At 35.4% G+C, this 72,089-nt stretch overlaps 1 protein-coding gene across 1 annotated transcript; it reads right to left on the bottom strand.

The window, feature by feature from the left end:
* Nucleotides 1-303: 303 nt before the first annotated feature.
* On the bottom strand, nt 304-41,706 carry LOC148946791 (transient receptor potential cation channel subfamily A member 1 homolog). Its single transcript, XM_089097148.1, has 4 exons — nt 41,644-41,706; nt 34,162-34,328; nt 16,880-17,122; nt 304-3,832 (listed from the first exon to the last, which is right to left on the bottom strand). The coding sequence occupies exons 2-4, from the start codon at nt 34,316-34,318 to the stop codon at nt 1,797-1,799; spliced, it is 2,436 nt and encodes an 811-aa protein (XP_088953274.1). The 5' UTR covers nt 34,319-34,328; nt 41,644-41,706; the 3' UTR covers nt 304-1,796.
* Nucleotides 41,707-72,089: the final 30,383 nt, after the last annotated feature.

The raw sequence follows: 72,089 nt of genomic DNA on the forward strand, positions 1-72,089 counted from the left end.
CTCCCTTCTTAGATTTTGAAAAATACCCTTTTTTTAGGGCGTTTTCGTTGAAAAATGCCTTTTATGGTATTTTTATTGAAAGAAAACTACAAATTCCCCCCCCCCCCTCTCTAGATATTGTACAATAGATTTACCCCTCCCCTTCCAAATTGCTATGAATAGACCCCACTGCGCTAAGATATTCTGGAAAAATATGATTTTTTGCTAGCATTTTGCCGATCAAATTTGAAAATCTTGCTCGATTGTATAACTGTTGATCCGAAAATCCAAATAACACTTCAAGAAAACGATCAAAAGGAAAGATAAGATAAGGGTTTATTCCAAAAACAATACAACACAAAAAAACAAATGACCTTCCATAAGCTAACGCTTGTTCGGAAGTAATTACCCTCTTAAAATTAACACTTATAATAACATAATAAAGAGAAAGAAGAGAAAAAGAAGAAAGAAAACCAAACTATTGTAAACAGAATGTCAATGAAGAGAAGAAATTTACAGTAGTTGTCAATTCCACAATCTTGCCGTCAATGAAGAAAATCTATAGTATCTGTTTGGCAGAATTGAAGTGACCAAACATTTTTTCTTAAAGACGGGGTCAATGGGTCGAATTACAAATTCAACTGATATCGCATTTGAAAATTAGCACGTGCAAGCATTACTATTACAACTCTTCTAACTTAATAGCGTGAATTCAGACTTTTGCAGTGTTGCATTTGTCCATTGGAAGCTGTTACCATTGTGATTGACTCAAATCCACTACAGAGGGGCTAGGAACCCAGCACACAGAGATTAAGTCAACCAGGTGTTACAAGACACGGATTTCATATTCTTTTGAGGGATGATTGTCTGAGGGACCACCACCTTTGCTGAAACTATTTTCTGACAGTTCCACAAGCTCGAAGCAATCTTTTTTTTTTTAATTCGCACCCATGCTATGAGCAGGTATGATATTTTGGGCAAGTCATTTATAACTGCTAATCTTTTTTTTATTCATCCTGGAAAAGATAGCGACAGGAAACTGTTGCTTAATTTCATTTTTAATGTGATTTCACTCCTTCTTCTCTGAGATCTTTTTTTATGTTTGGTTATAGAGTTTTGCTAATTTATGATCTTTCAAAGGTAACTCAGGTCCCCTAGGACAGGACAACAATATTTTGAGGTTTTCGGGAATGGTTTTTACCTATATGTTTGGGCTTTATTTTACCCTGTTTGTTGATTTTATCTTATGGAAGTTTTCCTTTTATAAATAGATTCTTCCACTACCATTCACTGGGCAATTATCTAAATGCCGACACTAGGGGTGTAATTTCAAGCAATTGGGTCTGTCATAATTTTTTTTTTACACCAAAAAGGTCTATGCTATTTTTGCCGATAAGGCACTGAATAAATTGCCTCATTTTCAAGTTACCATTTCCTAAGTAGCCGTTATCTAACACCGTGGCCTTCCCGCTTTAAATTTAAAAACAGTGTAGTCAAGATCATTCTGTAAACGTCTAGCTAGTATAAAGGATCTATGTACAGGAGTTTAGCTTGAATTATAATTAAAAATAAGAACACAATTTGTCACAAAAATTCTCCTTGAAATTGCATTCTCAAGTACATTTCTTCTATACAATCGTACATTTTCCTCCTGATGTTTACCAATTATGAGAAAATCAAAATATCAAGTCAAAAGAAACTTCGACTAGTTCTAAGCATAAGGTTACAAATAGAGAATTTAAAGATTCAAAATCAAAGAATTCAGCTTCAATTGATACAAACAATAACAGAACCCAGCGTAATTACTATGTTTTTTACTATGTATTTTTGTGTTCTATTTTTGAGTAAAGATCTTTAAGTAATCTTAATACCTCATTTGTTTCATTCTCTCCATGATTTCTATCTTTTTCCAGTTTGACCATATAGTTTATTTTCTGCATCCGCAATCTCTTATATAAATCTTTTGACAAAACAGTTTTCCTCCACTTCTTATCTTGAAGATCAACGCAAAAGTTATGAACATGAGGGATATCATTAAACAAGAGATACTTTCTGAAAAGCTTCTTTTTGATCTGTTCCAGCCAGTGGAACCTGGAATATATTAAAGCTTGTTCTATGACATGTAGTCTTCGTATTCGCATAGCAGTGTGATAAGCCACTGCTGAAGCGTAGATATCCTGTGTGTCAGAAACAGCTAAGCCAACTAATAAATTTGACAAAGTAACAACCACCATCAGTATAAACGCAATCAAAATTATGAATAGTGCATAGATAGTTGGGTCATCTTGTTCTTTATTGTGATTGTCTCCTTCTTCGAAAAGTAATGTTTTGTAATCCAAGTCTCCTCCCATCATGACATAACTTGTTAGAAAATAAAAAGGAAATTTTGAAAATTGAACTGTCCTAAAAATTACCGCAAGAGATAAGCCAAAACCAGATATGAGAGAAAGAAAAGCTAGTGTGAAAAATAATAAATTCCGCACAGCTTTGAAAAACATTTGAATGTAAATTCCAATTCCAGGTATATAGGCAATAACGAAGAGCATTTCCCACGAGGCTAGTAGGACCGTGAAAGAGGCTAAGTAAGTGGTGTTAGCTGTGCTAGTCTCAGTAAAACAAATTGTAAGAGTCAGTGCGATGGTTATCATACTCAAATAATTGGAAAAATCTCTGATATAGTTGTATAAGTCTCCAACAAATTGAAGTATCTCAGTTATGAGAAAAGTGAGGGTGAACAGAAAAAGTAACACGTTAACAATAAATTCTACATTATCAATATTCAGTTCAGTTAAATCATCAGATAAAATAAACCCAGTTTTTGCTTTTTTTTCAATTTTAAGACGTTGCCCAGCGATCGACTCAGATATCGGAACTTCCGTAACAAAACGTATGTCAATGAGAATAAACAGCAGTAGTAGGTAAATAACGTATACTACAACAAAAGAATACATAATCCAACTGGGTATGGACTTCCATTTTAATTGGATATAAGCTTCGCACAGAGGATGGCTGAGTAATTCATACTGGCTCAGGTTTACCAGTGCTAGAATCATTGAAGTTTCTTTCATATCTCCTACGGAAAATAAAGATCTAAAATCTAGTATTACTTGCTCGTCGTTGTTATAACCTTCTCCAATTAAGATGCACTTGTCTAAAACACTCTTCAATTCTGATACTGACTCGGGTGAATACTTCACGAGTGAATCTAAAGCAGTCTCATGGTACATGTCAGTACTTCCTAGGCTGGCACCACTTTGAAGTAATAAGCTAATTGTCTTTTTATGACCACCACGTGCGGCAAGGTGAAGAGGTGAATATAGTTCACAAAAATTTACATTTGCACCTTTCTGTATCAAAATTGAAGCGATTTGATGATAACCTCTTCCGCAGGCTATTAATAAAGGTGTCAACTTTTTTTTGTCAGCAATGTCGAGGTCAAAGTTAGTTTGAAGGATTTCTTGAACCATCTCAAGCCATCCAAAGTCGGTGGCAATATGCAATACAGTTTTCCCACATTCATCTTGGCTGTATTTGTTGCAATCGTAATGTAAAAGGTGTTTAACTGCTTGTATGTTCCCAACTCTTGCAGCTTCAACAAGAGGAGTCAACCCTTTCATATTTAACACATCTAAATTATAATTTTCACTTGTTAGGAGCCGTAGACATTCTTCTGAAAAGGACTGCACTGCAATGTGAATCAAGCTCTGTCCATCATATAACTTCATTTTAGAAACAAAACCGTATTTTATAAATATTTCGAGCATTCTGACGTTGTCAGCTTCCATGATCAAAATTAAACTGCTTTCAATTGTTTTGTTGATGGTATTCCATAGCAATTCCTGTTCCTGTAAGCCTGAAAGTATAAATACATCTCTAAAGATTGGGGAAATGGAAACTGTAACGCTAGGTGTACTGTAACATAGAACTGTTTTCGAAAGTTGATAAAACTTTTTAAATACTTGTCTGAACTTAAAAATGTTCCACATCTTTTTTCTCACCAAGATTTTTTTTTCTTCATTTCACTTACGGAAAATGTTTTAAACTTCCAAACTTTTTTTGGCCAAACAAGATAAAAAAATTAATCATGGGTTACTGAACCAAACTGTAAATTGGATTTTCCTCCCTAATTTTTTTTTTCTTTTTTTGTATTACAAGAATACTGATACCAACAATTAAGCCGTTCCTGATAATGGACGGCAAGTAAAGGGCGATCTTTGTCCAAAGTATGACCTTTATTTCACTTTATTAGGCAACAGCTGTCTACTTTTCCATACCTTCTTTTTTCTTGTTATTCTTCTCTTCAATATACCAAAAATGAACTTAAAAGTTAGATGATAATATCTTCGTATTTCATATCGCTCTGCTATGTCCGGAAATTATGCCTTTAAGGATGACGCCTCCCCACAGCCTTCAGGGCAAGGGTTGTAAGTTGTGCCTCGGGGCATATAAAGCTTTTTATTGAAATGTAGGAGTATAAACATTGGAAGGAGCTCATTTGATTGATAATCAGAAGTTTTAGTGCCCCTTTTAACAGTCAAAGTGATCAGAGGGCAGCAACCCCCCAGTTGTTTTGAATTGAAATCAAGTTGCCATCAATCCATGGCTAATTGGAGAAAAAATCAAGACAGATAATCTGAGTGGAGACAATCTGAGGTACAGCTGGCATAAGCCTTTTCAGGAATATATAAAAATGATGTCAATTCCACTTGTTAGATCCCGAAACACATTCAATCAAATTTGGATATACTCATTTTGTTCAGCATAGTTGAAAGGTCCAGAAATTTTGCTTTTAAGGTTGATCTCTCCCCCCCCCCCCCGACCCCTTAAGTCAAGGGTTGTAAGTTATGCCCCGGCGGCATATAAGGTTTTTATAGAAAGTATCGGCGTATAAACTTTGGAAGGGGCTAGTTCGACTGATAATCAGAATTTATAGTGCCCCTTTTAACGCTCAAAGTGATCAGAGGGCAGCCCCCCCCCCCTCTAACACGTCGTATTTTCCCTAAATGTATCTGATAGAAATTATGAGATAGCCATAGGCTCAAAACAGTCCAAAGGTCACATAAAAAGGCCTTTGGGGTTGACACAACCCCCAGAGTCTTTAGGGAAGGTTTGTTAGTTATGCCCCAGGGGCATATAAAGTTTTTTTGTGGAAGGAGTGGTCGTCTGAACTGTAGAAGAGGCTCATTTAATCAGAAATTTAAAGTTCTAGTTCCCTTTTAAGAGTCGAAAGTAATGGAGGGCAACTAGCCTTCCCTCCCTCCCTGACACCTTCTTTTTCCCAAACGCATCCGATCAAAATTGTGAGATAGCCATTTTGTTCAAAATAATCCGAAGAATATATAACAAAATCTTCAGGGTGGACACAACCACCCAGAGCCCAGGGGCAAGGGTTGTAAGTTATGCCTCGGGACATATAAGGTTCTTATGGAACAGGTGGTCGTATAAACATCGAATCAGATGGGGCTTTTTTGATTGGAAGTCGGCAGTTCTAGTGCTTTTTTAAAAGTCAAAAATGAATGAAGGGCAAACATCCCTCCACCCAGGTCTATCATTCCCCAAGACATTTCTGATCAAAATTGTAAGAGAGCTATTCCGTTCAGAATTGTTGAAAGATACAGTAATTATGTCTTTGGGGATGTCACCCTCCCAATGGTCTTCAGGGCCATTCGTTTATTTTTTATACATAAAATATATTATTGAGAAAGGAATGTATTTTAAACTTTATTTTCCAAAAAGACGAAAAGCATTCAGGTGGGCACCTCAGAGAATTTTGAGTAGAATGTTGAACCAAATCAAAATACGTTATGTGTTTACGGATTCTGAAAAGGGCGTAGCTCAAGAATGACTGAGTATATTAATTTGGAACTTTCAGGAAATGATAATGGAGATGATCAAAAAGGCAATTTCTGCATTCTACTACTACAACTCACCACTACTACTGCTACCACTATTACTAACACACTACTCCATTTACAATATTGAGGGACATTTTTAACTTTATCGAAAGACGCTATGTGCTTGTAAATTGTCAAAAGAGCGTATCTCAAGAATTGATTTGGGTATTAAGTTGGAACATTCACAGAGTACTTAAAGGGTAAAATAATCACACCAAATGTCATGATCATGTCAAATGATCATGTGACCCTCCCAATAGTCTTCAGGGCCAATCGTTTATTATTTGCACATAGTATATTATTGAGAAAAGTATATATTTAGAACTTTATTTTCCAAAACGACGAAGGGCATTCAGGTGAGCACTTCATAGAATGTTGAGTAGAGTGTTGAACTAAATCAAAATACGCTGTGTGTATGCGGATTGTCAAAAGGGCGTAGCTCAAGAAGGACTGAGAATATTAATTTGGAACCTTCAGGAAATGATAAGGGAGATTATCAAAAAGGCAATATCTGCATTCTACTACTACAACTACCACCACTACTACTGCTACCACTATTACTAACGCACTACTCCATCTACAATATTGAGGGGAAATTCTATTTACATCGAAAGACGCTATGTGCATGTAAATTGTCAAAAGAGCGTATCTCAAGAATTGATTTGGGTATTAAGCTGGAACTTTCACAGAGTACTTAAAGGGGAAGATCATCTCACCAAATGACATAATGGGCACTCTACTGCTAATACTACTATCACTGCTGCATTTACTGCTACTACTTCAACTACTAATTCTATTGCAACTACTTGTAAGCTTAAGATCATTGAGATCGAAAATTTCAAGAATTATATGAAAAAACAGGTTATCAAAAGGACATATTAGCAATGTCTTAACAATGGCTAGTTGTATTAACTTGAAACTTCCAGGACCTGATGAGACGGATGTTCAACTAATCAAAAAGGAGTTACGTTAATGCAACTAGGACTACTGCTATTACAATTAATGCTATTGCTAGTAATACCAATACTGCTACTGTGACTGCATAATTGCAACACGCCATCTGTGTGCAGGTTGTCAAAGCTGCGTAACAGTAATACCTTAGGAACAATTTCGTGTGTGAAGTTGAAACTAACAGGGGTTGTTGTGGGAGATGTTGACCTAACCAAAAGGAAATGTTTGAATTCTAATGCTACTGTTTCTACTCATACTACTGCTATTGCTACTATTATTACTACTTCTACTGCTACTAAAGCTGAGGCTACTACTATTAATTCTACTGCTACTACTATTTCTGCTGCTTTTAAGGCTAAGGGTATTAAGGCGAAAATTTTTGAATGTATTGAAACTGTACAGAACTAAATCGAAACTCGTGCCCACACAAGTTGTCAAGAGGATGCATCAGAAACACTTCTGGAGCGCTTGATGGTATTAAGTTGAAATTTTCAGTGTGTGTTCAAGGGGATGCTGAAGAAACCGAAGGTGCTATGTATATGCTGCTTCAACTATTACTACTACGCAAACTTAGAGTATTAAAGTGAAGTTTATAAGCAATATTCAGGCGAATGTTGAACTAAATCAAAACAAACTGTTAGCTTGTTGATTTTGAAAAGGTGAAAAAGCAATATCTCAAGAACGTCTTATATTATTAACTTAGACCTTTAAGGATAAGTTGTTAATGCTATTAATGCTACTACTACAGTTATTACAACTCATGACGCTAAGGGTGTTAAAGGGAAAAGGTTAGAAAGGGTATATGTATGTAGGTTTGAAGAAGCTATATAGGCCTAAGCAATTTCATAAGCAGTGCTGCTCTATAATAGCTAGAAATATCATTGAAACTTTTACAGCAGCCAATTCAATTCAAAATAATAGTTCTAGGACCCCTTTTTAGAGTAAAAAGAGATTGTAGGGCAAGCAACCCTTCTCTCAAACCCCCTCATTTCCCAAACACATTCAGTCAACATTTTTAGATAGCCATTTTGTTGAGCATTATAGAACGGTCCAGAAACTATAACTCTAGGGATAATGGACATATCAATCCCCCCAATATTGCAATTGACCTATTATGCTTGAAAACTAAATGCTGCTTTAAAACTAAACCAAATTCACTGTGGGTATGGTTGCCAGTGTGGGTATGGGTATTATGTTGAACCATTAAAAACGAATTTTCAATGAAAAACGAACAGAAATTAATTTTGAAAAGTTTCCCACAAAACAAGCTTTTTAAAGAAAGTAATGAGACGCACTAAGCCAAATTTGAGCAGAAATAAAGTCAAATATTCTTCCAAGCGTAAAACTGCTACAAATCACCATCAATTAACAAATGAAACTCAAAACAAACAGAAATTACAACAAATAACCGAGTCTAACTGAAAACGAACAAGAATTAATATGCGTAGAGCTGACAACCCTCATGCCTTCTTAAGACTAGGACTTAATTTGTACTTTGCTGAAAACACAATACAGTTTAAATATTTTCACATTTTTTATGTGAACAAATAAAAATTTATTAAAACCTGAAGGAATAAATATCACTATTTGTATATTAAATTGACAATCCAGGGTCATTTTTTTCATTAAAGTACAAATTATGTTCTGGTCTTAACTATTAGTAATCGAATATTTAAAAATTTACTTTGAATAAAAATTGTTAAGTGACGAAGAATTTCTATATGAAGCTGATTCAGGAATCAGCTTAGTGATAAAAGTTTATTGTGAAAACAATTTCATTGAAATTTCGAAAAAAACCTCATAGAGCGAGCTGAGCAGCCAGATGCATTATTTATCTTGACCACCCGCGGTCAAAACAACTTATGAAGAGGGCTGCCATGTATGGGGGGAGGGGGAAATGGTCGGAGGGAAAATGGTCGGTAAAATATTGGCGCTTCCTGCCAAAATTTTTTCGACAGCGCTAGAATTCATTGTTCGGTTCAATAAAGACCACGAAAATACTGAAATGCAGGGCCGGAAAAAGGGCGATTGGGCCCAATGGGACCCCGCGTTTGAAAAAGCCTCGCACTGCCATCAAAATGAACAATTGATTTTTGAAATTATGAAATGTTCTTAACAATTGCAGTGTTGCTCCTGGAGAGAGATCATTTACCAATAAAAAAACTACCTGATATCAACAATAATCAGGATAGACTAAATAATAAAGCAATTATGTTGATTAAAAGTGAAGACACAAGGAAAATAGATTTTCAAATCATTTTAGAAGTATGTGCCGAATAAAAATTTAAAACTATGTATATTCACATGCCCATATTCGCTGATGTAAATTTCAAAAGGCATTTTCCTAATATTTAGGGGACACAGACGTAAAAAAAGATCAAAGAGATATGAAGTTAGAATATTAGCTAAACCGACAAAAAGAACAAGTCAAAAACGAAATTGAAGAGCATAGAAATATGCAGTTAAAAGATCAGTGGCAGCGAGAATCACAACGACACAAAAATGAAAGTGAAGAACAAACAAAATATGCAGTTTCAAGACACATGACAATGAGGATCGGAACGAATCAAAATGAAAATGAAGAACAGAGAAATGTGTGGTTAGAAGATATACAACCGCGAGACCAAGGAAATTTGCATTTAGAAGATTATCATCAGCGAGAATTACAGGCAACAGAAAGCGTCAAAAATGAAAGGGTAGAACACAGAATTTTATGGTTAGCTGACACGCTAAAGTGAGTTCCAGAAAGTGTCAAAAATTATAGTAAAGAACAAAGAACTGTGCTCTTAAAGGAAAGTGAGAATCAGAACGAATCAAAACACAAGTGCAGAAAAAAAAATATTACGTTAGAGGAACAGCGCCATCCCAATCTTCAATGCTAACTAACTGCAGCGTAAAACCTAGTAAAAATCTATAAAGATGTCCTAAACTATGCAATTGTTATTTAGAAGTCATTGGGGTCCTTCAATATCTCCTACATTTACTGTCCGATTTTCTTGCATCAAACATCAATCTGTGGCAAAATCATTTGGCTTTTATTATGATTTTTCTTAGATTTTTATCGCTCGCAGTAAAATTAGCAAGACTTATTTTTCAGAGGGTCCTGTTTTGTCCCAGAGTACCACTTGTGCGGGCACTTTGGGTCAGGGTGGTGGGTACTTTGGGACACCATGATAAATCAATTAAAACTTCGTATATTTTGTGGTATAAAACTGTAAAAATACAATAAACCTATTTTTAAAAAATATTCAACAGAGTATTTGGTCAGGTCTGCATCAAAGCTGCTCATCTTGGAAATGCGTTTAGTTCCGCCCGAGACCTTAGAACTGGCAATTTCATCACTACTTCTGAGCTATCGACAAACGCTTCATCGTGCTCTTTCGGAAACGTAAACATCCAGGCTGGAACGTTTTGTTTAAAAAAATTGACAATGTAACCGTCAGGTTCGGCCTGAAGCACTTCACCAGTATAGAATTTCGATCCCTTTTTTCTCTTGTACTCGACTAGAATTAAGTCACCGGAACAGATACTGAGAGTCACAGGCTCCTCTTCGGCCAATCGGAAATCTTCAGAGCAGAACGAGTCATCAGAATTGTCGTCACCCTCAAAATTCCCTGGTCCTGCTTCATCTCCACTCTTGTCACAGAACGTCAGCAGTCTCTTGGTAGTTTTCTTCTGAATATTCGGCTTTTTGGCAGGAGCCGCTTTCTTGCTTTTCTTGAGATCCTTCTTCTCTTTTTTTCCCTTCCTTTCGTTTTCTGCAGCTTGGATCGAGTCTTTCACCGGTGCAGAAGTGAATATCTCAGATACTCCAGGCTTCCTGCCTGTCTTTCTGTTTGTAGCTTCCCTTCTTGGCAGGGGTATAATATCTTCTGGCATAACAGACGAGGTTGAAGGGGTTGCAGTACTGGGATTCAGGCTCAACCAAAGCTCTTGCGGATCTGCTGAATGTTCGTCAACAGTGACAGACTGACTTCCTAGCTCAGTAGTATCTTCTCGTCACAAAGCAGGAAGAAAGTCAGACTCTTGCCACACTCCAGTATTCAGCGGGGAAATTCCAGGCTTTGAAAATCCGCTAGGGATGTTTGTCTGAGAGAAGGCCTTAGGAAAAGCAGCCCCCAGTAATTGACCGATCTCACATTCCGTCACTGCTCGACCAGGGTGAAGTCTCAACCAGTTCTCCATTGTCTATGACCAGTAATTATTTAAAGGTCCATAAAGCAAAACGTCGAGAGGCTGCAACCTGGATGATGTGTGTGGCGGGAACGTAAGTAAATGTATTCCATTTTCTTTGGCCAACGAAACTGCTGCGTAACTGGTGTGACTTTCATGATTGTCCATCAGAGTCAAGACAGGATTCTCAGGAGTGGACATGCGATACAAAGTGCTCTAAATACAGCAAAAACAGATCCTTTGTCATCCAAGCATTTCCAGGCTTGCCAATTGCTATTCCAGCAGTCTGTAGGGGCGGGGGGCTCCATCAAGAAGCCTTTCTACAAAACGGGCTCGTGGGAACATCAGAAAGGCTGGAATAAATCCTCTCATGGCATTTATAGTGTCCACTATGGTCACCAGCTTTCCTCTCTCTTAGGAAGTCGTAGCACCAAGGTGCTTTACTCCCTTCGGGCTCAGCACTCTGACGCTTAGTCTGGACATTCGTGAGCCCAGTCTCATCGAGGTTGAAGATCCGGCTAGCAGAAAACTTGTATTTTGAATACAACTCTCCGAGATTCCTGTAAAGAGTGTCAACAGCAACACGATTGAAACCAAGATTTCTCTGGATACTTGCAGGTTCCGGCCTTCGAAACGAAATCGAAGGATGCTTTCTATGAAAGCCATACAACCAGTCTTTGCCTGCAGACTTTTCTGTGTCCCAGCTTGACTGATATGCAAGTCCGTTTCGTTTCGCCATAAGCCAAGCAAGCTCTCTTCCTGGAGAGATCATAGTGCATTCGGGCTGCTTGAAGGATGTATTCTTCAAGTTGAAGCTCCTGCTGAATCGTAAATTCTCGCCTATTGTCATAAGCGCGAGTGTAACTAAAGTCTTCTTTTTCTTCATCTGTTCGGTTATGAAACACAGTGGCATAATTGCTAAGAGTTGACCGCTTGACATTGTAAACTTCAGCAGCTGCTCGAAGTGGCATCCCATAAGGGTGAGCTTCTACTGCTTTCTTCATGCCTCTTCATTCTAGACGAAAAGCGACGGATCAGCTTATCTCGTTTTTGGCATTCTAAAACGAAAGAAAGAACTTTTAGTTTATATATTAAATTTAAGTTCTTCTAAGTTTATATATTAGGTAAGACTTAAATTTAGTTGAATAACTAGAATGTACGGAGTTTATGATTGAATATAGTTTTATGAAATATAGAAATAATATAGGATTTTGTATGATATAAAGAAAAAAAATTATAGAGTTTAGATTTGAAGTATTTGAGACTTAGATTGTAGGTTTTACATTTGAGGTCTTAGATTTGAAGACTTAGATTTGAATTAGTAGAGTTTATTTTATGATAAAAAATTGAGTAAATCTTTAGGGAATGTAGAAATAGTATATGATTTTTATGAATTTTTAGATTATAGATTTGAAGTCATGTTTTTAATGATTGTTGTATTTATTTTATACTAGTGGCATTTATTTTATGTGTTGAGGGGGATACGATTGGCCTGGATAGTAAAATATTTGATTTTTGGTAGTTTTTTTTTGGGATTGTTGTACCTACCTAATAACACAAGGCCCATTGAGAGTAGAAAAACGAGAGAAAGAAGTCAACATAAGACAAGAAGCATACTCTTGAAAGTTGTCTAGCTAAAGCAATCAAGGGTACCCGGGGACAAAATGAACTGAACCTGTCCCAGTGTACCCCGGAACACGCGTCCTAGAGTACCCTAACAGTACAAACTTACGAAAAAAAATTAGATCAGCCACTAAATGGCAGAAGAACACAACAAAATTTATACCATCGAAAAGCTGGGCTATAAGCAATTTTCTAGAAGCTGCTTACCTAAGAGTACCGTACAATTTAGCAAAGCAAAAACATTTTTCAAAAACCACATAAAAAATTCTTACCTAAATTTTGTGATAGAAAGTTGCACATGCGACTACTATACTTCATCCACAGATAGTCCAAGAGATGACGTTTGAGGTGTGAGTAGCGGTAGATTTTTAGCTTGACGTTTTCTGTCAAAAGTACACGTGTCTCAACGGACCCGCGTCCCAACGTACCCGACTCTCCCCATATATATATATATATATATATATATATATATATATATATATATATATATATATATATATATATATATATATATATATATATATATATATATATATATATATATATATATATATATATATATATATATATATATATATATATATATATATATATATATATGGTTTGAACCCCCCCCCCCCCCGAAATTTTTGACCGAGTCGAAAATAAGTCGAAAATTAGTAAAACCTAGGTAAAAATCAGTAAAAGTAGTCGAAAACTGGGTCAAAAATTAGTACCCCCCCCCCCCCCGAAAAAAAATCCTGGATCCACCCTTATATATATATATATATATATATATATATATATATATATATATATATATATATATATATATATATATATATATATATATATATATATTATATATATATATATATATATATATATATATATATATATATATATATATATATATATATATATATATATATATATATATATATATATATGTTAGATCTGAATTTTACTTGAAAATTTTATGTATAGAGGGGCCCCGCAAGGAAAATTCCAATTAGGCCCTGCGCTTAGTCGATCTGGCCCTCCTAACGTGTCATCTACAGAAATTTCGAACTTGGTCTGTAAGCTCAGCAGTTTTACTGACTCCTGCCGTGATTTTACAGATGGTGCCACAATTTATCCATTTGGTTAAATAAACAGCATTGAAATAGTGACATGATATATAACGAAGTCTGAATCTCACTTGATAAATGCAGCGGTTTTACCGACTGCTGCAGTGATTTTACGTGTTGTATTTGAAACGGACATTATGCTAATTTTTGACAAAACAGTCGGAGAAAATGACCATCCAGTCACTAAAATCTCTTTCTCTCCCCCCCCCCCAACATTTTGGCTAGCGACGACCGTGCTAATGAGCAAAAAAATTATATTTCGTCAGCAGAGCTGATCATCTTGAATATTTCGGAGGCACACTTTTTGGATCATAAAGACTTGGTGGTGTATCATAAAGATTTACGCGGTGGTAAAAATAGGTTTGAGAGACCCAGTAAGAGGGGTTTTGAATTTGGCAGATTTACTTCAAACAGAGCTTAAAAATTAATCGAAGATAGCTTCTAATCACAGATTGAAATTTGGCAACTGTACATCTGATAGATTATAATTTATTAACGCCGCTTTAAGCCTTTTGAAAGGGTCGTATGTTCCACCTCACTTGAATAACTAATTATATTTTTAAAGGATATTGCTCAATGATCGTACAGACCCCCGAGGTATGAATCATATCTAATCTTTGAGTAAATAAGATATTAGCCATTTTTGAAGAGAGTGAGAGGGACTGGAATTCTGGAGTCACGGCCAGAAAGGCCTGGCCAGAAAGGGCGAGAAACAACAGGCGAGACGCTTTTCTTTAGTACATATTTTATCAAACAATTCTTGGTAACAAACTATAAGTAAGGAGTGACTCGGCCCAATAGTAACTGAAACTTTAAAAAACGGAATTTTGATGACAATAGATACAATAAAAGAATTGGCTTTTTATATTGATTCCAAATATATTAAATTCCTAAGTTTAATGCTACCCATCAAATGCTACGGTCTGAAAAAATTGGCATGGGTTTTGAAAAAGAGAAGACACTCCCAAAAAGCTATGGAAACTTAACAAAAATTGAACCGTCAGATTCAGAGTATCAGAAAACCCTACTATAGAGGTTTCGATCTCCTTTCTCCAAATATAAGGAATTCTGTATTTTTTGCCAGAAGAAAGGTCACGGACGCGTATTCATTTGTTGTTGCCTTTTTGTTTTTCCCACAGTGATCGTATCGAATCAATCACCTGGGAGAGGGCTAAACCAAAGAAAAATCAAAAGTTATAGTGCCTTTTTAAGCGACCAAAAAGAATGAAGGGCAACTAGCCCCCCACGCATCTTTTTCTGCCAAAGATATCTGATCAAAATTTCGAGATAGCCATGTTGCCCAACTTACCTAAAAGGTCCAATAACAGTACCTCTTGGGATGATATGACCCCCCTCCCCCACAGCTCCTGAGAAATGTGATGTAAGTTATTCAATGTACCCACTATTTACTCATAGTGTTTGTTAATGAAATCAATACACACATTTTTCGGGAAGGTGGGGATAATATTCTTTAGGGGGCTATTTTCTACGAGAAAATTTTTCCATGGAGATGGAAGGTTCTGGGATTGAAATTTCCTGGGGAAATTTACAGGAAATTCTGTACGAAATATTCTTTATTTATTTTACTTACTCTTTTGCAACTCAATTTTACGTTTGGAAACAGTCCAGGGAAATTTTCAACTGGGTTGGAATTTATGGGTGATTTTCTCGATGGTGGGAGGGGTGAGATTTTCTGCGAGAGAAATTCTCAATAGGGGAAATTTACATTGGATAAAGTTTCCATTGGTGGGATTTCCGGGGAAAATTTTCCGGGGGAGAGTTCCAGCAGGATTTGGAAAATGCCTGAAACTAATAAAAAAAAATCTTTTTCATATAAAAGTCCGCTAAGGAGAATTTGACAGGTGGAACTGTCCACAGGGAATTTTCCAGTGGAGGGATTTACACTGAAGGAACCCCCCATGGAAGAATTTTGTTGTGGTGTGTTTTTTCATTGAGGGGGAGGAGGATTTCCCGGCATTATCTGAAAAACGATCAGAAATTAAATAAAAAAAAAGTTTCTTCGACCCATAATAAGGAGCAACATTAAAACTTAAAAGAAAAATTATTATTTCATGTAGGAGAGGTGCTTCTTCCTCTGAAATCATTTGCACTTTACGCTAAGGTTTTACTTTTTTTTACCAAATTCTTTTAGATTAGCTCCTGAAACACAAAGGTTGTTTAATTGAAATAAGAAACTTTCTTAAAGTACTTAAAATTTCAGCATAAAGAAAGAGGGATTGGGGATAACGAAGCACCCGTCACATACAGAATAACTTATATATGTTTAGTTTTAATGTTACTCCTTATTTTCAGATGAAAAAACTTTTTTTTTTAATTTTATATTAGAATAAGTTCGCAGTTACATGTTATGGAAAAGAGTAAATAATCTGGAATATAGCACAGTTGCAATTAGATTTACTTGTATTTAAGGGCAAGGCATGTTTTAAAATCAACATTGTCTCATCTAAAGGCTGTAGCCGATAATGTACAATTTTTACATAATGTTGTATTCATTGGCATTCGTTCTATCTCTTTCTGCAAAGGCAGGATCTCGTCGGGTCTTTCCAGTTTAGTAGTTTTTCTCTTTTTTTGAATTCCATCCTAATTTTTATGTCTCTCTTCGCTTCTTTTTAAAATAATTTTCAGTTAAATGTTAAATCTCCTTCTAAATCTTTCATCTGTTAAATCTCCTTGTCTTGTTCCAATGTTATTTTATTGTGTGTGTTTTAGATAAGTTTATTTAGTTTTTCGTAGCCCACTACGAGCCGAGCTTCTTGGGCTTAGTAGCCGCTATACGTTTGCAATAGTTTTTATTAGTATTATTAAAATGGTTGATTAATAGGTACGATCTTTTCATTGGAACATGGTTCAACAATTATATCTTATTGAAAAATAAAACAAAGTTGTGTAAGATAGTCTTTGAGCTATAGTTGCTAAATTACCTCCCGAGATTTTGAAAAATGCACTTTTTGATGATTACATTAGAAAAAAATGAAAAAATATGCCCCCACTGTTTTTTGAGATTTACTTTTTATATATCTTTATTTCTATTGGAATCCTGAAAAATATCCCCCCTACATTACCCCCTGCGAAATTTTCCTGGAGATAAATCTGAAACGCGTAAATCTGAAAAAGAATAGTTAAACGAACCTTTGAGCAGCTCTTCAACAACATGGATTGCGTTCATTTTAACAGCTATTTCTAAAATCAAAAACTCCCTCTCTTGAAATCTAATGTAGACCTTTAAGTCTGGTTCGCAAAAGCGTAAAAAGGCAATGTCGTCGTAGTAAAGACATGACAAAATGAAAAACTGCTTTTCATTTTCATTAATCACAGAATTACAGAAACACTCGAGCTCGCTGTATAAAGCTGCTTTCTTCTCTTCATTGCCGTCTGGAAAGAAACATAAAAATTTCACATAAAAATAGAGAAATGGCAGAAAACTAGTGAGGTGATAAAATTTGCATTATCGCTGCTTATATTCTCAGGTAGTTTAAGGTCTCACTGTTGATCGTTTGGATTAGAAAAAGGTGAAGTTGGGTGGGTAGGGTGGGGGAGGGAAGGGGTAGTTGAGCATTGAAGAGTGATGGAGACTGTTGTTATTATTAATTTCTTTTATATTTTTGTTTATCTGTTATTATTTTTGCTTCAGTTATTTATTTATATATCTATTTTTTCATATATATAGTTTATAGTCTATTTATTTTTTATTTATTTATAATAGTTTTAATTAAATAGTTGAGGTTTAACTAAATAGTCGAGTTAAGTAAATAGTCGAGTAAATAGTCGAGTTAAGTGTTACTCGAGTAAATAGTCGAGTTAATAGGTAAGTAGTTACGTCGACTTTCGCACGACCGCAAACCTTCATAGGTTTTCTCCAGCGCGAAAGTGTTGTTTAATTAATTAATTTGTTTGTGAATGTGGATTAATAAACTTATGAACTTTAACTTGTGAATTAGTGTGAGAAAAGTTAAGATTGACGTCCTGTTCTTATCTTGTTCGAGGTTTGATTGTGGTAATGAAGCTGAAAAGGAATTTTGGATCCCAAGAACATTTGCATAGTAGAAATTCCGAAAAGAACTGATTCCAATTTAGTTTTTGAAACATAAAAAAAAGCAAGAGAATTCCAAAAATAGAGCAAACACCAATCAACTGACGGCACGCCACCGCCGAGCATAATTGTGTCCACCACCACTGAATTTTATTTCGGCGCTGCTTCGGGGACTACAGCCAGGATTCACTGAGAAATTTCAAGGCTATCCACTTGACGTAGACTAATATTTTTTGGAGAAAAAGACCATATGTTTCTGGTTTAAAGCTTACTTATTAGTAAGTTTTATATTTGAGTCTAAAGTCCAAAAAAATTATTATGCTGTGTTATCGCTTTTGTTTTTTCTTTCCTTAGCTGTATTGAGGCACATATTTTTCAGCTTAAAAATGTGGTCTGTCATAGCACTACAAGAGAAAATGTTCAAATACAAGCATATACATTCTAAAATCCTACAAAATTAGTTATTACCCAAAAACATTAATTATGTAATATCCCTTAAGGGCGAATCATTTTGCGGATTACAAATGGGAATAAGATTTCTCATACCACACAAGATTTTACGTCTATGCAGTACTGAGACTTTGTGTAAATTAACCTTGATACTTAATTGTAAATAAGCCTTACACTTTTTTTGTGATAACATGTAATTTTCAATTCAAAAGGAGCATCAAAATAATAAAACCTCAAGTTCAAAATAATTCTGATTCAGGACCTTTACATATTGGCCATTAAACTGCTTCGATAGTTCGTTATTGGTAGTTCGTATACGAAAGAAGATAATCTGTTACTTCGAATGGATGTTCCAAGATATACAACTTGAAAGCATTCAACAAACAACAGTATAGCTAGGAATGCGTGTTCTATTGAAAGATATTTAGCTTTTTTCTGCAATAAAACAATAAAATCGTCGAGGATGTCACTGCTTCCAAATTTTGCATTATCGCTGCTTTTTTCTCATCTGGAATCGGAATAATAGCGTTCACCGGAAGTTGAGAATCCATCAATGCAGCCTCAACACTTTGTTTTCGGTCAATTCCTTGACATTTTAAGCAAAAGCTGTCATTACTCTGCCCAGAAGTTTCCGTCATTATATTGTTTTCACCTAGTAAAATAAAGAAGTCTGTATTTTCCTTATGCTCTCTAATATTATCTGAACCTCCTTTGCCAATGGCGAATAGTACTTATTTATGAATACGGCGTCAAAATGAGAGGTTTTAGCCTTTTTCATAATACTTCTATTTTTCTCATCAAGAACTCTGCTAAATTTATTTCATCTCCTTCAAGCAAAACTTGTCTTAGACAACATTTCAGCTCTTCTTGGGAGTAGTCATAGTTCGTACTAAACTGCCTCATTAGCCTAGAAGGTTATTCATTATAAAATTGAAGATTGTCTCGTCTGAGTTTGTAGAAGATGATTTGTACAAACAAATGTAGCACATCTTTTCTCTCTGAATCATAATATTTCTCAGATTCAAGAAGAGGCTCAATTTTTGAACACTTTGAACACTGACTGTCCTTCTTCACTTCTAAAAGTCTTTCTATATGAAGCTGATTCAGATAAGCCAGGAAATATGCCTTTTTTCTTAGTTCGTTTAGTATTAAGTGAACCTTTTTTCGTGTTTGTAGCAACAGATCATCTCTTCTCTTATCAAAATACTCACTGGTTAAAACCTTCAACATCATTTGAATTGGCTTTATTTCCTTGGTAATTGGATGTTTTAACTTTACTTCTTCTTCAAGACTGAGGAAATCTGCCAAACGCATTCTTAAGCTGCACTTAATATCCTCAGTCGTGTCATCAAAGTCCACGTTGAGCACCTGCATTACTTCTTCAAGAGGTTTCAAATACTTAGGCTGAGGATCGTCTGGTTGTACCACAGTGGAAGCTATTTCTTTTATGTAAAACTTTCTTTCTCAGGTCCCAATAAAGTTTTGGGATATATCCATAGGCACTGATGAGTGTATCAGTGTATGCAGTTGAAGATAATTCAAGCGAAATAAAAATACAATTCCGGTACAAACAATCATGTTATATATATGAGTAACCACGTAATAATAAGTGACGTCATTTTCTATTTAGAGAGTTGCATAGCTAGTAAACTACAGATTCTTCAGAGATATTGATTTAAATAAGATTTTGTTGAAACATTTATCTTAATCTAGTGTTATCGCTTTTGACCAAACCGTAAAAAGGAACAATAGTACAAGAGCACATGTTACATTAAAAAAACTGCAGCGCATTCAAAAGATACGTGTTTTACATCATCTCTTGTCAAAAGATACGTGTTTTGTATAATCGTGTATATGAAGATAATTTTGTCGAAAATTACATTTTATTCTAATAGCATATTTTATTGCTTATAAAAACAACGTATATACAAATATCAGCTTTCAAAAGAGCCTTCAAATACCTCTTCTGTCATTTTCAGCGTCTCACATTGAAGAAATAAAAGAATAAAAAAAGAAACACAAAAAGTGATGTTCCCTGTGGCTTCAGATGCGGGACTGAAACTCTCCTATAGCGATTTTTTAACTATGAGGATTCAAATAATGTTTTCCTTTCGATCATAAACCATTTTAGAAAGATTTCAAGATGTTTTTTTTTAAATTCCCATAATTTGTTTTTGCAATAAAGCTTTACCATCAAGATTAATCAAAATGACAATTACCATTCCTGAATCAGCTTCGAATGGAGACAACTTCCCCCTCCCTGCCAAGCCTTAGAACCACCACTGATCGCCACAATAGCAGATCCAGATCTTGTGACATAGCTCTCCCCTTTCTTTTTCTCTTATATTTAAAGACAGTGCCTGTGTGTCTCCCAGGTTAAGCACAAGAGAATGTTCAGGAAAATTTAAACTGTATAAGCCCTGTGCGACCTAGTCTCCAGTCTCCACACTTCCCAGTTTCATTCAAGTGAAGCGTGGAAGAGCTATTGCACTACACCAGACAATTTTCTAATGAATTCGCCCGAGTCCATTGAAAAATGACAAAGCCTAACATAAAATAAAGTATCTTGCTCATCTTTCAGGTGTACCACACACAAAAGCCCAAAAAATGGCATATTCAGTAAATCCTCAGTAAATAGCCTATGACAATAATATGTTACTAAGCCCAGGGAAAGGAATTTTGACCTACTCTAGAGAGGGCATTGGAATTCAAGTGAGAGATTACAGATTATTTTCTTCAGGAATTTTGTCATGAGATTCTTACGTGCACATAGAATTGGAAATAGTTATTTTAAAAAGAGAAAAGGGTTGAAATATTAATTGTTTTATCAACTATGGGATAAATCTCAGGGAATGGTAAGTCCATTAAGAGACACATACTATTTTTTTTATTTTGGAGGGATGTTTTGATTTAAATTTTCGAATATATTTAAGGTGGGAATTTTAGATGTATAGGTGTGGTCGGTATGATACATAAGTATCAAATGAGGATTGTGGGTAATATAAAGTACTGTGTAGTATCGGGAATATATATGTAAAGTCGATATTAATAAAGCTGTATACATTTTAGGCAATGATACGGCATCCATTAGACAACCATGCATCAACCTCCGAAATCTACAGTTTAAACTTTGTTCATTTTAAGCCTTTTTTTCATATTTTTATTAGTTTTGCGGATCGAGAAGGCTTATCTCAGTAAAACCGAAAGGGGGATGATAGAATAATGGTTCTTTTCCAAGACTAAACTCAATGATGTGTATGCTTTTTTTCAGATATTCCCCATAAATATTTTATGGGCAAGAAATTAAGGTTAATTGTTCTTAGATAATGGACGAACTATAGACACAAAAATTAAATTTTAGGTCAATCTACAGAGTTTAAACTTTGCTCATTTTAAGCCTTTTTTTCAGATATTTATTATTTCTGCAGATCGAAGGGGCATATCTGAGTAAAATCGAAAGGGGGATGATAGAATAATGGTTCTTTTCCAAGGCTAAACTTAAATATGTGTATGACCTTTTTGCAGATATTCCCCATGAACTTTTTATAGGCAAGACATTAAGTTTATTTGTGTTGTTTCCCAAGGGGTTGCCCTAACTGTAGTCCAAAATGCAAGGAAATAACTAAATTGCACACACACATTCACAATATTAGTGAGTGCAGATATTCCCCATGTATGTTTTATGGGCAAGAAATTAAGGTTATTTCTGTTGTTTCCCAAGGGGTTACCCTAGCTTTAGTCCAAAATGCATGGAAATAACTAAATTGCGGACACACATTCGCAATATTAGTGATTGCAGATATTCCCCATGTATGTTTTATGGGCAAAAAATAAAGGTTATTTCCTGTTGTTTACCTAGGGATTGCCCTAACTTTAGTCCTAAATGCATGGAAATAACAAAATTGCACACACACATTCACAATATTAGTGATTGCAGATATTCCCCATGTATGTTTTATGGGCAAGAAATTAAGGTTATTTCTGTTGTTTCCCAAGGGGTTACCCCAGCTCTTGTCCAAAATGCTAGGAAATAACTAAGTTGCGGACACACATTCGCAATATTGGTGATTGCAGATATTCCCCATGAATGTTATATGAGCAAGAAATTAAGGTTATTTCTGTTGTTTCCCAAGGGGTTGCCCTAGCTTTAGTAAAAAAAAACAAGGAAATAACTAAATTGCACACACACACACACACACACACACACATAGATATTCCCCATGAATGTTTTATGGACAAGAAATTAAGATTATTTCTGTTGCTTCCCCAAGGGTTGCCCTAGCCTTAGTTCAAAATGCAAGGAAATAACTAAATTGCACACACATATTCGCAATATTAGTGATTGCAGATATTCCCATTTAATTATGATGAAAAAGTTCGGTGAAATAAAATGTTAGTAAAGAGCAGTCCGTGTCCTTCAAATTGACTATTACATACATGACCACTGTCCAAATCATTTTTAATAACAGACCAACTTTAAACACAAAAATTATAATGACAAGGTTTATTTCACTAACAAAATAGCCTTTTTATTAATTTAATACCGATAAATAGTGGAGTTTTTTCTTCAGCATTGTTTAAGAATGATTAAAGACGATGTCTGATAAATTTATCAATACAGAAATATAAATAGGTTTTTATTTATTAATTTTTTATTTATTTTTTATGTTCAAACAGTTCGGTGGAATAAAATGTTAGTAAAGAGCAATCCGTGTCCTTCAAATTGACTGTTACATACGGGACCACTGTCCAAATCATTTATAATAATAAAATGGAGTCTGAGAAATTAATCGACACACAAACATAAATAGGTTTTTTATTTATTTATTTATTTATGTTTATTTATGCGGCTGTATCAATGGTACTCTAAGGTTGTTCATATAAACTATTTGGCTGTCCCAGTGGTACTCTCTGGCAAATTATCGACACTACCTAGTTTAAAGTATGTATTAAATCAGTAATTTTCACACATTGGAAGGATAAATACTTGTATCATATTTAAAGAAAAGTGGAATTATTCAGAGAAAGTGTGTACACACTATAAAATCATCGTTGCGTTGAATGCTGACAAAGACCGATATTTGAAATATGAAACAAGCATTAATGGAGATCTTATTGGAAATGTATGTGTGCATTGTCATGACAGTGATGAGCTAAATTTCATTAGACTACCGAAACCATTCAACATTACCCATGGTGGATATGCAAGCGTGTGAGCTCCAGAGAAGATAGCGCTAAAAGAGAATGCCAAAATGAAAATAATAGTTGATGAAAATGGGCATCTTCTTGCTAATGGTTCTGGTAACACGTTAGCCGTTGATAGATCAAATTGCCATAGTTCTGGTATTACTATTCAAATAAAAGCAAAGGGGAAAAAAGCCAACTGCTGCACTAATGTCAAAAATCATATCTTGTCTACGTGCCAGAACTGTTACGTGTGTAAACACAACGCGCGAATAGACAGTGAAATCGCTAGCAAAATAAAAAGGACATTGGCAGACAATATCACTAATGAATATAAAGATAAATTGATGAAAAATTAAGCGCAATTGAAGATTATTACTACTGTTGATCATATTGCCAGTGAACCTAATAATACCAAAGATGAAACGCATATTGAACCTGTAGATTACACCTCAGTAAAAATAGTGCAAGGCTCGAAATGGAATAATGATTATTCTACTGGTTATGAACTAAGAGAAGAGAGTAGCTACAGTATCAAGAGGGAACATAATGAATTATTTTTTGGAGCAGATTCAAAAGGATAAAAGTTGTTCACTGATATTAATAATGTATAATAATGTATGTAACCTATTTTTATGTTAATATTCTACATGTTGTTATTTCAATAAAAATATTTTATACATTACTTTGTTTTATTACCATTATTTTTAGGGTGCGCTAGCAAGTCAAACGTTTAGAATGTTAAAAAGTCAGAGATGTAAGAAAAGGAATTTTCAGAGACATAGATACTATTAGCAGACTCATAAGTCCATTAATTGATGACTGAGTATCAAAAATCAGTAAAAAAAGTAGTTTTGCATATAACAAACTCAGCTACACAGGTATTTTTTTTTTACCGTCAAAAGGATTTTACAATATTTCACAGAATCAAGAGACTATTCAAATGTCTCAGAATCTATGCTCTTGCAGTTTACATGTAACAAAAATCTACCAATTATCAATTAATGCAGGTATTTTTTCTTAGCATCAAAAGGAGTTTACAACATTTCACAGAATCAAGAAACTATTCAAATATTTCAGAATCTATGCTTTTTCGGTATGTATGTAACTAAAATCTTCCATTATGAATAAATACAGATATTTTTTGGCATCAAAAGGATTATACAACATTTCAAAGATTCAAGAAACTATTCAAACGCTTCAGAATCTGTGCTTTTGCAGTTTGCATGTAACTAAAATCTTCCGTCATCAATTAATTCAGATATTTCTTTTTTAGTATCAAAGTATTTTACACCATTTCAAAGAATCAAGAATCAAGAAACTATTCAATGTTTTAAAATCTATGCTTTTACAGTTTGCATGTATCTAAAATATTTCCATTATCAATTAATACAGGTATTTTTTAACATCAAAAGGATTTTACAACATTTCACCGAATGAGGAAACTATTCAAATATTTCAGAATCTATGCTTTTTTAGTATGTATGTAACTAAAATCTTCCCTTATCAATTAATACAGATATTTTTAGCATCAAAAGGATTATACAACATTTCAAAGAATCAAGAAACTATTCAAATGCTTCAGAATCTGTGCTTTTGCAGTTTCCATATAACTAAAATCTTCCGTTTATCAATTAATACAGATATTTTCTTTTTTAGTATCAAAGGATTTTACACCATTTCAGAGAATCAAGAATCAAGAAACTATTCAAATGTTTCAGAATCTATGCTTTTGCAGTTTGCATGTATTTAAAATATTTCTATTATCAATTAATACAGGCATTTTTTTTAGCCTCAAAAGGATTTTACAACTACAACATTTCACAGAATCAGGAAACTATTCAAATGTTTCAGAATCTATGCTTTTGCAGTTGGCATGTAACTAAATCTCTCATTATCAATTCAGTCATGATTCATTCCCCAAACGAGTAACACCTTAGGCGCTCCGTGTCGTGCGGTAGTTATAGCTCAAAAGTGAAATAGCTTTTGTGATTAAGTTTTGAATTGATGAAAGAGATTTTTTTGTGTGTGATTATTGATTTGGACTTGAGAATTGCATGGAGTAATTGAGGATTACTACATTGAAGACGACGAAGTCTGTGTAATCTGGCATAAAGGACTTTAGTCATTACAAGCAGATCCTATTGATTACCGTCGTTGGAAAAGGTGTTTGCCGTGCCAAACGGCTAAAAGCACTTCACGCTAGCAACACCATGGATAAAAAATCGTTGCCGGCTGAGGTAAGACTTATCCATCTGTCCATTTTTTCTTACTGCTGATTCATGGGACGAAATAAAATAAACCGTAAAGAAGTCTCATTTGAAGAGGGTCAAAATGATTATTCGTTATCTTCACCTAAGGATGGAGAGACTGTCAATTTCGACGCTGGCTCGGAGCTTTTCTGAATTTCAAACTATAGTGAAAGACAATGGAAAAAGATTGACGGTATCACGGACCAGTTCAAATCTCTGGAAACCTGGGTCAAATCGCTAGAGGAAGATCTATCTGGCCAATCGCAACAGTTTTCGGCAATCCAGACCCATTTTGGTGCTACTGAGAGTGAAATAACAAACTTAAAATCACAGATTAGTCTTGTTACATCTGAGTCAACGTTTCTCTGTGAAGAAAATAATCAGTTGAAGAATTGGTTAATGCATTGCGAGTAAAGAATGAATGCGAAAAAATATAGTGGTTTGGAATGTACCTTGCGATGATAAAGTGGAAGCTAAAGCGATTTTCAAAACTGTTTATGAAGAAGGAGTAGGTGTGAATGAGACCCCAGAATTTGTTGTTACAGAAGTGAAAAAGAGCGTAGATATTTTAAAGCTACTGTTTGGTCTAAAGAAGAAAAATAACGATTCTGATACATAATAAAAAACTTAAAGGAAAGACTGTTTGCGGTCATAAAGGTATTTATCTTAGTGATGATGCTCCAATGGCAGTGAGAGATTTTAGAAAACGGCTGCTTGAAAAATGGTCAAAGCTTGCTGATTGTGGTATTCAAGCATGGGTAACAAAATCGGTTCAACCTCTCCTTTGTTTTGATCGGCCAAACGGCCTGCATGTTTCTTTCTCCGTGAATGACGGGATTCGTGAATTGTCAGTGCCGATAAATCCTCGTAATGTTTCTATACAATACTAAGCTCTATCTTAATTATTTTAGTTTAATATGAGTTTTTGGGTTATTTTGAGTTATTGTTCTAGTGGGTTTTTTTTTTTATTTGATATGAATGTAATGTCGTCTCGTGTTTTTTTTTCTTGAAAAGGATGTTGTTGATGGAAAAATTTAAAGATAAAAAAGCAAAAATAGTGTATAATTTGTTGTGTGGTGTGGACCGTACGGATTTTGTCTTGAGTTCTTATGAATTGGTCTTGGCTTTCAACGATACTAGTCCTGGGAACAGTATTACTGTATTTTGGATTTTATGAAGATAGTTATGTTTGTTTTTTGTGTTTAGGTTTGAAGTGTGGAAGCGATGATACCAACTCGGCAAATGTTGAAAATAATAAGTGTAAGTTAACAGAACCTTTTCCTTCTCATATCCGTCACAAAATGATTTTTGATAACGGTTAATTTAGAGTGTAATAGGTTGAAGGGGCTGGAGAATTATTCACTCAGGATTAAAGATATTGGGGTGGGGTGCTCCATCGTGAAGTTGCTAGTAATGGCATTGGTGAGAAATATTTGGAAGCCCGTTATAAGTTCCTTCGGGATTTGAATAATGATTATGACCCGAGTGACTTTGCGGTTTTTCATTTAAATTGCCAAGGTATTAGTACTTCATTTCAGTACCTGTAGGAAGTTCTGCAGACTCAAGGCTTACAGGTTTTGGCCCTGACTGAGACAGGGTTGAAGTCTGAAACGTCATCTCTATTAGATGTTCCTAATTACCAACTAGTTAAAAAAACAAAAAAACAGGGAATTGCACCAACATGGACATTTAGCAGCATATATCAAGAGCGATCTTAATGTCTTGTCGATGTCTTCCCTTACTAAACATAAGGAAAGGGTGTTTGATTCGATGGTTGTGCAAGTATCTAAGCTTAATTTTAAATGTGTTCTTGCTATTATTTATCGACCTCAGTCTAGTAGTCTCGTAGAATTTATGAGTCTATTAGAAGAGCAACTGGACCTGTTGAGTGGAACAAGACAGCTGTATTTTGTGTGTGGTAACTTAAACATTGATTTGAGAAGTCTACATTCTAGTCAGAGAGTCAAGGAGTTTCTGGATATGATGCTTAGCTACGGGCTTAAGCCTACTATAAACATCTGTACAAGAGTTACTGAGAATTCTGCGTCAATATTGGATAACATATTTGTGAATACTGAATATAAGTCACCTGCTGTTGTGGTAAACAGTGTTTCAGATCGTTTTGGAGTAATGATAGCGGTGCCGCAAATCCTACTGTCGAATAAGGGGCATCGTTGTAACGTCATTAGGCCTATTATTGATTCTGAGGTTGTTGCCCGTTTTCAACTGGAAGTTGATAAGACTGAATTTAATTTTCTAATAAAAGGAATATGATATTAATCGGAAATTTGATAAATGGTACGGCACATTAACAGGTTTACTTCAGAAGTGTGTTAAACCTAAAAAAGTTTTCAGATATCAATCAGCAAAGAAACCATGGATTAATAAGAGTCTACTCTTAAATATGAGAAGGTGAAACCATTTATATAAGGATTTGATCCAAAATAAAGGGACAACTACTAGGTATGATTATAAAGCATATAATAACATGCTAAACTGTCTCCTTCGGAAAGCTAAAGCGGATTATTTTGCTTTCAAGATTAAAGAAGCAGAGGGAAATCCAGGCAAGTCTTGGAAACTTATCAAGTCTGTAATGAACCCTAATCGGCCTCCCTCGGAGCTTCAGGATAGTGTGAATTGCTATTCAGTTTGTAAGTATTTCTCTAATGTGGGGCACAATGAAGGACCCAGTATCCCAGTCCTGGCTCAAGATGGCGATTTTACACAATTCCTGACTCATAAGAGTGAAGTGTCTGCTTATTTAAAGCTGATTAAATTAAATGAGTTGTGTGAATTTTAAAAAAATGTGAAAACAGTGCAGCGGGATCGGATGTCATGACTGTGGAAGTTTTCCGTGCTATTTATCCTATTGTTTCTTGTCAGATGGTAATGCTAATAAATGAGTGTTTTAAGTCAGGTATTTTCCCTGATTGTCTGAAGATTGCGAAAGTGAAACCGCTTTTTAAAGAGGGTGATAGTTGGAATTTAGGTAATTATAGGCCTATTTCCCTTCTTCCTGTTATTTGTAGAATAATAGAGAGTCTGATAAATGTAAGAATGATTAGTATCCTAGAATCTAAGTCTTTTTTCGGTCTTTCGGATTTAGGAAAGGAATGTCAACTGAGCAAGCAGTGATCTTCTTGACGACATTTGTGAATGATCATTTAAATCGTGGTCTTAAAGTGGTATCCGTTTTCATTGACATAATGAAAGCATTCGATTGTGTTGACTATGAAATTTTAGTAAAGAAGTTAGATAATTGTGGTATCCTTTAAGAATTTTTGGAACTTATTAGATCATTCCTGAGTGAACCTATGCATATTGTGCAAATTGAAAGTGAGACCTCTAGCCCGCAGAGAGTGAAGGCTGGCATTCCTCAATGGTCAGTTTTGAGACCTCTTTTATTTTTTATTTATATCAATGATATTTACCGGTGCATTGAAGATATAACGATTTCGGATAAAGAGGATCGCGGACCCAGAACTATAGTTCCTAGTTTTGCTGACGATATACATTTTGCAGTTGCTGTGAGGACGGAGAGTGAACTTCTATTAATTCGAAAAAAGGCAATGGAACAAATAGAAAAATGGATGAGAGTTAATAAACTTAAATTAAACCATAAGAAAAGTCAATTTGTGATTTACGGGAGAAGCGAAAATTACTACCCCTGAATGGAGAAACTAGAAGTTGATAAGAAGGCTATAGAACGTTTTAGAGAAGTGAAGTTTCTTAGAGTGGTAGTCGATGAGTACTTGAGTTCCAAAGACCATATTAATCTAATTGCAACTAACTTTGCCTGAAAATTGGGAATTATAAGGAAGCTAAAGCGTACTTTTCCAAGACCGGTTCTCAGAATGCTTTATTCCTCCCTTATTCATCCATATTTGATTTATTTTGTAATGGTTTGGTTTTCAAAGTTTGTGGGTCACCTATCGCAGATTAGAGTATTACATAATAAAGATGTAAGAGTACTTACTGGGGTTGATAAGCGTTCCTCGGTTAGAGCAAGGTATGCTGAACTACATATTGTTCCATTTTTCGGATTGATTAAGTTCTATAATGCCCTTTTTATGTTTAAACTTCAGAATAAAATGCTACCAATTTGCTTTCAAGATTGTTTTATGCCTGTTTCTAGTGTACATTCTCATAGTTTAAGACATTCGAATGAATTTAGACCAACTAAGCCTGTGATAACTAGGTCAATGTTTTGTATCCGCCCTGTTAGCCCTCGTGCTTGGAACAGTCTACCAGATGAGATCAAGAAGGTGACCGATGTCTCTGAATTTAAACGTTTGTTAAAAGAACACTGTTATAGGGTATATGAGGGTTAGTGAGTCAGTTCTCCGGTCTCTTTTGCCTTTAATTTGTATTTTTTTTTTTTTGGTTTTGTGTTTGGCTAATGGATAGAGAAGGACAAGGTCAAACATGTTGAATGCTGAGAATTGATGAGTTACTAATGAGTAGGAGGGTATAGTCGCTTATTAGTGATTTTTATATGATAGTTCTTTTTTTGTTGTTTATAGGCCTAGTTGGGATAGTGATCTCCTGTACAAGCTTAGCTTCTGGATTTTGTTGTTTTTGGTTGATAAATAAACCTTAATCTAACAAAAAAATACAGATATTTTTTAGCATCAGAATCTGTGCTTTTGCAGTTTGGGTGTAACAAAAATCTTCCATTATCAATTAATACAGATATTTGATAGCATCAAAAGGAGTTTACAACTTTTCACTGAATCAAGAAAGTATTCAAATGTTTCAGAATCGGTTCTTTTGCAGTTGTAACAAAAATATTCCATTATCAATTAATACAGATATTTTTTCACATCAAAAGTATTTTACAACATTTTACAGAATCAAGAAACTATTCAAATGTTTCAGCATCTATAGTTTTGCAGTTTCCATGTAACTAATATCTTCCATTATCAATAAATACTGATTTTTTATAGCATAAAAAGTATTTTACAAAATTTTACAGAATCAAGAAACTATTAAAATATTTCAAAAACTATCCTTTTACTGTTTGCAAATAACTAAAGTCTTCCATTATCAATTAATACAGATATTTTTTAGCATCAGAATCTGTGCTTTTGCAGTTTGGATGTAACTAAAATCTTACATTATCAATTAATACAGATATTTTTTAGCGTCAAAAGGATTTTACAACTTTTCACAAAATCAAGAAACTATTCAAATATTTCACAATCAATGCTTTTGTAGTTTGCATGTAACTAAAATCTTCCATTATCAATTAATACGGGATTTTATAACGATGTTTCAGACTCTATACTTTTGTAGTTTGCATGTAACTAAAATCCTGGTTTATCAATTAATACAGGTATTTTTCACCATCAAAAGGATTTTACAACATTTCACAGAATCAAGAAACTATTCAAGTGTTTCAGAATCTATACTTTTGCAGTTTGCATGTAAATAAAATCTTTCATTATCAATTAATACCAGTATTTTAGCATCAAAAGCATTTTAAAACATTTCAAAGAATCAATTCCAAGTGTGAGAGTCAGCAGTGTGATCAGCAGTGTGAGAGTCATTTTAAAATGAATAATACGAAAAAATCACTCTAATTGCTCCCATCTTGTGACACCCAGGTTACAAGCAGCAAGCCTTGCGCACACGACTACCTATAGTAATTTTTTTTATTAACTTGGTTACATTAAGTTAACTATTTTTTCACCTCTAGTTATAGATGCCAACACAGTCATAGTGAGTGAGACATGCAAAAAAGTCGTGGTGTCTTTTCACCTATAGTTATAGATGGTTGCACACCCACACAGACACAAGGGTATAGTGAGAAAGCACACCCACTCAGACACACGGGTATAGTGAGAGATGACATGCAAAAAGTTAGGTTCATTTAAGCAGTATCCACGTTTAAAAAGCCTTTTCACTACCTCAACTGCTCCTATCTTCACACCTATAGTTATAAACGGCAGCAGAGTCGCTCAGACACACGGCTATAGTCGCGTGCGAAAGGCTGGCTGCTTGTAACCTGGGTGTTAGCCATCAGGGAGCCATCCTGGTTTCTAGGGAAGATTGATACCGGGAGATGCCCATGGCCAAATTGATTTGTGTTGAAATGAAACATATTTTGCTAGCCAAAGCTGATGATCAGTTGACTGATTGTGATGGTGAGCACAGTAAAGTGACGTTGATCGACTCTGATGACCTATTTTACTTTCGACAGTGATGGTGTTGGGATGAGCACAGATTCTTCTTTTGGCTGTAACATGAAAGTTCAGTTATTGTGGTTCGTGGACGATAAAAACCGTTCGATTAAGTCCTTGAAAGAATATCCAGATGGTAGAAGAGTTTTTCGAAAGTTCAATACTGCCATACCATCATCTGCTCATGTTGAACGTCTTTTTCAGTTTGGAGCTCAGTTTTCACTCCAAAGCAGAGTGAGCTTGGAGATAGAAAGCCTGAGAAACTTTTGTTGTTAAAAGAAAACTCCCATCTTTGATAATGAATTTTGTAAGAATTTTCAGCATAAATGGTGCGCTTTGAGGAAAAGGTGCTTTGTAACTAGGGTAATTTGTATCTTAAATCCGTATTTTGTTAATAAATTCAAATTACTTTATGGTAGGAGTAATTTGTATTTGTAAAACTACATTTTAACAGTATTTCCCACAACACTGCTAGGAACACATCCAAATATACCAAATGACCCCTCATCTAGGATAATGTCAATCTCAATTGCCCGTATTCTTGACAAATCACGCAGATTTCTCACGACTTGGAGTTTTAAGGGATAGTAATATGATATATTAATTCATAATGTTTGATTCCAACAACGGAGTGTCATTACTATACGTCAGTACGTTCATCAGGCTCCTCATTTCTATTAAACAAAATGGAGGGGGGTTGGTTGAGGTTGAATAGATTGCGGAATACAGAACTTGAGTGGCAAAAATATGAAGTTAAGTCTGTTGAGCATGAGTTGAACGAGTACAGTTACCATTACCATAAAGTCGGTATCTTAAATTTTAACTAAGATGCTTCCAATTTTAGCAAAGTAAAATTGAACTAAATTTTTAGTTCTATTAGATGATATTACCTTTGGATTTATTTCTTCGAACCCTAGCTAGAAGTTCTAGAATTTAAAAATCACAAATTGATTTCATTTCTTATTTTAAAAATTGAGCCTTAGGGGGGATGTAAACGCTACCCTACTCCTTTCTCCTCCTGTCCCTACTTTTTCTGCGTTTGAGACGAGATTAATCATCCTAGGCTAGAGAATTTCAGCCCAAGACATCTACTTATCTTTGCTCTTGATGAGAAGAACCCCGGAATAAAGAGGCTAAAATTAGCTTTCTATTGTAAGCAAATTAAAGTAAAGCTGCACCCAGTACATTGTCTTGCAGAGGGCCTTTAATGTCTTATAGGTTGCTTTGGCCATTGTAACTGATATGTAGAGGTCTTAGAAACAAAAGTAGCCGGATAAAAAATGGTTATAAAGTTGAAAACAATACTTCAAAGTCGTTTCTAGCTGACGAATAGAACATACAAGTTATGTCTTTCTAGAAATCCTTTAATTTGGACCACATTACTAAATTTGAACTACGTAGAGACATCAAATTTTACCTCCCCCAAACACTTAGCAACCACATAGTCTTTTGCTGGACTCTATTCTAGCCTCAATTTCTCACCTGAAGATAGATACTTTGTCATTTGTATTCTATAAATTATGATATTGATTTAAACCGCGGGACTCTGTTTGAAATTTCACTAAAACCATTAAAGAATAGACTATGCCTAAGAAACTAGCTAACATGGGACAAAACCTAATAGAATCCTTGAATTTGACTTGGCAGAATCGATGTGTCATCTCTGTTTCGATTCAGACTCATTAATATAGACATAAAGGTTTGATACATGATAACCAATGTTATTTCTCTCTGAAACTAGAATGGTTCTGAAAGTTAAGCTACCCAGTAAAAGACCTTCTTAGTTCAACCTAGGCACATCGAACATTTAATCCAGATGATCTATAAATTAGGAAGATTTACGATCAATAATCCCGGCTTTCCATGAAGTCCTTTAGGTTTGTAATTGAGTTCTACATTCTTGACAACCTTTTTGACATTTTGATGAAAATTTTTCTGACTTAAATTACTTGTTTTTTTTGTATATGCTTTTTGACTCTAAAAGATGAATTCAGCCCACTTGGCTTAATTTTTCAAAATTAAATTTTTATCTTAAGTGTTTTAGACATTCCGAAATAAAAAGTTTTGTACTGACAGGCCGCCAACGGGCGGGACTGAAAAAAAACATGAAACTGGTATTTGTATCGATAAGGTTAAGTGGATTGTGGCTTTTGAATCAGATAGAAATCAGAGCCAAGGGTGGTGCTTAAAATTAGGCACAAATTAAACGCTAAGCAGCAAAATGTCAACAGGATGTCGACAGTCTGTCACTTTATAATGCTATTCCAAACGCAGCTCTAGTTTAAATATACACACAGATAGCAAAATCCTTACCTTCTAGCACCGCCAATACCTCATGTCCTCTAAAAACAGAATCTGCAAGACTTTCAAGTTCAGCTCGGACACTATTTTTGTATATAAGATCCTCCGCTTTCTTTTTCGATACTTTCCTGTGGATAATCCTCCTTGCTGTGGATTTGTCCAAACTCATTGTTTTTATCCTGAAAATCCAATTTGATCGTGATTTATTTTTTTGAAAACAAAGAATGAGGAAGAACAACAAGCTGACCAAGGGGTATAGCGAGAAAAGGCAATGCTTTCCATCATTCCTCCCTGCTAGTAAAACTGCCTACTCACGGCTTCGGATTTGATAAACTAGGACCATCAAAAAGCATAAAATCCCATTACCTACACTAAGGGGGGAAAAGGCTTGGGAGAATCTGTAAAAAGACACAGTCCTAGAATATGGAATGGAATGGTTAGGTTAGGTTACTATTTACTACGTAAACTCTCATCACTTTTCTTATAGAGGGATTTGATTAAAGTATTACACAAAGATCGCTAGGTACTTTCCCTTTTTTCAAAAATTATATTCATAATTTTTCGTAATTTATGATTCCTGGCTGTTTTTCTAATTGTTCTTCCTAACGATAAATAAAAAGTTCAAACAGGGATAAATCCTTTCAATTGACAAGAAATAAATTTCACAAAAAAAATACTAAGACACCATCTGCCTCCCTAAGACACTATCCGCTACTTCCAAACAATTCCTGGAAGGTTCTCTCAAATTTCCATCCTGGTGTCTACCAACGTCATAACTTCCCAAAAGGTAGTTACACTTCCTAAATTTCGTCTTCAGATTAACGCTAGATACTACTAGACGGTGATCATCACTTTTAGCATCAATCTTTTATGCTCTGATATCTTGTATTGAGCCTAATAGTTTTCTGTTTACAATAACATACTCAACAAGGTTGGCTGCCATACTATCATGCGAGTACCATGTTAACTTGTTGACTATTTTATGATCAAATACTCTCTTGGTTAAAAGAGTCACTTGGTCATAGTAATAAAAGTCTATTATTAGATATAACAATTTTTACTACACCAATTTACTTAGGCTAGAATGCCATCTATCCCTATTTCTACGTGGGTTTTAAAATCCCCTAATAAAAATACCATATCTCTAACTGGAATCCTGTTAGTCAGACAGTTCGTGGTAACAAACTGAAAGTAAGGAGCGACCCGGCTCAATAGTAACCAAAACTATAAAAAACGGGATTTTGATACCAATAGATACATCAAAAGAATCAAATTTTAATGCTGATTTCAAATATATAAGTTTCATCAAGTTTAGTCCAACCCCCTTTTTCAATAAAAGGGGGAAAGACACCCTAAAAGTTATCAAACCGTAATGAAAATCACACCATCAGATTCAGCGTATTAGAGAGCCCTACTATAGAGGTTTCAAGCTCCTATCTGCAAAAATGTGGAATTTTGTATTTTTTGCCAGAAGAAAGATCACGGATGCGTGTTTATTTATTTTTTTTTGGTGTTGTTTTTTTCCCAGGGGTGATAGTATCGACCCAGTTGTCCTAGAATATCTTGGGAGGGCTCATTGAAACGGAAATCAAAAGTTCTAGTGCCCTATTTAAGGGACAAAAAAATGATCCTTTCTTAAGGAAAGGAGAGCAAAAATTACCTTGAGTTTTGCTTACAATACCCTTCATAACCCTCGAACAACTTCCCTTTTCTCCGGTCAATATTCACCCCTTCAACCCCGCCTCCCGCGTTCTGTGTCAACAAAAATCCCCCTTCTCGCCCCAATAAGAGTTTGCAGTGAAAGATATAGAAGAACTTTTATCCTTTACATAGTTGACATTTTAAATTACTGAATCTCCGCTGCCTCCCCCCCACTCACTCTTTACCTCATAGTTATTAATTTTAATGCCCATTTTGCAAATTTGGAGGTTTTATATTTATGTTTGTTAGTCACCAACTAACTTATGTTTTTGTTTTAATTCTACTTTACAATGTCAAATACTTTACTGGCCTTCTAATTTTATGAGTTTACTTTGTACTTTGTTTTTGTTTTTAACGTTTTTACGTATTTGACATTGACCCTTTTATAATTTTCTGTTGTTGTTTGATTGTTCGTTTTTGTTGTTCTTTTTTCGCTGTATTTGACGCTAAAGTGCGAATTCGGCCCTTTTGGGCTCGTGATAGCCATTTTTCAGCAATAAATCTTATCTTATCAAAACCTGCATTAATTCAAAAACTTTCAAAAATTAAATAAAAAAAACAAGTTTTTTTAACTGAAAGTAAAGAGCGACGTTAAAACTTAAAACGAACAGAAGTTATTCCATATATGAAAGGGACTGTCCCCACCTCAACGCCTCGCTCTTTACGCTAAAATTTGACTTTCTGACAACTCTATTTATTTTAAACAATAAAAAACTTTAGCGTAAAGAGTGAGGCGTTGAGGAGGGGATAGCCCCTTTCATATACTTAGAATAATTTCTGTTTGTTCTAAGTTTTAACGTCGCTCCTTACTTTCTGTTAAAAAAAACTTGTTTTTTTTCATTTAATAAAACTCACATGAATCACTATTGTCTCCATCGGTTGGTTATACAGTAGCATATACTACTATGGCTCTCATCTTGCACTTTTTCGTCGTAAAATGATCAACTACCATTCTATCATTAATACATTAACAACCTAAGTAAGACTTCCATGTTTCCTTATTCATCATGAGCCTTACTCTCTGTACATGCACCCTATCCTTCCTGCCTGAGTAAAAAAAACTCTAAATAATCTAATTTAAACTTTCTTACCCCTAGGATATGGGTTTCTGAAACTCCTATTAAGTCCAGTCCAAGACGTCTGAACTTGGCAGTCAAAGGGTCAATATACAATATTTTCTTTTCTTTACTCTGTGATATTCCAAGTTGCAATGTTCATATAATTTAAATCGTCGAAGTGGTACTTATCTTTTACAGCGCTTATGTTGAGTTCTTTCTCTAAGTGGAACTTGTTTCTCTGACTAATCCTAATGTAACATCACAGAATATGATGAAAATATAATTCTCTAGAAACAAATTGGAGCTATTTATTTTCACGTTATAGGGGGGAGTGGGGTAAAGTATAGCTGGGTGTGCATGCAAAATATGTTAAGTACAATTATTCAGTATACTATGAAGTAAGAATTATTTTGTAATTTAACACTGCCCAAATACTTTACCCCCACCCCCCTAATGTGCAAATACATAGCCCAAATTATATATCTCCTATCTATTCTGTCACTTCTCTTTGTCTTGTCTCACGCTAACATAGGCTCTATAACAGAAAAGTACCATCGAAATTATTATGGACTCAGGAAAAGCAGTGGGTCCCAAACCAGCACAAGACGGGGATCAACACATTTTCTCAAGTCAACACGAAGCGTTTAAAGTGGCTTACAACCCGGAAGTAAGAAGTCCCTGGGACTTCCAGTATGAATGAAGGCTTTGTGCAATCCTGGGCTCATTTTGGTCCAAACATTGTTTTCCGAACTTGGCGAGGCTCTTCTATCGACTAAGGTCGAAATCCAGCACAAACAATCTCAAGCCAATTACCTTTAACTCGCTATAAATTTAATTCTACAAAAATTATGCTACTATAGCGAGACAGCCCATAACAGATAATTTAGCTAGGAAGAGATGTTTCAGCCCCAAAAAAACACTGAAACAAACGAAACACATAAAAATTTGTAATTTCCTCGAGGAGTGCCACTCCTCAATGTCACCCTACAGCATCGTTTGCAGTCACTGCTCTGATTAGCCAAACTCATGAAAGGTCCACCCTGATGCCACTATGAGGCCATGTAAGCAGAGTGTTGAGATATTAATTGCACGCAATATGACATTAAGAATTGAGGGAGACCCGACAACAATGTAGTTGAAAAATCTAAAAGCAAATTGCCAATAGTATCAGTTGCTGGTTCTCATCAAAAAAATTACACGTAATTTTCGCTAAAATAAAATTTATAATTTTTGGTTGGTCAAAAAGGACTAATAGTTTGATATACTTTTGTGAAATTGATATTGAAATTAATAGAACTGAAAGCGCTGTCGCAAATACTTACTTGCAGCAGGACCAGGTGTTTTCCACCTCACCTAGCATCAGAAAGTCACGGGCTATTTGAGGCATATTTTATCATGTCTAATTTTGAAAACTGTTTACCATTCAGTTATTGAATTTTATTTAAATTATTGCCCTATAGTCTATTTATGCGTATTAAATAAAAAAAACAAGTTTTTTAAACTGAAAGTAAGGAGCGACATTAAAACTTAAAACGATCAGAAATTATTCCGTATATGAAAGAGGCTGTCCCTCCTCAACGCCTCGCTCTTTACGCTAAATTTTTTTTTTTTTTAAAAAAATAAAGATTTCAGACAAAGTAACAAATTCGCGAACCGAGCACGGCGTTGAGGAGGGGACAGCCCCGTTCATATACGGAATAATTTCTGGTCGTATTAAGTTTTAATGTCGCTCCTTACTTTCAGTAAAACATGTTTTTTTTATTTAATTTCTGATTGTTTTTTAGTTAATGTAGCTTTGATTTTGGCTCACCGTCATTGAATATGTAAACAAAATTTGCATAAGAATTTTACTCTTCTTTTGCTAAATGGCAGTCTCTAAATTTGGTTCTGACTTAATTTACAAATTAACTTATGTAACGAACTTCTATATTATTATATTTTTCTTCTGGCAAAAAATACAAAGTTGCAGATTTTTGCAGATATGAGCTTGAAACCTATGTTATAGGGTTTTCTGATACGCTGAATCTGACGGTGTGATTTTCATTAAAAATTTTTCAATTTAGGGGATGTTTCTCCCCTCTTTAAAAAATCAGGTGAGTTTTCTGAGGCTCGTAGCCTTTGATGAGTAATACTAAACTTAATAAAATTCATATATTTAGAATCAGCATTATGAGCCCATTCTTTTGATACATTTATTGACATCAAAGTTTCGTTTTTAAAAGTTTCGATTACTATTGAGCCGTATCGCTTGTTTTTTTTTATGTTTTTTTTATTACGAATATATTATTACGCATATGATGGGGTTCTCCCCTTAGTCAATACCACGCTCTTTACGTTAAAAGTTCAAAAAATTTTTAATTAAAAAACCCCTGAATCACAAAGGCTGTTTAATTAGAATAGATAGCTCTTTTGAAAGCGCTGAAAAAAACTGTAGCGTAAAGAGCGTAGCATAAACTTGGGGGAGAACCCCCTCATATACGTAATAATTTCTGTTCATTTTAAGTTCTAATGTTGCTTCTTACTTTCAGTTGAAAGTACTTGTTTTTTTTAAATTTAATTTCTTATCATTTTTTAAATAATGGTTGGAAATCCGGCGCCCCCTTCATAGAAATGTCCCTTACCACAAAGAAGCATCCTCGACGGAAAGATTCTGCCGAGTAGCCCGCTTCTCCCGCCCCCCCCCCCCCCACCAGAAAAAAAATCCTTCCTGAAAATGTCTGTATACTTCCCAAAAGCCAATACAATATGTAAGCAATAGGCAAAGTTCATAACTTGCAGCCCTTCCCCTGAGAACTGTGGGGGATTAAGTCATCTTAAAAGACATATTTATTAGATTTTCGACTATGCTAAACACAATGGCTATCTAACAAATTTAAGTGGGTGACTTTGAGAAAAACATGAGCGTGGAAGGGGGCCTAGTTGCCCTCCATTTTTTTAGTCACTTGAAAAGAGCACTAGAACTTTCAATTTCAATTCCAATGAGACCTCCAAATGTCTTTTAGGACCATGGGTTAATAAAAACCACCCCTGGGAAAAAAAACAAAAAAAAAACAAACAAACAAATAAACACGCATCCGTGATCTTTCTTCTGGAAAAAAATGCAAAAATCCATAATTTTGTAGATAGTAGCTTAAAACCACTGCAGTAGGGTTATCTGATACGCTGAATATGATGGTGTGAGTTTCATTAAGGTTCTATGACTTTTAGGGGGTCTTTCCCCTCTTTTTTCGAAAATCAGCCAAATTTTCTCAGGCACGTAACTTTTGATGGGTAAGATTAAACTTGTTGAAACTTATATTTTTGAAATCAGAATTAAAATATAATTCTTTTGATGTACCTATTGGTACCAAAATTCCGTTTTTTAGAGTTTCGGTTACCATTGATTCGGGTCGCTCCTTACTTACAGTTCGTTACCACGAACTGTTTGATTATGGTCATGTACAAAACTGTTTCTGTTTTTCCATGATAAAATCGTAGGATTTATGTCCATATGGCGAATAATCTTTCCAAGAAAGTGCCTCGGGAAATGAATCATTCTTAATTTTATAAAGCTTTTAAAACTGAGTAGATAAGTGAAGTGATGACTATATCATGACATTACTCTATCTAGTCGTCGAGTGTTAGCAGAAATACAGTTGTTTGATGTGCTTTGTTGTGGTGTGATCTATTTTGCTCTCCTTTTTTAAGTTTCCAAAAAAAAAAAAATTAAAGAAAAGCTAAAACGAGCAAAAACAAAATCACCTAATGATTCAATCTTAAAACACACAATCGTTTCTACGAATACTACTTCTACTAGCAAATCACTGCAGCACCAACCCACCTAAGGCCAATACCGCTACACACGCACCCTCTTCATCCAAATACATTCAAAGCCCCCCTTTTTACACCCTCCCAGAAAGATCCAATTTCTCTTACATCTTTCCTCACGAGCTCCTCTTTCCTTGCGACTGACCTCCTTCTATAAATAAGCAAATAAAAGCTAAAATGAACAAAGATTCAAATGAATAATTAAATCAAACTTAAAAATAAGAGATATACTACTATGGATTGATAAATGAAATCTGAAAATACCAGAAAAAAATATTTTGAAAATTTAGACTACAGAAACTGCGACAGTCAAGTGTGGTTCTTACCTCTCCTTAACTCATTGAAGGTTAGGGTGTCAATCTAGAGGATCCTGTAGCCCAGGCACTTACGGATATAAGGTTAAACTCTATCAGACAATAAAAGTTTTGCTGTCCTATTTTCGGGTCCCTAATTACGCCCTCATGCCCTAACTATAATTTTATTTTCCCATGGTCCATAGAATCTTTGAAATGTCTCTGGGGTTACACGAGTCATGTCATCCTCCGAGGCATATTTAATAAAAAAAAACCTGCACAGGTGGAGAGCTGATTAATGTCTGATTGGTTTAGGCTACAAAAAAAGGCACTTGAGTTTCCTATTTTCAATCGAATGATCCTCTTCCTAAGTTTTTATAAACATCTTTTCCATCCGCGAGATTTGAAAGGAAATTGTACATGAATGAATAGATAAATAAACTATAATGAATGGGAGACGTATTGCTCTTGACTAAGTCCACACTTCCGTATTGAGTATGAAAAAGGGCCCTAGGACCCAACCTTGAAAAGCCTGGAACTTTCCGTTTGGAACATCCATATTTCAATATTCTAGCCCCTAAAAATAAGAGTCTACTATCAAGCAATTTGATAGAAGAACAACGAAAAAAACCTACCTCTGATATTTTGCCTTTTTATTTGCACCAAGGAAAAATCAACTGTAGGACTTTTTGTTTTACTTGGAGAAACTATAATCTCTTTGCCATTCCTGAAAAAAGAAACGAAAAAAAGAAAGGTAAGGATGTAAAACCACAATTGTGGTTTTACCGATTACAAGGAAAAGTGCAGTTACGAATAACTTTCAAAGGAAATAGAGTTTCAATAATCAGTTTATTTTCACCACATACAACTCTTGAAGAAGCTTGGCGGGCTTTCATTAATCAAACCACACTATTTTTACTTTTCAGCAGTTTCGATGTCAATGAGCCACTTACCACTATTAGCCCTACTTGACTGTAATGATTAGTGGGTAATAGAAAACTACTTGATTTCTGTTTTCACCTTATCCTGGTTTAAAACACAGTATTTGAAAATATCTTAAATTTAATGTCCTATATCCAAGCTTCAATAGCTTGAAACTTGTTCTTATAATCAGGGCCACCGACAGAGGGGGCAGGCGTGTGGGTCTTTCGAAGGCACTGACTGATGTCCAATAACACTATTTTTTCTTTATTAGTTTTTGAAAAAAATACATTTTCTCGCAAAATGTATTAATGAAAATATAAGGGAAAATTGTAACCAAATCAAGGACTTTGATTGCCTCCTTGAGTCAGAGAAATCGTAAAATTGCGATCTTAGTTTTAGTAGTAACCTAGGTTATATTTTGCTTACTCTATGTTCCATCCTGCGTTATTTGCGGCCTTTACATTCCCTGGCACCTTTCCACCAGACTGATTATTGCTATTGTTGTCAATTGAATATGGAATTATACAAAACCTACCAGACAAGTTTCCGGGCCTACCAGACATGTTTCTGGGCCAAGCAGACAAGTTTCTGGGTCAACTATAAGTTTCTGGGCCTTTACGTTCCATGGCACCTTTCCAGAGCATGTACCTATGGATTTGGGGTCTTTACGTTCCTTCCTGCTATAGCAAGGCTGGTTTGGTGGGTATAATGTGGTTTGGTGGGTATAGTCTGGTTTGGTGGGTATAGTCTGGTTTAGTTTTTCAAAGAGTGAGTATTTGACATTTTTGCAAAAAGGGATTCGCAAATTGGACACTATGAACGATATTAATTAATGTTTTGAATAATAGGAGTGTGAATGATTCTAATTAGTGATTGGATTGTATGGGGGTGCAGAAAAAAAAAAGGATTAAACTGATTGACAGTTAAGGTGACCCCGAAGGGGTTGTTAACTCAGGTAATTTGTTATAAATTTGAAACAACATCAGTCTATGAAAATGGCTAACGGCGATAGAATGACATTGTGAATTGACCTAGATTTACCTCTCCGATGTGCCAATTTTGGAGGGAAAATCAAAAATACTCAGAATCGAAAATAAATGGGATCTGCCTCAAGGGGAAGGCTCAGAGGCCCTTCGTCCCCCCTTTTCTGTGGGCTGGGGTGGGGGGGGGTCAATTTTGGAGGGAAAACCAAAAATACTCAGAATCGAAAATAAAATGGATCTGCATCAAGGGCAAGGCTCAGAGGCCCTTCGTCCCCCCCCCCCATTTCTGAGGGCCGGGGAGGGGGGAGGGTCAATTTTGGAGGGAAAACCAAAAATACTCAGAATCGAAAATAAATGGGATCTGCCTCAAGGGCCAGGCTCAGAGGCAACTCCTTCCTCCAGTTCTGAGGGCAGGAGGGAGGGTGAGTAAATTGTTGAGGTACCAACACAAGTACAAAGATTCGAAAATCAACGAGATCGGCCTCAAGGGGAAGGCTCTGAGGCACCTCGTATCTCCAATGTTGAGGGCAGGGGAGAGGGGGAGTCAATTTTGGAGGGACAACCAAAAATACTCAGAATTGAAAATAAACGGGATCTGCCTCAAGGGGAAGGCTCAGAGACCCTTCGTTCCCCCATTTCTGAGGGAAGGGGAGGGGGGAGGTCAATTTTAAAGGGAAAACCAAAAATACTCAGAATGGAAAATAAACGGGATCTGCCTCAAGGGGAAGGCTCAGAGGCCCTTCGTTCCCACATTACTGAGGACCGGGGAGGGGAAGGGGGAGTCAATTTCAGAGGGAAAACCAAAAATACTCAGAATCGAAAATAAACGGGATCTACCTCAAGGGGAAGGCTTGGGCTGATGTTTGCAAGTCGAAGAATTTGTCTTTGTTGGTTTGAATGTCTAAAGTGCCTGTCTTTCTCTGTTTACATGTCTGATTCTTTTTGTTTGCATGTCCGGCTTGGTGTTTGCAAGTCCAAGTTGGGTTTTCAGACCTACGTTTTTTTTAGATTTTCGTGCGTGTTTGGTTCCCGGGGTTTATTATTTGAGAAGTTAACTTTAGTATTTCGTGATTTGACGTGCCTGAAATCATGAATTAGAACAGTTAATTAGCTGTTTGGGTTTTCATACCTAGTTTTTTAGATTTTCGTGGGTGTTAGGTTCCTGGGATTTATTATTTGAGAAGTTAACTTTAGTATTTTGTGGTTTGACTTGCCTGAAATCATGAATTAGAATATTTAATTGGCTGTTTAGGGATTTTCAGACCTAGGTTTTATAGTTTTTCGTGGGTGTTTGTTTCCTGGAGTTTATTATTTGAGAAGTTAAGTTAAGTATTTTGGTGTTTTTCTTGAGTGAAATCATGAATTAGAATATTTAATTAGCTGTTTGGGCTTTCAGACCTAGTTTTTTAGATTTTCGTGGGTGTTAGGTTACTGAGAGTTATTATTTGAGAATTTAACTTTAGTATTTCATGGTTTGACTTGGCTGAAATCATGAATTAGAATATTTAATTGGCTGTTTGGGGATTTTCAGACCTAGGTTTTTTTTTAGGTTTTCGTGTATGTTTGACTCCTGGGATTTATTATTTGAGAAGTTAACTTTAGTATTTTGTGGTTTTATGTGCCTGAGATCATGAATTAGAATAGTTAATTAGCTGTTTAGGGTTTTCAGACCTAGGTTTTTTATATTTTCTTGGGTGTTTGTTTCCTGGGAGTTTATTATTTGAGAAGTTAACTTTAGTATTTCGGGGTTTGACGTGCCTGAAATCATGAATTAGAATAGTTTATTAACTGTTTGGGTTTTCAGACCTACGTTTTTTAGATTTTCGTGGGCGTATCTGATGAAATAATTTAGGTCGTATGATCAATTTAATTTATTTTTTAATGCACTAGTTTTTCAGTAAGGACATTCGATATCCTAAAATTGTTTAATTCAAACTTTTACCTTGACCGTCGATGTTGTTAGCAGAATTTCAAAAGGATCATTTATGAATGCTGGCGTATCTGATGAAATAATTTAGATCGTATGATCAATTTAATTTATTTTTTAATGCAGTGATTTCACCTCTTGGATATACAGTACAGATACTTCATTCAATAAATTATGAAAAATCGCAAGTAAGTAACAAACTCTTTATTGTTTTCACCTCTTGGATATACAATGCGGATATTTCATTCAATAAATTATGAAAAAAATTGTAAGCAAGTAACAAACTCTTTCCTGAAGTCACATCTTGGATACACAATGCAGAAACTTCATTTAAGAAACTATTAAAAAATTGTAAATAAGTAACAAATTCTTTCTTGAAGTCACCTCTTGGATACACAATGCAGAAATTTCATTAAGGAAATTATGAAAAAATTGTAAGTAAGTAGCAATTTTTTTCTTGAATTCACCTGCTGGATAAACAAAAAGACATTTCGTTCAAGAAATTATGAAAATATTTGTAAGTAAGTAACAAACTCTTTGTTGAAGTTACCTCTTGGATACACAATGAAGAAATTTCATTTAAGAAATTATGAAAAAATTGTAAGCAAGTAACAAACTCTTTCCTGAATTCACCTCCTGGATACAAAATACAGAAATTTCCTTAAACAAATTATGAAAAAAATGTAAGTAAGTAAGTAACAAATTCTTTCTTGAAGTCACTTCTTGGATACACAATACAGAAAATTCATTAAATGAACTTTGATAAAATTGTAAGTAAGTAGTAAATTCTTTCTTGATTTCACCTGCTGGATAAACAAAAAGGCATTTCGTTCAAGAAATTATGACAAAATTCTAAGTAAGTAACAAACTCTTTATTGTTTTCACGACTTAGATACACGATGTAGAAATTTAATTCAAGAAATTATGAAAAAATTCTCAGTAAGTAACAATTTCTTTCTTGAAGTCAACTCTTGGATACACAATACGGAAATTTCATTCAAGAAATTATGAAAATGTTTGTAAGTAAGTAACAAACTCTTTATTGATTTCACCTCTTGGATATACAGTACAGATACTTCATTCAATAAATTATAAAAAATCGCAAATAAGTAACAAACTCTTTATTGTTTTCACCTCTTGGATATACAATGCGGGTATTTCATTCAATAAATTATGAAAAAATTGTAAGCAAGTAACAAATTCTTTCCTGAAGTCACCTCTTGGATACACAATGCAGAAACTTCATTTAATAAACTATAAAAAATTGTAAGTAAGTAGGTAACAAATTCTTTCTTGAAGTCACCACTTGGGTACACAATACAGAAATTTCATAAAAGAAATTATGAAAAAATTGTAAGTAAGTAGCAAATTCTTTCTTGAATTCACCTGCTGGATAAACAAAAAGACATTTCGTTCAAGAAATTATGACAAAATTCTAAGTAACAAACTCTTTATTGTTTTCACGACTTAAATACACGATGTAGAAATTTAATTCAAGAAAATATTAAAAATTTCTAAGTAAGTAACAATTTCTTTCTTGAAGTCAACTCTTGGATACACAATACGGAAATTTCATTCAAGAAATTATGAACGTATTTGTAGGTAAGTAACAAACAATTTATTGATTTCACCTCTTGGATATACAGTACAGATACTTCATTCAATAAATTACGAAAAAATCGCAAGTAAGTAAAAAACTCTTTATTGTTTTCACCTCTTTGAAGTCACCTCTTGGATACACAATACAAAAATTTCATAAAAGAAATTATGAAAAAAATTGTAAGTAAGTAGCAAATTCTTTCTTGAATTCACCTGCTGGATAAACAAAAAGAAATTTCGTTCAAGAAATTATGACAAAATTCTAAGTAAGTAACAAACTCTTTATTGTTTTGACGACTTAGATACACGATGTAGAAATTTAATTCAAGAAATTATGAAAAAATTCTCAGTAAGTAACAATTTCTTTCTTGAAGTCAACTCTTGGATACACAATACGGAAATTTCATTCAAGAAATTATGAAAATATTTGTAAGTAAGTAACAAACTCTTTATTGATTTCACCTCTTGGATATACGGTACAGATACTTCATTCAATAAATTATGCAAAAATCGCCAGTAAGTAACAAACTCTTTATTGTGTTCACCTCTTGGATATACAATACGGAAATTTCATTCAATAAATTATGAAAATTTGTAAGCAAGTAACAAACTCTTTCCTGAAGTCACCTCTTGAATAAACAATGCATAAACTTCATTTAAGAAAGTATGAAAAAATTGTAAGTAAGTAAGTAAGTAACAAATTCTTTCTTGAATTCATCTCTTTGATAAACAAAAAAAAAGTCATTTCATTCAACAAATTATGAAAAAATTCTTAATAAGGAACTAACCATTTCTTGAATTTGCCATTGGATTGCACAATACAAAAATTTAATTCAGGAAACTATGAAAAACATTGCAAACAAACTCGTTCTTGAACTCGCTTCCTGGACAGACAATACAGCAATTTCACTCAAGAAATTATGAAAAAAATGTAAGTAAGTAGCAAACTGTTTCTTGAATTCTCCTCCTGGATGTACAATACAGATATTTAATTCAAGAAATTATAAAAAAAATTGTAAATAAGTAACAAACTCTTTCTTGAATACACCTCTTGGATATCCAATACGGAAATTTCATTCAAGAAATTATGAAAAAATTCTAAGTAAGTAACAATCTCTTTCTTGAAGTCCCCTCTTGGATACGCAATACGATACGAAAATTTCTTTTAAGAAATTATGAGAAAATTCCAGGTAAGTAACAATCTCTTTCTTGAAGTCCCCTCTTGGATACACAATACGGATATTTTATTCAAGAAATTATAAAAAAGGAAAGTAAGTAACAAACTCTTTATTGATTTCACCTCTTGGATACAAAAATAGACATTTCAGTCTAGAAATTATGACAAAATTCTAAGTAAGTGAAAAAACACTAATTCTTAAATTCGCCGTTTACATGCACAATACAGAAATTTCATACTATGTAACCTCTACACGTGATTAAACACGTTTTGATACTACATCCTATCTGCTTGCCTTTCCTTGGTACCTTTCCAAACGAATGAGGATTCCCCACTGTTTCCTACACATTGTAAAAAAGTGAGCAGTACGAAAACTCCACGTTTTCAACCAGACTGGTTTTTTAGACAACACCCATTTTTTTTAGGGGTCAATAAGAGACAGCGGAGATTGCTCAATATACGATAACTTGATTGGTGATTGTTTACACACCGCAACGGCGCATACATAGTGAGAGAGACATGCAAAGTCGACATAGCTTTATTTCATTTTTTAAGGTTAATTTAGACGAGGTTACGTGCGCGCACGTAACCTCGTCACAGATTGTGCGTCACAGATTACGTGCGTCACAGATTGACATCCGTGACGCTTGCAATGCTTCAAATGATTATTTAACTTAATTTCTGACCGGAATCTAGAAAGGCATGTTGGACAATAATGGCATTCCCCCGGTTGTTTCCATTTACCCTCCCCCAGAACCCGACTAATGTTTGGTATTGGAAAAAAATGTCCAATTGAATCGGGATCACTGGCTGACTTGTAAAGAAGCCAAACGCAATGTTCCACTGATTCAAGGGACGGAGCCCTCACTGGAAATGTAACCCCCTTTTTACGGTCACCCCCCTCAAATTCTGTTGCATATTGTAGCACAGTAACACCAATTTTTAAGTGCGCATTAGCCCGCTCAAAAATAGTTACCCCATTAAGTGTTACTGGATATTGATAATTTAAACAATTAAAATCTACTTTAGGGAAATTTGGACCCCCATTAACTGCATAATCGTCCAACAGTGTCTTAGTAGCATACCGTTGCAGAGGCTTGTGAGCTGCCACAAGAAATGCATATTTGAAGCATTGAAGCCCAGTATCAAAACGAAATCGTTGTACACCTTTACATTCATTTAAATCTTCATTATATTTTGGTCCCACCCCACCCCTCCTACCTCCCCTTAAAATAAAATTCTCTTTAAATTTACCCACATTAACATCCAAACTCCCAATAAATAAAACCACCACCCACTACCCAACTCAGTATAATTATCCAATTTTGTTACTATATTGTCAACCCATTCCATAAAAAAAACCTCAAAATTATTTAGGTCCGGATGAAGTGGTAGCATTTCAGTATGTAAATAACGCTCATACACCTCATCCGCCTTGTGCGATGGCAGCCTTAATCCCATCCCTCCCACCACCCTCCCGAATCACTCTTTCAAGAAGGGTTCGAATCTTGCCCATATAGGAGTGTACTATGTCTACCGGATCCGTTATGATACTACCTGATGTTAGTGAATTAAATGGATCCTCAAACTCTACCCTATAAACAAATACATTGTGCAAGGTAGAGTCAACTAAATTAAAATCGGGCATGACAGGTGGCGTTACGGGGATTTCATTTCCTCCACCAATTTGCTCAATGATGTGGATGTTACGTCGTGTCGAATCCCCCAACTCACTCAATAAACCCTTGAGTGGATCAGAACTGAGACGATCAGCCCATTCGAGGGTAGCTGGTTGAGTCATACTCCCTGTAGATGTACTTGGTACATTAATATACCTATCCCCCGTATTCGGAGGAATCATATTACAACTATCATAGAGAGAGGTGACTGGTTCCATAAGTACATCAGCTTCAAGGAATGGGAGTAAGGTTTTCATGTTGAGTGTGGCAGTTGACCAGTTGAAAGTTAGCTGGTGTATGATGGGTCCAAGTGGTTGTGTCATCTTGTTTTGAGTGTTAGATGTGGGAATTGACCAGTTGACAGTTGGTTGGTGTATGATGGGTCCGTATGGCTGTGACATATTGCTGTGGATGCTGGCTGTCATAGCTGGATAGTTGGCTATTGGGCGGTTTACGGTTAATGTTGATTGTATTAATGGATTCGACCTACGACCATGTTGTATAACCGTCGGTCTGCTGACCACTGGTGTCGCTTCACCCCTTCTTATCTTCTTAATGGGTAGGGGGAGCTCTGGAAAATCCTAAGAAAAAATTTAGTTTTTCATGAAAAAAATCTTGAAAGAGAACCATCAGTCCTCATCAATAGTATGCACAAGAATAAGTTTTTAAAATTTAAATTAAAAGTGTCATTCTATTTTTCTGATATGTCTTAGAGATGTAAAAAAAAAGTTAAAAAAAAAAGTTAAAAAAAACTCAGAAAAAAAGTGGTCACTACAAACTTTATTTTTTTATTAGTAAAAGTTGCAACACACATATCTATCATTCCCATTTTGAAGTTGGAAAATATTAAATGTGAATTTTTATGTTTTAAGTGTGTTTCATGACATTCTAAGAGATGTAAAAAAAAAGTTGAAAAAAAAGTTAAAAAAAAAGTAAAAAAAAAGTTAAAAAAAATAAATAAATAAATAAATTGGTCACTACAAACATTATTTTTCTAATAGTAAAAGTTGCGACACACATATCTATATCATTCCCATTTTGAAGTTGGAAAATATCAAATATAAAATTTTTATTTTTTAAGTGTGTTTCATGACATTCTAAGAGATGTAAAAAAAATGTCGAGGGGGGGGGGTGGAGGGGGGTTGGAGGGAGGGGGTTGGAGGGATGGGGGTGGACGATTCTGGCACTTTGGGCCGGTGGGGAACGAATGTGGGGCCGTTGGGGATCGAATGTGGGGAACTTTGGTCCGGAATAAAATATAGGTATGATTTAACTCATGTGCTAAGCTCGCAAGCCATTTAAATACAGTGTTTACATACTTTTTTTATTGTTTTGATATTGCTCTTTACCGACCTCTGGAGATCCAGGTTCAAAAAATATTTAACAATCTGTTAACTATAAAAAGGTCTGTATAAATTTTAGTGGAATTAATTTCTTTACCCACTAAGAATATAAAAGAATAACTTACTTCTTGCGTGTAGCTTTCGTCAGTATTCCTTTTATTTGAATGCATCATTATATCCCGAATGCCAATTCTGAACTGAGAAGATACCAAATTGTCAGAGTTTTTATATCCGTGTTCAAGGTCAAACATAAGTCAACCACACCTAACAATTAAAAGGCAGCAGACAGATAGGAAGTTACTATAGTATAAAGGAATCATCACGCACTTTGAACACAGATCAACACGAATTTTCACGGTGGTTGAATTCCGGTCATTACACTGTCTGCTTGTATTGGCGGGAGTACTGTCCGCTTGAAACTGTTATAGCTATATGGAAGACACCCCGCTTGTAGATATTATAGCTACATTGGCTACCTGCCCTCCTGAAACTGTTGTATCAATACTACTTACAGCTTGTACATTCTCTATTATTCTCATTTATCCGTCAAGTAAAATTATGCATAAGCAAATTTTGCAAAGCATTTTCTAACTAGATGAGCCTATTTTCTTTTGAAAACAGATAGGTCCAGGGAGTATATACGATTTACACAATTTCTTTTCCAGACTACTCGACCCCGCTCCCGAAACCAGCTCTTGTAAAGTTGCCTAGGATTGATTTGTATTAGTATTATTTATTGTTATTATTATTAAATAAGTCTGTAATTTCATTTAGTCTTCATTTAGTCACTGGGAAAGGCTAAATTTACATTGGGTATTGTAAGTTTAATTTTTTGTTATGTTTCTTCATTTCTGTATTTTCTTATTTCTTGTAAATTTATGTCACATGAAATCTCGTGATATTTCTTGATTTTCCTATTTCAAGTTACTGTTCCAAAGTCATTCGTTCATTGCTTATTTTTAATTAATGTCCCGCCGAAATGTCACTCTCTTCAATAAGCCCAGGGGTGAAACTCCAGCATTTTTATTGGGGGAGGGGGCAAGAGGGGTCCATATCTGGATAGTCAAAGGGCATGGGATATATAATATTTTTTCTCTACATAATTGGGGGGGGGGGGAACTGCCCCTCTTGCCACCTCCAAACGACGCCCTTGAATAAGCCTACTGCATTCATGGCTGATCAAGCATGTAAACTGAGACAATTGGACCCCTCTTTAAACCTAGAAATGCCAAGATTTCCTATGAATTCTTTTATTTTTCATACAACTTGCCGGGATTTTTTTGGTTTTTATATTCTTATGGTCCATGATTTGAGACTTACCAGCTTCCAAATTCTTCTATTTCAAGAAATTCTTGTTACCATCCACCCCGTGCTCTGTGGGGGGGGGGAGTTTGGTCTGTATATACTCTTTTTGGGGGGACTGAATCCGGCCATCCTACGCGCAGTGGGGGAGTTTGGTCTATGTCTTCTCATTCCTGGGATGGAACCCGGGCTTTGGCTAGACCATAAAAGAGGCTAAAAAATCTATTGCTCGAGATAATTTAAAGGTAGTAATAATAGGGAAATTATCGTTGAGTTTCTACGGCAACCCTAACGTCGGAGCATCCCTGTTTCGAGCGCTCAGCTAGCAAGATTCGCGCACAGGCAAGATTCCCGCCCTGGCAAAATTCCAGCCATTGATACATTGTTTTTCTGAAAGACCCCCAGATTTCCCGTGATCAGGTCTAATATGAATGACACAAGCGTATCTCACAAACTAGACTAAAAGGACCCCATGGAGCTCCAGGTCGGCACACACACATGCGTATTGTGTATTAACGGTGATGTATATCTTAAGCAAAGATACCTAATGGGAGAGCTAGGAAGATCATCTTGCGAGAAGGGTAGATGTCCAAACCGATAAAAAGTATACTTATGGTCCAGAGCGGAATGGCGCTACGACACTGTTTTAACACTAGCACCAACTCTCCACATCACACCCCCCTCCTCTTTAAGAACAGAGAAGCCCCCCTTTCTTTGCTAGTGTTTTATACTCTAACATTTCACCTCACAATGCCAGACTATTACTGCCCCTGTGACACACCACTGACATTGCCCCCCCCCCAAAAAAAAAAAAAATTCAGGCATATCTTGTTAAAAGTTTTATTTCAACTCGTTCGGATTTTCGCAATCAATTCATGCCACAGTACCACACTATAACTGCCCCCTCTATCATCGCCCCATCTCCCCCAAAATACTTTTCAGATATTTCTTGTTAAAAGTTTTACTTCAACTCATTCAGTTTTACACACACACACACACACACACACACACACACACACACACACACACACACACACACACACACACACACACACACACACACACACACACACACACACACACACACACACACACACACACACACACACACACACACACACACACACACACACACACACACACACACACACACACACACACACACACACACACACACACACACACACACACACACACACACACACACACACACACACACACACACACACACACACACACACACACACACACACACACACACACACACACACACACACACACACACACATATACAAACAAACACATACAAACACACACACACACACACACACACACACACACACACACAAACACACACGCAAGCACAAACACAAACAAACAACAACACAAAAACAAAAACCAAAAAGAAAAAAAAAACACACACAAACACAAACACACACAAAAAAACAAACACACATACACACACAAACACACACACAGACATACACACACACACATACACACACACACACATACACACACACATACACACACATACACACACACACACACACACACACACGTAGAAGATAAAAAAAGCTTTACTTCGATTCTACAATTCCATTGGAGTAAATATCGTACCCTAAAATAGTGGAAACAAGACACAGTAATGCAATAAAAACATTTTCACTGAAACAATATCATCATAAAAAATTATCATCTCAAATCTACTCATGCAATACTTCATCGTGTTTTCTAATGAGATGTCAAACATTCCCATTTTTCCGGAGAGGGAGGGGAGTATACACATCTTCTAGAAACTTAGTCATACACTTTAGTCTCAATAATGCAGGCTTCCTGAACTACATCTCAGTGTCCCATCAGTGTCCTTTTCATTTTACTTGCAGTTTTATTGTCTATTATAAGATTATTTTTGCATAGCTCACAGTTTTGGCACTTGGATATGGTATGACTTATGACATGGTTACAACAATATGTATGTCGTCTTCTTGTATTCTTTTGAATTTTAATACCTAAAAGATGATGATCTGATTTATCAAGAGGTAACATGTTACAAGTAGTATAAACAAGATGATGACCTTCGTTGTCGACTAAAAATTTTAGACTAGCATTCTCTTTGAGCATTATCATCTCTGAAAATGATACTCTCGCATATCCTCCATTTTGACGGTAGAAATTCTTGGGTACTCCAAAGGAATTTAACTCCTTAGTGTCATGACAACGCACGCATACATTTCCAATAAGCTTGTCATTAACACTTGTTTCATAATTCAAATTATTCTCTTTGCGAGCATTCAATGCTACGATAACTTTATTATGTGAGCGGGCTTTATTGGAATACTTCCCAATAACCTTTTCTAGGATAATACTAGTGTCGCTTGCATGGATTGTGTTTTTCATCAAATCATTTTTAGATTCCATGCAGATAACTTATGCTAATACTTTTTTTATTTTACTCGAAGTCTCATTGTCTATTAAGGCATTATTTTTGCATAGATAGCAGTTTTCACATCTTGATATGATATGGTTTATTATACTGATAGAAGAGTAGGCTTGTCGTCTCCCTCTATTCTTTTGTTTGCCAATACGTGAAAGATGAAGTTAGGATTTATCAAGCGATAATGTGTTACCAGGACTATAAGCATGTAGTTGCCCTTCGTTATCAACTAAAAGCTTTAGGCTAGTTTTTTCTTTGAGCACTAACATCTCTGGAAACGTCACTCTAGCATACCCACCATCAGTAATAATGAACTTTTTCGGTCTTCCAAAGGAATTTAACTCCTTACTGTTATGACAACACACGCACATATTTCCGATAAGATCACCCCTAACACTTGTTTCGTAACTCAAGTATTTCTCATTATCGGCATTCATTGCGTCAATAACTTTATCATGTGCACATGTCTTCTTGAAATATTTCATCTTTTTTTTCAAATAAGATTTAGATGTTTTTCCTTCCAATTTACAACTGATACTGATCGAAAAATCATAATAAAGTATATATACACGATGACCAACCATAGATTACAGCTGGGACAGCCGCAAAAAATCATGGAATTGACGGAACTTGGAGGTAAATTGCTAGAATCAGGGGCAAAAGTGGGAATCAACTTTTTTCAGTCCTTTTGATAGAAGGGGCAAAAGTTTAAGTCTTTGAGTATCTGATAGATTTTTCAGTATCGGGCATCACACCGAAAAAACTACATTTTTCTCGAATCTCTTCTTGTACTTGTTCTATTTCATAACCATTTTCACTAAATGGTTTTATGAATTTGTCGTCAAAGCCATTTTGGTTTACAAAATTTAATGTTGCACGCCACCGTATTGTATCATACTTATACATATTGTACTTGAGATTCCATTTAAAAAGTATAAAATTCACAATATTCCTCATCTAGCAATAGAAATGCCGCCTCGAAAATAACACCAATCGAGGAATGTTTCAGTCCAATATATTCCGGGTCAATCTCTCTGGTCATTGCAATATTTTCTGGAGAAAATCTATATTGACACCGTGAACTCTCTTTCAATACTGAAGAAGATCACTCAATTTTCTATCATTTTTCCTTTATAGAACCACATGACCATTCTAATAGCAGCAAGTATACCACCATTGTTGAGCTAGCGACCACAACACAAGTGCATGCTACTACTACTACTATTACTACTACTGCAACCATATTAAGGTTCTCCAACATACTGAATCCGAAGGTGTAATTTACACCGAGATTCGGGGGAGGGGGGTTGAGGAACCTGAGAGTTTGTTAAAATATTCAGCCAAAGTGAAGTAGGTTTTTCTCCGTTTAAGTTAGGTTCATCTAACTTAGGTTAACATGAGCACGCATGTTAAGCTAAATTAGATGAACCTAACTTAAAAGTAGAAAAACATGGTCCGTATGCTTCTTTTATGTTTTATTGCTTGTCAATTTGTTTTCATTTACGTATCTGTGTTTTTAAGATTTACTGTTTGAGATGCGTCTTTCATACCCAGGTGCTTACGTAATTTAAACACAATTTTCCCCTTTATTGCTAAAAATACCTTGAAAAAAAATGTCCTCTGGAAATAGAAACTGCGTGCTAAATTTGGCAGTAAACACGCTGTTCTAACGAGTGCCAAAAAATGGGGAATCTCAGGTGTCATGCAATAGTTTTTTTAGAATATGGTTCAAGATACAAAATATTGGAAATGATTTCATGGACGACTTGCTTGGGGCGCAGTACTATTGGAAGGGAATGACCTTTCGAGTCCTAGTGGGGTTGAGAACTCTAGAAAAAAGTAGAAAAATGAAACGCCGAAAAAGAAAATGTCTTGAGACTTTTGGGCAAAAAATGTCAAAATGATATTATCTGACAGTGATGGATGCGCAATCATTATGTGACCTTAAATAAAGTTTGTACCACCATTAAGTTAATAAAAAAAAGTATTACATGACACTGATGCGCAATCATTACATATAGTGTGATCTACAAGCGGTGATTCCCATCCGTTCCCGTAGAAAGTTTAAATAAAATTGAGTCAAGCATATTATCCCTGTCTGTTTGAAATGGGATAAGTCGTATGACGTCATTGGAGTCCAAAGGGGTGTGTCGCGGAGTCTTGACAACTGTGTTCCCTTTAATAGATCCTGGGAACCACATTCTTTAGGTGCGATGGGTTGGTAGCTCCGCTTATCTGACCCTTTAAAGGTGAGGGTGTGTCGCGTGGTGTAACATGCACTTGAAATGGGGGTGTGTCGCTTGACGTCAGAGGATTGTCACAGAAAAACTAAGGGGAATTGTCATAGAAAAAACACCTGACCTAACCTAACCATTGAACTCCTACCAAGGGCGGGAATGACGCCAACTAGAAACAGGTGCGAGGGGCTAGGAACAGCCGACCGCATTGCACAGGCGCGAGGGTGTGACGTCAGAGAGCTCCATTTGAAATCCTATGGAAAAGGGATAGGGCTCCGTTTTAAAGCTGGGGTGGGCTCCGTTTGAACTTTAAGATAGGGTACTATTTATTTTTCATACAACTTGCCGGGATTTTTTTCGTTCTTATATTCTTATGGTCCATGATTTGAGACTTACCAGCTTCCAGACTTTGATAATATTCTATTCATTTTTTCTTCACATAAAATCACGCTTAAGCAAGCACTGTAAAGTATTTTCGTACAAAAGTATAATTCCTTACTTATAAAAACAAATAGCTTCAGATCCAGGGGGCCTGGGGCTCCTTCCAAAATCCATAGTAGATAATTTTTGACATTTTCAATGTAATTCTCGTATTTTTTTTAAATCCCTCTCTCCAAAAATAAATTTTTCAGTGCGTTCCTAAAATAAAGCAACATTAAAATTAAAACGAACATAAATTATTACGTATACGAGGGGGTTCACCCCATAGTCAATACCTCGCTCTTTACGCTAAAGTTCGAATTTTGTTTGAATCACAAATCCCTGAATCACAAAGGCCGTTTAATAAAGAATAGATAGCTCTTTTGGAAGTACTAAAAAAAACTTTAGCGTAAAGAGCGAGGTATTGACTAGGGGGAGAACCTCCTCATATAGGTACTAATTTCTGTTCGTTTTAAGTTTTAATGCTGCTCCTTACTTTCAGCTGAAAAACTTGTTTTCTTATATAATTTCTTATCTTTTTTAAATAATCCTGCGAAATCTGCCGTCCCTTTCATAGAAATATCTCTTCTCCCAAGGAAACATCCTCCATTGGAAGATACTCCCACGTAACCCACTCCTCCGACCCCCCCCCCCGCCATAAGAAATCCCTCCTGAAAACGTCTGTATACATCCCAATAACCAATACTATATGCTAACAATGGACAAATTTCATCACTTACAGGCCTTCCCCTGGGAACTGTGGGGGACTAAGTCATCCTCAAAGAAATATTTATTAGGTTCTGGACTATACTGAACAAAATGGCTATCTCAAAATTTTGATTCGGTGACTTTGGGAAAAATGAGCTTGGGAGGGTGCCAAGTTGCCCTCCAATTTTTTGTTCACTTAAAAAGCGCACTAGAACTTTTAATTTCCGTTCAAATGATCCCTCTCACGATATTCTAGGACTACTGGATCGATATGATGGCCTTTTGGAAAAAAAAATAATAATAAAAGAAAAAAATAAACACGCATCCGTGATCTTTCTTCTGGCAAAAAATACAAAATTCCACATTTTTGCAGATAGGAGCTTGAAACATCTACAGTAGAGTTTTCTGTTACGCTGAATCTGATGGTTTGGTTTTCATCAAGATTCTATCACTTTTAGGGGTTGTTTCCTCCTTTTTTTTGAAAATAAGGCAAATTTTTTCATGCTCGTAACTTTTGATGCATAAAACTAAGTTTGATGAAACTTATATATTTGAAATCAGCATAAAAATCAGATTATTTTATATATGTACTGGTATCAAAATTCCGTTTTTTAGAGTTTCGGTTACTTTTGAGCCGAGTCGTTGCCTACTTACAGATCGTTACCACGAACTGTTTGATACATTGTAATCTGGCAACATTGTAGCTAATCCATTCATCTGAACTATACGCTACAGCGCGCTACAGTAACAATATCCTTGTTTCATTACATTGAGAAAGTTTACATTTCTAGAATAGAGTCACTTCCCGTGTAACTGCATCGCAGTTTTCCTCCGCCATACCATACCCACCCATCCCTTTAGTTTCGGGATATAGTCCTTGATTATATTATTTTTTTTATTTTGTTGGTTGCAATAAAAAGAAAGAAGCTTTTCTGTATTAGTTGTGTTTTTTACATTTTGTTTTGTTCTGAAGAGGCCGTACGGGGCTTAAGAAAAGGGCTGGATTTTTTTTTGCCCTAGTCATAGTTATGGCTCTTGATGGCACTAATTATACCTAATTTGATTGATTAATAAGTGGCATTTTTGTATGTAGAGGATTAAGTATTAATCAAATACTATCCAGAAAATATAACTATTGAGATATAGTTTCTCTCAGCTCAATAATGTTGACTTTTAAATTGTGAGCTGAAAAGAACCACTGCTTTCACAGCTATTTTTTTTTCTTTTTTTTGTGGTCAGTGTTCTGTAGCTCCGAAGGGGTATAAGAAACAGACTCAAAACTTTTCCTGGGTATGGGAATCTTGTAACGGAGCAGAAAAGCTCCAATGAAGTTTATTAAATTTTAGTTATTTTCAAGAAAAAAAAATCTGTTTTTTCTTCATGGTGAACGTCAATGCCAGAACAAAACCATCTTAATGAACTTTTTCAGAACAATTTTATGTCTTAGTCTTGCAGAAGATTAAATTTCGTTTCTGAGAATTGTCAAAAAGAATTCCGTATGTCTCCTAGATTTCTTTGAAATAATTCTGGAAAAGTCGATTTCAAATGCCAAATTCCGACTTTTGATTTGTTTTCTGAATTTTTTTATGATTATTTGAGGCCCTTTTGTATTTTAATTGAGTAGTGCTATGAAAATTAGGCGTGAGAAATAATACCGCAAATCTTTATTTTGGAAAACACAAGTTCCAATTTTTTATTTGTTTTCCAAATATCAATTTTGACGTTTATTATATTTTAGACGTTTATTGTCCTAGCAAGAAAACATCTACTCTACTATCCAAAAATGATCTGCACTCTTTGAAATAATTTCTAAAGTTATCGTTCATCGATTTCCCTGACATCCTAGAAGCACATCTTCTTTATAGACAAGATAGAATTTTCTTTTGTCTAACGCGGATAGACTGATCTTAATTTTTGAAGAACTGGAGCTCACATTAGCTATCCATAAACAACATTATCTCTTTGATTTTTCTATTTTTAAGTTTTGTTTCTGTGAATTTCCTATATTTTTTCTGAGTAAAATACCCTAGCTTCGAAGCTTAAAATAAGATTTGTTCATCATAAAATGAATATACAATGTTACATTTTACTATGCCTCCAAAGGCTCATTGCCCTGTAAAGAAAGGAGAAGAGAAACGAGTCACCTACTCAGAGAAAAAAAAATAATTACTGACTCACATAAAGTAAATGAAGAGAGAGAGAGGGGGGGGGGGTTTATTTGTAAAAAACACAAATAAGATACAAAAAAATATAGAACACAAAACTAAATAGTTTTAATAGACTAAATTAATTAAGTAGATTAAATAGACTTCAATAAAATAAAACTATACAAGAAAAACAAATAAATAAATAGATAAAAATAGCTTCTAAGAAGCCAAATAATCTTTAACAATTATTTTGAGCAAACTGAATGAGTGGCATGTTCGTGCGGTTTCTGGCAACTTGTTCCGTACAATATGACTTGCCATTAAAGGATTAAAATCTGACCTTACACATGGAGTAAAAAAAAAATTGAATATGCTTATTTGTATTGCAGATATCATGATTAATCTTGCCGGAGGTAACAGATGGCGGAAAACTTAGGGGCCGGAGGAGGTCACCGTGAAGCTGAGAAAAAATAAAACAGGCACAAGAATGGTCACCCCTGAATTTCAGCTTGGGACTTGAAGAAAATGACTTGTGAAAACGAATTTGAACTTCTCATGCAAAGAGTTTAATCAATCCAAAGCAGCGTTCCCATTTAAAATTTTACGGAGAAACTGGAAATTAAGTCAACCAATACAATGGCGAGAAAGTTGTTTCTGGCAGTTTATTTTTTGATTAGCTTTCCATTTGTCGGGAAAACTCCAAACGAGAGCATGATTTAAGTGAAAAACTGCATCTCCCATCAGATGATTATTTGTATCCAATTGACAAATCTTCAACAATAAAACTAGATATTGTTTAGCTTCAAGACACCATGTTAGCTTAATTTAAAATTTAATCCTAGATCTCTTTTGTTATTGGTAAACTCTGTTGACTTTTCCAAAACAGTTACAAAAAGTTTTATTTCTTTCCAAGTATCACCAGACACCTTTTGATATTTATAGGGAAAGTTCATTGACCCAATGAGTGACTTTTCCCCCTTATTGATGTGGGCAGCTTGTTTTTTCCTAATGTATATCAAAATGGTCTGCTTTTCTGAAGATCTTTGTTTGTCAAAGAGGTGTCTTTCACATTTTTAGAATAGACTTCATTTAGACCTTACGGATACAAAATCGCAGTAGGAGATACAATTTATTATTTAAAAGATGCTCTTGAAGTCATCAAGACATTGAGAGAGAAGTAATTCATTTCATATTGAAACTTAAATTACTATTATGGACTAATTATGGATAGCTTTGTTTAGATATAATAATACGGTAGCACCAACAGGTACGACATTTCTGTGTCTTCAACAAATTTTTAATTCGAATTCTAGAAAATAGTTTATTAGCCAAATTTCATCCAATTTTTCGCTAATTCAGTGACAGCCTGTACAGACGAGAGTGGGAACAAACGCAAGAGCCGTATCAGTACCGGCTGGACATTGATCCTTAAACTGCTGGGGAAAGGCGATTTGGGTACCAGCACTTCCCACAGGTTTTGTTAACTGTTTTATAGCAGATATCAGTAGTCGAATATACCCTTGGCTGGTCTTTTGAGGTCATAAGAGTAGGGATCTAGGTATTACTCCCGTACGAACATAATTTATGCATGTTTTTATGGTTTTTGTCACTGAGGGATACCTAGATCCTTACTCACAAGGCGTGTATCCTTTACTCTAATGGCTCTACATCTAAACCCTTTTTTGAATTTCCTCCAGTCAAATAGAATGCTGGATTTAGCTTTGTTGTCGAAAATGACACTTGACTTTTTTGAGCCAACTGTATTACGCAAAGCAAAAATGGTACTCCTTGAACTAGCATTCCCTGCACGAGTATCTTAAGCTACAAAAAGCCGAACAAAAGATTCAGCAATTTCAGAATTTTTGGACCTTCCAGCCAATTGTGACAGGATAAACATTCAACTTACAACCTTTGTAATCTCCCACCCTTCGAGTGTCCCACAGATCCCTGAAAAGAATTTCTCTATTTTACTAGGAGAAATTTGGGATCTCAAAAGCTCAATGTCGGTGATAAAACAGTACACTACAGGTGTCAACCTGGCATTTAACCCAGCTTGCTCTGTCATCATAGAAGACGCTCCTTTCATGGACCCTTTGAACAGACAGCAGGCATTTAGTGAACTGCAGTCCGAAGATAGGATACAAGGGGTCAAACAGCTAAGAAATAACAAGCTACAAGGCAGATTTAGTGACATTGTTAAAGCTAAAGCTTTTTGCAAGGAGGCCCCTATCGCTCTCTCTACAAAATTACCGAACGGTAGCCCAAATAATGTCAAATGTAAACTTAGAGAAGAAAAACAATTTGGCGTTACACGAAGTCTTTCTACGGACATCAGTGCAAGTTTACTGGCAGTACACAACCCGGCCCTCATAGAGGAAGCCTCGCACTTTGTCCAAACCGAAACTGTCAAATCATTGGCAGCGCGGTAGCACTGCCTAAATAAAGAACGATGTGGGCACAATGTGTCTTCTTTTTTTTTTGGTTTTTTCTCCATACCCGGGCACTTCGTATCGAAGGAGTTGTCATAGAAACTTCAAAAAGGGCTCATTCGATTGGAAATTGGAGTGGCTAGTGCCCTTTTTAATAGTCGAAAGGGATTGGAGGGCAATTATCCCCCCTCCTACGACAATCATACCCCAAACACATCCAATCAAAAATTTGAGATAGCCATTTTGTTCAGCGTAGTTGATTTCAAGAGAGAAAATATATTTTTGAGGAGGACACTCCCCCACAACCCTCAGGGCAAGGTTTTTAAGTTATGCCCTGGGGGCATATAAGGTTGTTATAGAAGGCGTTGTCGTAGAAACTTCAAAAAAGGCTAATTCGATTGTATATTCAAAGGGATAGTGCCCTTTTTAAAATTCGAAATTGTTTGGAGGGCACCTAGCCCCCCCCCCCACGCCCATCGTTCCCCCAAACACATTCAATAAAAATTTTGAGATAGCCATTTTGTTCAGCGTAACTGAAAAAAATACAAATGAATGTGCATTGTCAGTTTAATATACATATACTGATATTTAGTAATCAAAATCATAATATTATTTGATTTATTAAAGTTATAAAAGTAAAAACATTTATTTTTTTTTCAGTAAAGTGCAAATTTTGTTCTTGCCTTGGGAAGGCATAGAGGTTTTGAGCCCAACTTATGTTAATTTCTGCTCGTTTTGAGTTTGACTCGGTTATTGATTGTAATTTCTGTTTGTTTTGAGTTTCATTTATTTATCGATGCTGATTTGTGGTAGTTTCACGCTTGGTAGATTATTTGATTTTATTTTTGCACATTTTTTTTTAATGGAGTTCTTTACTTTTCTTTGAAAAACTTATTTTGTGGGAGAAATTTTTTTAATTAATTCACTTTCAAGAATAGGCAGTCATTGAACCTTCGCAATTTCTAGCGGCATTAAATTTGGATATGATTTTTTCCGAGTGGTCAAGTACAAGCAAGCCCCACGAAGGCACTTTAGGTGCCAAAGCTTTGACCTTTTGAAAGCTGTAGAAGTGATCCCAGATGTGCTATATTTTCTGGACCTCACACCAGTAGCAAGGACTCGCCGTAAAATGCAGGACCCCAATGTATCTCATGCAACTGTAAGGAGGCCTTAATTGTGTGTAATTTGGTAACTCAATTTCAGTAAAACTTGGTATACCCTTTCTCTAATAGATCAGAAATAAAGCGACAGCTTCAAATTAGCTTGAATTTGAAAATAACTTCGCTTTGTGTAACTAGTCATAAATCTTGTAGTGACATTTCTTTGTTCAAGTAGTGAACGACTTTTGAACCCGTAATAGATATTTGAAGATCCAATCTAGACCAGTTTGGTATAAAACAAAGAGGAATGCAATACCTCAAAATACTGAAAAAACTACTTTTTAACAAAAAGGTTAGTGATTGGCTAAAAGAACGGGGGAAAGGTCAATAAGCAAATCAAGTACGAAGTTGAATATAACTTACGGATCTGAGACAAATGGGGATAGTTTGCCTCGGAACCAAGGAACATGAGTAAGTGAAGTTCTTTTTATCTAGGATAAAAAGCTACCACTAGCCTGTATAATTTTCCTTTGAGAATAATACTGAAATAAAGTAATAAGCTTCAGAGAGATTTCTGTCGCCTAGGCTAGACCTGGTCTTATACTGGATTAATTTCATACTTACATTTGAGACATTTAAACTGAAATTGGAGTCTGGATGAAAATTCCCATTTGAGGCTTGTCAATACACTTATAAAGGGTTTATTAATTGAAGGATGCGTAATCTAATTAAAACAGATTAAAAGCAGAAAAATACGCACGCAAACAGCTTACGACTCTAGATTTTATTATATTTGGTCATTTGGGTTTATAATTCAGTTAGAGTATATAATTAGCCAAGCCTTGGCTATCTAGACAAGGTACAACATTTTAAGGGTTAAAATAGGATAAAATTAGTTTCGTCCCAGAAACTGAAACTTGTGAATAACCTAAGGTTTAAGGAACGGAAAAAACCTTAACCAAGAAGAACAACGATTAGGAAAGCTTTTGCGATTCCCTTTCCAGCCTAGTGACCCTTGGAACTTGCCTGGCATTTATTAAAATCTTATATATAAAAAGATTGGGACTATCGGACACTAACATTACTCCTCCCTTGTGTATTCTCTGACGTATATACGAAAGGGGAACTTATTCCTCTTTTTAGTCACTTTTTCATTTCGTTAACCCCTGCCGACTATTTATAAAAAGGCGACCTCGATGTTATACAGATAAGTTAGGGGAGAAAGGGGAATTATATTGTCAAAGTAAGAAATTCAATTCCTTTTGTCCAGATAGATTCATTCTTCCCTGGTAAAGTTTAAGTTTATGAAAAGGCCCAAAGAGCACTAACCCCTTTTATAAGATATAAAAATAAGAGCGTGGTTTAGGTTAAACAAATAATTTGAGATCTAATCAAAAGGTTATTCCTAGTTTCCGAGAAACAATAATTTGAAATGAAGGATTTTAATTACCTTGGTATCCAAGCCTTGTTTAATTATTCAAGAGTAACACTCGCAATTAGAAGTATTGATAGCCTAAAACTAAATTAATTCCTTTTTTTGGTAAACAACGGGGATTGAACAACGGACACACGCAATTTATTATTAGCCGACCTAGAAGATGTATTGCAAGATTTCAGAATAATAAGAACTACACCATTTTTTTCTTTTATTTTATTTTTATAATAAATATCAGTTGTCAATGGATTTTGAGCACCGATTCTTACCAAACGCCTCAGTTATAAAACGCTACCAAAATTTTAGCCCGGATAAGTAGAGCAATCTTACACAATGAACCACATGTCTGTTTTAGCCTAAAATGTGTGAAACTAAAAGAAATTTTGAAAAATAAGTTACTAATGCATAGTTCTATAAAAGTTATAAGCCTGGATATTAACGGTGCCACAATAAAGAAAAGGCTCTAGATGATCTCCTTCTACTGTACGATGTGCTATTCATTCGGGAACATATGCTCTCTGGATTGAACGCAAATTTCTTAAATAGATCCAAATCGCACGACCTGTTCATACAGCCTGCTAAGTTAACGGCAGAGCGTCCGGGTGGAGGCCTTTCAACATATACAAGGAAAGAATTATCATCAAAGTTGTCAATTAAAAACAGTAACTTTTTGTCTGTTTCTGCTATGGGTGCTGAGTTAATAAATGTATATAAGCCTACTAATTATAATAATGTTATCTCGCTGACATTGTTTTCTAAAGCATATGATGCCTTTCGGTGACATCTGGAATCTCTCAAGCATAGTGGGAGAAAATGGGCTATGGATGGTGATTTCACCTGCGATCCAGAAAAAGACAATATCCACTCTGATATTCTTATAAATAGCCTACCCGCTTCCTTTCAAATCTGACCAAAGTCTTTGGACTTTACAAACATCCATTGTAGTGCATATACATTCAATATTGACCATGTTCTGTCGTGTAGATCCATTCCCTGTCTCCCCGTCACAGTATACACAGATGATCCAATTAGCGATCATCTTGGACTATCTTTTCATCTAAAGCCATCACATAAAATTATATTCAAAAGACAAGAAGGTGGGTGCAGAAGAAGAATTGGAATAAATGCGATGCTTATTTGTATATGGCCACTGCCTCCTCAATTCTTTCTTGCATCAAAGTGTCATTCCACTTACTATGCTCCAGTCTTCCTGAAGCATCTGTCATGATTGATCTTAACACTTATTACTATAAGATTTTTCATGCCATGAAAGTGGCCGAATTAACAGCAGTCCCTACTAGGAGTGTCAATATTGGCACAGAAAAACCGAGATGTTCCAAGTCTGTTGATCTTCGGACAGCAAAGCAACGCGCAAAAATGTGGCTGAGTATTTGGATTGCATGTGGAAGACCCGTATGTGGGAATATTTTTGAGTTGAAACGAGCACTAAACGAAAATATAAAGCTGAGCTGAAAAAATACCATATTATCCGACAACATTTCACCGGCAATCAGACATCGTGGCAAAATATAATCCGTACTGATGGAAGTTCACCTAGTTCACATCTGACTATGGATGATTGGAATTCTTATTACACCTCAGTTTACGGGATCGAGAATCTTGCCATAAACAAATATTATGAGATATAAAGCTGAACTGAAAAAATACCGTATTATCGGACAACATTTCACCGGAAATAAGACATCGTGGCAAAATATAATCCGAGCTGATGGAAATTCACCTAGTTGTTCTCTGACTATGGATGATTGGAATTCTTATTATACGTCAGTTTCCGAGATCAAAAATATTGCCATAAGCAAATATTATGAGGAGAGGGTTACTAGCTGGCTTGGACGTTTTTTAGGACAGGATTGTGTTGTTGCCATATCCCTGAAGCAGATTAAAACCACCGGAAGAAAAGCTCTGTCTAAAGGTAAGAACAGGATAGACGCTGAAGGCCTTTCAATAATGCACTTTAAAAACTTACCTGATAGCTTTTATTCTCATATGCAACTTCTTTTCCAGATGTGCGTCACTAGGGGCATTGTTCTCGACAGTTTCCTAAAAGGAATTATAACATCGATTCTGAAGAAAGGGGAAAATACCAAAGACTGTAAATCTTAAAGATTCATCAGTGTATCATGCATTTTGAGTAAAATATTTGAATATGCTATTCTTCCCGAGCTATACACAGGAGTTTTTGGAGATAACCAGCTTGGATTCCAAAAAGGTGTTGGTTGCCCAGAGGCATATAGACTACTAGCAAACGTGCTAATGGATTCAGAGAGTAAAAAGTCACCTCTTTATGTGTGGACCGTTGATTTATCCAAAGCGTTTAATAGTATTAATCACGTGTAATCTCTTGACGCTCTATTACACAGCGGTGTAAGTGTGAGTATCGTCAAAACTATAAAATTTTGGTACGTAAATTCAACAGCATCTGCCAAATGTAGAGATACAGTTTCAGAACAAATTAAAGTCAAAAGAGGCGTGAGGCAAGGTAGTGTTCTTAGTCCTGTCATATTTAAACATGCAATATCTCAGATTCTGAACCATATCTCTTCAACTCTTTTTCTTCACGGTACCAATTTATCTTACGTAGTTTACGCCGATGATGGTCTTCTTCTTAGTAGATCGAAGGCAGGCTTGCAAGACAACTTAAATAAACTGAGAATCAATTACAGTAAATTGGACTTTCTATTAACATTGAAAAGTGCGAGTTTCTACCTATCAACACGGGTAAGAGCGATAGTGTTTTCCTTGTAAATCATTCAGTCCCTGCTGTGTCAAGAGTTGAAATACCTTGGGTTAATGATTTCCGAATCGCTCCAGAAAACCAAGAAATCCATTGCGAAGCACAAAATCTCGGCCATTAAACGTGCTTACGATATTGTTGTTCCGAATCGGGGCGATATTCCAGGAAATCACTTGCTTCTATTTATCGCTCAGTTTGCCAACCTCACTTTATTTACCTCGGCGGTGCGGCTTATCTGCTTGCCGAAAGTGACATAGATAAAATTAATAAGTGCCATTCATAAACAGTTGATAAGTGAACATCTCGCTATATTCCGTTGTGCGCTGGCGTCATGCCAGTATTCTGGGGTGGATTGCTGAACTATATTTCGCGATGCAGTGACAATGACATTGAAATTGATAAGAAATATGTGTGCGTTGTGGCTTGCGATTTTTACAAAAAAGGATTGATTTTGATCTCGAGAAAATGTTTAGCTAAAGCTGGTGGTCAGATAAATGCCAATAAGGACGGTATAAAGGAAGAACTAATTAGTGAGCTATACGACTGCTATGTCGTTTTTCGAGAAAAGGATATTAGAGACGAGACGGTGTTCTGCATGTATGATCCTTCGGAGGTCCCCGAAGCCAGTTTTAAGGCACGTGCAGATTTATCGCGCCGGCTGCTAAAAATTGAACGCAAGTTGGAAGAAGCACTGAACATAAAATTCGAAACACCAACGAACTCATCCGTAAAAGGTGCGAACAAGGAGATAGCGAACGCTTCTGAGAAAAGACTTTTCTCCGTTATTGTGGCAAATCCACCTGAAGTATCGAATCTCACGGAAAAAAGACAGTTAATTGAGAAGTGTGGCATTAGCGATACTGATTTTTGTATCAAGTCATCAAAAAGTCGTTGGCTGATCAAAGTTTCCGACCGGGTTTCGGTTGAAAAACATTTCAAAAAACCTGGAAAGCCATACTGCGACAACGAAAGTGACCGAGCCCGTCTTCATTGGCGTTGTGAAAGGGATACCTAGTTGTGTAGCAGAAAAAGACTTAAAAACTCCCTCACCGGAATGCACCAAAGTTATCCGTATTGCAAGCTCATCAAGTTTCAAAATGTATTTTCCGACAGAAAGTGCCCTTTCCTCTGCAATCGACACGGTATTCGGATCGAATATGATTGCTTTCGGATAGAGAAATTACTGTTTATTCTGAGACGCTGCTACAATTGCCAACATTATGGACACGTAGCTTCTGAATGTAAAAATGCGGCAAAGTGTGCTAGATGTTCTAGAGGACATACCTCCAATCATGAGCAACCTTGTTCTGCCCCTATGAAATGTGCAAATTGTGGTATTCCCTCTTATACCATCAAGTGTAAAAAACTAAAGGAAATTTCAAAATTTCCTGGCTGACTCACCAACTCATCCGTTGTTACCCTTGCTGAAACTTTTCTTATGCATAGTGTACAAAGAGCAGTCTTCCTGATATAGAATTGATTTGATTATTTATGGTGAAAATAAGTTTTTAGTGCTCATGTTCCTTTTTACTTTTTATATAGTACTCCGTCATTCCCCTTTTTGTAGACGGGTAAGAAATACATTATTATTATTATTTATTTAAGAAACGCAAAGTTTCTGTTTTTTATTCCCAAGTGGCACCGAAATTCCCGTCTTGAAAAATTAGGAATTATGAATCCAGTCAAAGAAAGGTCGAGAATCCGTGAGATATCTTTGATAACAGTGATACTGAATAGACGACGTTTTTCTCCAATAATAACTTAAGTGTTTCTTTTTATTGGTGTAATTAGTTTTTTTTTTCTTTTATTTTTCCTTGCTCCACTATAATCTTTTGTAGATGGTAGGTAAATAAATCATTATTATTATATACTTTCAAGCTTTATTACTTATTCACAAAAAACGATTTAAAGAGGTTACTAGTAAAAATATTATTACGAATATCAATGCTCATAGTAAATTATACTTAATTAGATTTTTGACTGTGACTTATTGTTATAGTTTTTATCATTGCTAGTTTATTGTTGCTGTAAAGTCTTTTCGCTATCTTTCAAAGTTAAGAATCTTATACGAAGGTTATTTATAGAAGCTTAAGTTAAGCAAAGTATATTATTTATTTCGAGTTTATGAATTAAATGTTATAATTTTCCTTTCTCTATATCTATAAATCTTGTAATGGCTTTTCGTTGTCAAAGTTCTCTTACGTACCAAACTATCAACACAAACTGAAAAGCTTCTCTTTTTTCGTCATTTGTGATTTTATTGGAATGGGACACTAAGCTTTTTTCGATATAAGAGGCCAGACAAATTTCACAAATGTTTTGTATGCTCTATTTGAGCTCATACTAACATAGAAACACAGACAAAAGAAATATGATTTATTAGTATATACCAAATAGTGTGAGTACCATATATGTTCTATATGAACTATATATCTATGTTCTATCTGAAATCATGCTACCACAGGCAAAAAGTATATGATATACTAGTATATACCAAAGAGTGTGGGTAACTTATAAGAGTGGAAACCAGTGATAGCATGGAAAAAAAGAAACGATCAAAAAAGTCTTTTGGCATTTTTTTCAAGCTTTCTAATCATTTTTCTGTAAGAAACTGAGATCAGAGACTAATTACCTGACTGATTTTCACAGTTACACCATTCAAGTCAATATTTTTTATTATAACACCGGAGAAAATGAAAAGAAATACCAAACATTAGATGGTGTAAATATTTTTGGAGACACTAGTTCCAGTTTTCACTCTTTTAAGTTGCCCATATTACTACTACAACTAATAATAGCAAATTACTGGAGCAGCAAGCCATATGATGCTAGCACAGCTACGTACACTCCACTTCCATCCCAATATATCCAAAACCTCTCTCTCTTTACACCTTCCCAAAAACTTCCCATATCCTCAAATCTTTCCTTACGACATCCCCCCACCACTCATTGACGGCCTGCTTTCCGTTTGGCCCTAGAAGGCTGGCTGATACGGATGATCCTTAGTAATCTTTCATCTGCATAATATATCCTAGCCGTCACAACCTTTTTTTCATTATAGCCCCAGAAAGTTGGATTGAGCCAAATTGTTCGCACAGCTTACTGTTTGAGATACGGGCAGTCAGTTTGGTATCCCAAACAATCCTCATCTAATTTCTTGGAAAACATCTAGCGAATCCTACTCCATTTTATGGATCATCCACGCTTCAGAACCATGCTTGACCACTGTCATCACTGTAGTTTCTATTAATCTAATCTTTATTCGCAGACGTATCTTCCCACTCCTCCAAACTTTTTTCAACTGTGAAATTCCACCCTGGGGCTTGGCTATTCTACTTTTAACAGTTTTACTGAACCTGCCATATTTACTAAAAGTACTAGTTACGTAAGTGATGCTGTCCATTTGATCGATCTTCTTGTTACCCAAAACTATCTTTATTCCTATACTTATTTCTACTCTTTGCAACTTAGTCTTCCTAACATTATTCAGAGCTATTTATGCACCCTGAACTCGATAAACCTCTAAAACTCATCCATATTGTTCATATTTTCATCTAAGATGCTTATATAATCAGAATCATCTAAGTTTAGGAGAGTCTTAATTATACAATTCCTTCCGTGTTCTCCCGCTGCCTATGTTGTACTCGTTTGGGCTAATTCGACCAAAATGATCGATAAAACGGAGATAGGACGAAACCCTTCTTAATTCCTGATTCAGTACAAAACCAGTTACTAACCTCATTTCCTACTTTAACTATAGCAATGTTATTCTCGTACATAGCATTGATCACTTTAATGTATATATCTGGTATGCCACACAAGGATAAGACCTTCGCTAATCATCTTTTATCAGCTGAATCAAAGGCTTATTTATAATCTATAAACCTAAGGAATAAAAGGTTTTGAGGACTGAGGCACTTCTCAATTTTCAATTTAAGACTGAAAATTTGGTCGGTACATCCTTTCCCCTTCTTAAAACCACACCGCTCTTCTCTTAAAACTTTATCCACAGCATCTATAAATCTAAAAAGCATCATCATACTAAGTAATTTGCTTCCTACAGAAACCGAGCTAATGACTCTATAATTACCATACTCACTCTCATCACCTTTATTAAAAAAGGGTTCAATTAGAGTTTTCCGGTACTTCCTCTTTTTCAAAAATTAATATGTAACTTCATAATCACCGTGTTAAAAAAAATCGTTTAACACACTATCTGCACCTGAGGCATTATTATTTTTAACCCTTTTATTACTGTTACAAATTTTTTCTCACAAAATTGATCTTCCTTCACATCTAAATTGTTACAAAAAATTTCGTTTCTTTCCTATATCTTTTCTTGTAACTCTATCACGACTTGCACGTTCTTAAAATGTTCCACTCTCTCTCTTTAACTCTTTCTTGTCACTAATTGTGGCCCCGTTCTTATCTTGATTTTATATACCCTTTTTGTGCTGAGACGAAACTGCTAGAAAATTG

The sequence above is a fragment of the Artemia sp. Qi Xiang Cuo genome, chromosome 11 (genome assembly GCF_049724085.1).
Source record: "Artemia sp. Qi Xiang Cuo chromosome 11, ASM4972408v1, whole genome shotgun sequence".
NCBI lineage: Eukaryota > Metazoa > Arthropoda > Branchiopoda > Anostraca > Artemiidae > Artemia > Artemia sp. Qi Xiang Cuo.

What these genes read in the sequence shown, in the direction of transcription:
- LOC148946791 (XM_089097148.1), bottom strand. Translation starts at nt 34,318, where the DNA reads ATGAGTTTGGACAAATCCACAGCAAGGAGGATTATCCACAGGAAAGTA. An exon ending in GGTATTGGCGGTGCTAGAAG is followed by an intron (nt 17,123 to 34,161) that starts GTAAGGATTTTG and finishes GTTTCTTTCCAG; the next exon opens with ACGGCAATGAAGAGAAGAAA. An exon ending in TGTTGAAGAGCTGCTCAAAG is followed by an intron (nt 3,833 to 16,879) that starts GTTCGTTTAACT and finishes TTATACTTTCAG; the next exon opens with GCTTACAGGAACAGGAATTG.